Here is a 72,089-nt window from a genome sequence, read left to right on the forward strand (position 1 = left end):
AAGTGCCGCGATCCCGGGTGCCGAGTGTAGCCCGGGACCGCCGCTATTAGCGGGCACGGTCCGATCGCCGTGCCCGCTAATTAGCTAATCGGAGGCAGCTGTCAAAGTTGACAGCTGCCTCCGATTACCGGAGGCAACGTTTCCCTGGTGTCTAGTGGGGGAGATCGCTCCTCCGGGACCTTGTCCCGGAGGAGCGATCTCCGTTACTGATGCCGGCCGGGGACGCGTCCAAGATGGCGCCGTCCTCGGCTCGGCACTCGTTTGTTTACGGCTGCAGCAGCCGAAAGCAAACGAGTGCCGATCTCATGGATCTCTGCAGCATATCTATGCTGCAGAGATCTCTATGAGAGATCAAAGTGTATATACTAGAAGTCCCCCAGGGGGGCTTCTAGTATATGTGTAAAAAAAAAAAAAAAAGTGTTGTTAATAGTAAAAATCCCCCTCCCCTAATAAAAGTCTGAATCACCCCCCTTTCCCCAGGTTTTAAATAAAAGTAAACAAATAAATAAATAAATAAACATGTTTGGTATCGCCGCGTGCGTAATCGCCCGAACTATTAATTAATCACATTCCTGATCTCGTACGGTAAACGGCGTCAGCGCAAAAAAATCCCAAAGTGCAAAATTGCGCATTTTTGGTCGCATCAAATCCAGAAAAAAAGTAATAAAAAGCGATCAAAAAGTCGTATATGCGCAATCAAGGTACCGATAGAAAGATCACATCATGGCGCAAAAAATGACACCTCGCACAGCCCCATAGACCAAAGGATAAAAGCGCTATAAGCCTGGGAATGGAGCGATTTTAAGGAATGTATATTGGTTAACAACGGTTTGAATTTTTTACAGGCCATCAGATACAATATAAGTTATACATGTTACATATCGTTTTAATCGTAACGACTTGAGGAACATGCATAACAAGTCAGTTTTACCCCAGGGCGAATGGCGTAAAAACACATTTCCCCCAAATAAAAGAAATGCGTTTTTTTTTTCAATTTCACCACACTTTGAATTTTTTTCTGGTTTCGCAGTGTACTTTATGCAAAAATTCAGCCTGTAATTGCAAAGTACAATTAGTGACGCAAGAAATAAGGGCTCATGTGGGTTTCTAGGTGGAAAAATGCAAGTGCTATGACCTTTTAAACACAAGGAGGAAAAACCGAAAACGTAAAAACGAAAATGGGCCATGTCCTTAAAGGGTTAAAGGAAAAGCAGTACCTAAGTCAATCTTAAAGAGACGGTACCCAAATTGCTCTTAACCTCTTAAGGACATATGACGTACCCCTACGTCATATGTCCTCACTTGCACTTCAAAGCGGGGCCGCGCGGCGGCCCGCTTTGAAGTGCCGCGATCCCGGGTGCCGCGTGTAGCCCGGGACCGCTGCGATCGCCGTGCCCGCTAATTAGCTAATCGGAGGCAGCTGTCAAAGTTGACAGCTGCCTCCGATTACCGGAGGCAACGTTTCCCTGGGGTCTAGTGGGGGAGATCGCTCCTCCGGGACCTTGTCCCGGAGGAGCGATCTCCGTTACTGATGCCGGCCGGGGACGCATCCGAGATGGCGCCGTCCTCGGCTCGGCACTCGTTCGTTTTCGGCTGCAGCAGCCGAAAGCAAACGAGTGCCGATCTCATGGATCTCTGCAGCATATTATATATCGTTTTAATCGTAACAACTTGAGGAACATGCATAACAAGTCAGTTTTACCCCAGGGCGAATGGCGTAAAAACACATTTCCCCCAAATAAAAGAAATGCTTTTTTTTTTTTCAATTTCACCACACTTTGAATTTTTTTCTGGTTTCGCAGTGTACTTTATGCAAAAATTCAGCCTGTAATTGCAAAGTACAATTAGTGACGCAAAAAATAAGGGGTCATGTGGGTTTCTAGGTGGAAAAATGCAAGTGCTATGACCTTTTAAACACAAGGAGGAAAAACCGAAAACGTAAAAACGAAAATGGGCCCGTCCTTAAAGGGTTAAAGGGGCGTTACCCAAGTTGCTTTTAAAGGGGCGGTACCCAAGTCGCTCTTAAAGGGCCGGTACCCAAGGCACTCTTAACCCCTTAAGGGCGGAGCCAATTTTCATTTTTGCTCTTTTGTTTGTTTCCTCCTCATGTTTAAAAGGCCACTGCGCTTGCATATTTCCCCCTACAGACCCTCATGAGCCCTAATCTTTTGCAACACTAATTATACTTTGCAAATACAGACATAATTTTTCTATAAAATATGCAGAAAAAACTGATTTATATGTGCAGTTAAATTTGAAAAAAAAAGGTGCAATTCCTTTTATTTCGAGGGGTTTCATATTTACGCCGTTCACCCTATGGTAAAAATTACATGTTATCTATGTTCCTCAAGTCAGTACGACTACAATGATATGTAACTTGTATAACATTTAAGCTATTTCATGGCTTTTAAAAAATGTAAACCTTTTAAAAAAAATGAAAAGTTTAAAATCGCTCTATTCCCATCCTTTTATTGTTTGGTCTATGGAGCTGTGTGAGGTGTCATTTTTTGCGCCATGATCTGTTCTTTCTTTTGATTCCTTGTTTGCTTATATGCGACTTTTTGATCACTTTTTATTACCTTTTTCTGGATTTAATGTAAACAAAAATGAGCAATTTTGCACTTTGGCGGGTTTTTACGCTTACTCCTTTTACCATGCAAGATCAGGAATGTGATAAGTTAAAATTTCGGATGATTACGCAAGCGGTAAAACCAAATATGTTTATTTTTTCATTTATTTATTTATTTTTATTTATAAAATGGGAAAAGGGGGGTGATTTAAACTTGTATAAGGGGAGGGGATTTATTAATAATAAAAACACTTTATTTTGTTTTTACATACAATAATTAGAAGCCCCCCTGGGGGACTTTTATGTACACAGCACTGATCTTAAAGAGATGGTACCCAAGCTGCTCTTAAAGGGACAGTACCTAAGTCACTCTTAAAGCGACGGTACCCAAGTTGCTCTTAAAGGTTCAGTACTTAAGCTGGTCTAAATTGCTCTTAAATTAACTGTACCAAAAACGCTCTTAAAGGGACTGTACCAAAAACGCTCTTAAAGGGAGCGTATCAAGGGTTAAAGTTTCTCTTAAAGGGAAGTCACTGTTAAAGGGGAACTCTTTTCAAGCACTATGTCTTTCCCTGGAAATGCAAATCTAGTTTCTCACATAATATACACATGACCTTAAGCTTCATTCAGAACAAATAAATAATAACATCAACCTCATATAATCCCAATGAATCCTGATTCACCCATCCACCACCCATAATCCCTACGGGGGGTGGGGGGGGGGGGGATGCGGCAGAAAGGGAGGGGGGAGGAAAGGGGGGGAGCAACCAAGTCTTCAGAGATATAGATCACCTAAGAATTTGTCCACAGATCACATATTTTTAGACAATACCCTGTGAAAGGCAGAGTGGGCACAAGGACCTATGGTGACATCATGCCTATGCCCATTCCAGGTAATGAAGGGACAGTACCAGCAAAATAATGTCCCCGGTATGTCCAAGTAAGCTCCACCCCATCTCAACAAGCCCTGCCCCAGTCGCCAACCACTGGTGGGATATTAACTCACTGCCAGAATGCCCAGTGCCTGAAGAGGAAAGAGGGACTGTACAGCAGGAAGGATGTCACTATCACTATCACTGCCAGTTGGAGCTCACCTAGCTTTCCCAGCATCTTGTATAATGACGGTCACTCAGCTTTTCTAGTATCTTGTATAGTAGTCAGTATAATGGAGGTCACTCAGCTTTCCCAGCATCTTGAATAGTAGAAAGTATAATGGAGGTCACCAAGCTTTCCCAGCATCTTGTAGTCAGTATAATGGAGTAACCCAACTATCCTAGTATCTTGTATAGTAGTAAGTACTGTATATGCTTTTTATTCTATTTTATCTAAAAATAATAAAACCAAAAATACTCAATTTTGGTGTTTGGAATAATTTTTCATTTGAGATGATCACTGTGCTGTAGGGATGAGCGAACCGAACCGTTACGAACCAGATTCGTTACGAACTTTGCAAAAGGTTTGGTTCGGTACCGAACCGAACTTTCAAAAGGTTTGTGACGAAGTTCGTTAAAACCGCAACGGCGTCGCAAAACTGTATTGTTTTCACAGAATGGAAGAGGATATAAGGAATTATTACTCCTATAATCCCTTTTATGCTTTTATTATGTGAATATCAAGGTGTGTGACGTCACTACAGGAACAGGAAGTGCCTGAGCGTCCATGCTCTTTCTCATTGTATGTCTAGACTGCAGAGAGAGAGGAGCTCCGTGCTAGTTAGGGAGGGAAAGCACATAGATAGATAGGCAACCAAGTAGATATTTACAGGGAGGTAGAGAGAGGGAGAGATAGGCAGAGATAGGAAGTAAAAAACTTGTAATATCCAGAAAATAGCCAAACACTGTTATATCACAAAATATCTTTATTACATGCTCGAAATAGTATAAAGCACAGGATAGTGTTTTAGGGGGGGGGGGGGGCAGAGGCTGTGTGACCACTAATCACAATCATTTATGCCAACAACAACCTTAGTATAACAGGGAGTGCAGGCAGGACGCATTCTTTAACATCAAGCCAGATGTTCGTCTCCCTGGCCAGGCTCAACAGGGCCCTCTTGGCCTCTTGGTGGTGGAGTCATGGTGCGTGCCTCCGTCAGATGAGGTTCTTTATTCTCTTCATCTGATGAGGCCTCTGCTGTTTGTTGAGCTTCTTCATCTCTGCTGACAAATGAACAGTGGACAAAATCTGTTATTACAAACATGTTAGCAACATTTTAACAATTCTCAAGAACCAATATGCATCCAATGCAGGAATTTACTTAGGCTTTTTGTGTTTTTTATCCAGCTGCTATGGGGCCTGACGCATCATGGCCTGCTCCTGCAATACACTGGGCCCCCTGAGCCGTCATCATTTGCAGCACCGGGTGGCCCTGCTGGTCTCCTGGGTTTTGCAAATGTCCCTTTAACTGCAAGCACTCCTGACCAGAGCTAGCAGTTATGTAGTTATGACTTCACTTGACCGTTTAGTGGTCAGTCGGGGGGGGGGGGGCAAATCAAAAGTTTGCTATGGGGCCCAGCCATTTCTAGTTACGCCCCTGGTGTTAGCCTTACCTTTGCGCATAATCTAGACTATTGATCAACATTCTCACACTGCTCCCCAAAAATGATGCTCAGGGAAAATAATATGTCTGCAAAGAAATAGTAATTTATTCTCACATCTTGCGCTATTTAGCCATTGGCTCCCTAAAAATCTCACTTGGGAAATGAGTGGGACATTGTTAGGTCATATGTAATCATTGAGGCACATTTGTCGCCATTTATCCTGTCTGTGCTTTGTAGCTAAATCGAACTCCAGTTAGGTCTTACATCATCGACTTATTAAACAATTTTTAGTATCCAGTTAGGGCACGCTGCATTTATAAAGAATATTGAGTGAACAGCAGGGGGAGCATTATTGTTAGTAACTTTATTATTATCCAGTTCCAGAAATATATAGGTCCCCCTGCAGGAAGCTCGATGTATATAATCTCTGTCTACCTAACACATGTCTATATGTCTGCACACATAACAGACTGAACTAATACTGACATCATCTGATCCTAGCATGGACAGATGCAATTAAGACACACACTTACTGGCGCCGTCTGCTGGCATTCAAAATGAAACACAGCATTGGGGCAAAACGCAAAGAGCCGAGTTCTTCTTGTGAGGCCCCACGCCTCATCAGCTGCCGTCGCTCCCTGATGAATCTGTCCCTCACACTGGACCACCTGGTCTCCACATGTTTGGCTGAAAGCAAAAAACTTACAGACATTAGTAATATATGAGCGTCAGGTGACCATAACAGTAGAGTTTCTTGTTTGACATAGTGGGTAAATAACTTACCAATGATCAACCAACTTCTGTAATCTACTATGCTTGTCCCAACCTGGGTACACAATCCGGGCAACCTCCCTCCATGCGGCACTCCGCCTTAGCCGGCTTGTGTACCCAGGCGCAGGGCTGTCCCATAGCAGTGGCCGAGCATGGACCTTAATAAAAAGATAAATAATATAAACCTCCTGCAAACAATGCTCGCTTGGTAAGGTAATAGCTAGTCGAGGCTTTTTCCTTGTTAGGGTACAAACACACACACCGTATACACAGCAGATACGCAGCAAATACGCAGCAGATCTGAAGCAGATTTGGTGGTGCAGATTTGAGGCTGTGTTCAGTTATTTAGATCTAATTTTCTGCGTATTTGTTGTGTATTTGCTGCGTATCGCAGCAGTAAATAGGCTGCGTATACGGTGTGTGTGTTTGTACCCTTAGAGGCAATGTTGCTGACTAGATATGACGTCACTTATGTGGGTGGGTTATGGAGCTTCCGTGCTGCTAACTCCCTCCTCCCTCTCCCTCCATGATGTCTGCTGCCGGCCCATATCATATACACAGTACACAACTACTCCCATCATGTGGTCATAGTGTAAGCCTCAAATATTTCAAACATAACGTAATAGTGAATTCGATACCACAATCCGGAGGGGGGATGGGGGAGGGGGGAGTGAGTTAGCAGCACGGGCAGCTCGCTAACACAAACCATAAGTCACACCCTTGTTTCTCAGCAACATGTGATCAAACAAAGAAAATTCCTGGAAGAGATATTACACAAACATAGCAAATCAAAAATAATTGGCTACAATTGTAAATACATTGCATTATGTTTCACACAGACACATAGCCTAAGGGTACAAACACACACACCGTATATGCAGCCTATTTACTGCTGCGATACGCAGCAAATACGCAACAAATACGCAGCAGATTAGATCTAAATAACTGAACACAGCATCAAATATGCACCACCAAATCTGCTGCAGATCTGCTGCGTATTTGCTGCGTATCTGCAGCGTATACGGTGTGTGTGTTTGTATCCTAACAAGTATAAATGTATAGTGCGATTTAGAGCTAACCGTTATGGGCAAATCATAGGAATTACACACATTCGTAGGGATGTGAACTACTATCAGCAATGTATGGTGACCAATGTAGTCACACAGGGCAATGGGTGGGGGCAAAAATCCATAATAAACATTTAGCTTCGTCATAAATAAAGATCATTCATGACTAACTTGTAATTGAGAAATTAGGAAGGAAAGAGCCTTTAACAACACATATATAAAATGAAGCAATGTAAAGTACCGGGACAGAATGTAAGCATTATTGAGAACAGATATCTGATATATTCGAAGACCAGACCTGTACATTTAATTTTGACACTAACTCTAAAAAATACATCAAGTGACTGTCACACACATCGCTTCTCAGACTCACAATGATAAGCCAAAAAACGGTAAGCTGTTAAAACTCCACCTATGTCAACATTTATTAACTCACTAATGGCAAGGCGTTATCAAATACTCACTTCTAAGATTAGTCCATAAATGTCGATGAGTGATTTATCGATAACCATATCTGCCTCCATCAATTTGCCTTCACAGTTCTAAATAAGCTAATTGAGTGAATTCCTTTTACTCTTCAGATGTGAACATACACAAAATGCAGAAATAACCTTGGCATATACACACAGGAACAAAAGAATGATACATTTGTTATTTTGTTTCTCAAAACAATCATGTGACCCCCTAGATGCAATTGTATCATGGCCAGTGAACCTGCTTCGTAGGAGTAAGTAGATTTAGTTTGTCAGAACTTTGTAAGCCGAGGAACAAAAATAGAAATATAATCATCACTAGCAGTAGTGGATTATATTAGGGGTGTTTTGGGCGGCAGCCCATGGCCCTAAGCTCCTGGGGGGCCCATGACCACCCAAAAAGACTTATACTTTCAATGGTGTACTGTCTCCTGGCTACACTTCTGCCATGATTTGTAAAAAATCACTGTTTTTTTATGGGAATTTTGCACAAATGAGGACATCATGACATTATCTATCCTGTACTATGAACGCCAGGCTAGTGCTTTCATAGTTACAGTGGGGTGGGGCGGCCCAGGCTTGGTGAACAGCCCGGGGCCTATGGTAAAGTTAATCCACCCCTGATCTAGTAGTCTGTTTTTAATTATACTGGCCTGGAATCAATCAACTGCTGCCTCCTGCTCCTGAAGTAGTCTGTTTTTAATAATACTGGCCTGGAATCGATCAACTGCTGCCTCCTTCTCATAAAGCCTCTCCTCGCTAATACTTGCCTGGAATCGATCAACTGCTGCCTGCTCCTCATCAAGTAGTCTCTCCTTGATAATCCTGGCCTGGAATCGATCAACTGCTGCCTCCTGCTCCTGAAGTAGTCTGGTTTTAATAATACTGGCCTGGAATCAATCAACTGCTGCCTCCTCCTCCTTAATTAGCCTCTCCTCCATAAAACTGTCCTGGAACCAATCAACTGCTGCCTCATCTTCCTCAAGTAGCCTCTTCTCCATAATACTGGCCTGGAATCAATCAACTGCTGCCTCATCCTCCTCAAGTAGCCTCTCCTCAATAATACTGGCCTGGAATCGATCAACTGCTGCCTCATCCTCCTCAAGTAGCCTCTCCTCGATAAGACTGGCCTGGACTCAATCAACTGCTGCCTCCTCCTCCTCCTCCTCCTCAATTAGCCTCTCCTCCATAATACTGGACTGGAATCATTCAACTGCTGCCTCATCTTCCTCAAGTAGCCCCTCCTCCATAATACTGGCCTGGAATCGATCAACTGCTGCCTCCTCCTCAAGTAGCCTCTCCTCCATAATACTGACCTGGAATCGATCAACTGCTGCCTCCTCCTCAAGTAGCCTCTCCTCAATAATACTGGACTGAAATCAATCAACTGCTGCCTCCTCCTGCTGCTCAACTTGTCTCTTCTCAACAATACTGGACTGAGAGGCGAGCAATCTACTGCTGCCTCCTCCTGGTTCTCGACTTGCCTCTTCTCAACAATACTGGCCTGGGTGCAATCAAGTGCTGCTGCATCCTTTTTGTAAACTTTTTTTTCCAATATTTTTTTTCACTATTTTGGCACTTTGATTCACTATATTTTATTAATTTTATTCCTATTATTATTATTATTATTATTATTATTATTTAAAAAAAAAAATTCTCACTATTTTTGGAAAAAAAAAATTCCCACTTTTTTCATTGTAATATCAACTGCAATTAACTATACCCTATCACACTCCCACTATTGTAGCTTCAATTATTCAGCCGTTAGAGCAAGCTTCGTTTTCGGTTCGGTTGGGACCGATCCGAAATTCACGAAAGTTCGCCGGATCGAACCGAACCAAACTTTTCAAAAGTTCGCTCATCCCTACTGTGGACCAATAATGGTTTATTGTAATAATTCAGACAATTCCAAAAGCAGCAATATCAAACATGTTTTGTATGGCTTTTTTTGTTGTTATGCTATCCCCATAGGCAGCAACATATGAAAATATAATTTTGAGTGGAATACCATTTTATTTAGTTTGTTAGCAGTAATTGAGGCAAGTGGATTTGACAAGGTAATAATGATATACAGTATTAGTTCTGTATTCACTGCACTTACTGACAGCAGCTTCCTGTGTACCTTACAGAGGTTAAATCAGCCTCCCCTCCTCCAGGCTGTGGTGCCCAGCTCTATGGTACTGTACACATTTAACTATAAAGTGGCTAATTCTTTTATGGTATGTTTTGCATCAAACATTCAACTGCAAAATAAAGAAAAACTACAAAGACCACATGTAAAACATGAACACTTTATTATCATACTTGCTAATAAGGTTTTCATATTTTACAAGTGGTGGTTGTAGATTTATTATGTATAGGAGATTGCCTACTGGTTGTGCATACATATATTTGTCATTGGATTGTGTTAGGGATTGTAGGTAATTTCAACTGCAAAACCTTGCAATTATTTGGCAATATATTCAAAGGCACCTATTAGATGATACAGCAGATGACATAACTGAAGTTTGTATTTTTGAAGGTCTGGGCATTTAAAAAAAAAAAAAAACTGCAGCTGCACTTGTTGTGACCCTTTATCTCCAGTGCCCCTCAAACTGTGAGAAAATTTACAGTCTAGTGAGGTGCAGGGTCCCTGTCTGTGCCTGACATTGGCAAACAGTAGGGGCTCCATATCAGAGACTACAGTGATGATGATAGCCCTGCATTGTCAATATAGGTTTCATACAAATAGCATGTTAAGGACCTGCAATGATGTGATGATCACATGACAATGATCTCTGAGGTCCTTAAACTAGGTGGCAGTTTAAGAAAAGAACAGAAGGAGCTCAGGTGCTAAAGAACCTCTAGCGTAATTTATAAATGGTTTGTGTGGTGGGGAGGGGGTATGGGTCAAAGAGAAGAAAGATTAGCTACAGTGTGTGTGTGTGTGTGTGTGTGTGTGTGTGTGTGTGTGTGTGTCTGTGTAAACCTACAGGTGAGTAGATGGGTGAGTTATAGAGACAGGAGTACTTGACTGTGGTACTGGTTTACCGGTGGAGCATTATGTTTCAGTGTAGTGTGATGGTGATGTTGGATTAAGCAGGTGGAGCAGTATTTATTGATGCAGTGTGGGTTGGGTTATACAGGTGGAGAAGTACAGGTATGTGTTTGTTAGTGTGGTGTTGAGTTATTTAGGCAGAGCAGTTTGTGTTTGTGCAGTGTGGGGTTGAGTTTTATAGATGAAGCAATATGTATTGGTGCATTGTGATTTAGTGTTTAGTTTTACAGGTGGAATAGTATTTAGTGATGAAATGTGGGTTTGATATTACAGATGGAGTAGCATTTATTCTGCTTCTGGATGTTTGGATATACTAGTGGAGCAGTATTTATGGTGCAGTGTGTAGTAGGAGCAGTATGTATTGGAGTGGTGTTGGTTTACATAAGTGGAGTAGTATGTTTTTATGCACTGTGGTGTTGGGTTAAACAGGACACTGTTAACCCACCCTGTGAACAGTAACTATGGCCCTTGTTTTGATGCTGCTATACACTAGGGCTTGTCTATTTGCTTTGCTTGAATTTGCACTTTATGTGCTACTTATGGGTTCCAGGCCTAGTTGTTTAAATTTTTCATTTTTTTTATTGCATCTGTTTACTATAGCTATAATTTTCAAACCTGGTTTGGACCTGGGTGTCTGTTCTCCTATAAACTATATACCAAAAGTGATAAGATTGTATATTTTTAAGTGTTTTTAACATTTTTTGGAGGTGTTCATATTATTTGTCAATACAGAAAGATTTGCTTTTTCCATAATTGTGGTTGTGCAGTCCTTCTATACTTTCTTGTCACTATTTTAAGTTTGTTGAAATGATAGGTACTTTTTAAAGCGCTATTCCACTTAGGTAAAATACATGTTAAATCATCCCCACTACTGGAGACTAAGGGAGGCATTTATTAAGTCCGGCGTTTTTTACGCCGGACTTAAAAATGCCCCCGCAGCTCCGGCGGTACGGGGATTTATGTAGAGGCGGACTGCCTGTACATAAATCCTGTGCGCGCCGGTGCGCACCGCCGAAAACCTACGCCAGCTGAGGACTGGAGTAGGTTTTCGGCGTAGAATTGGGCGGAACGGATGATAAATCGCGCGGACTCTGAGTCCGCGCCCTCCGTTCCGCCCACTTCCCGCCTACTTTCCGCCCCCTTTCCGCCCCCTGGCGTACTCGGCGGAAAGTGCCGATTTGCGATTATTTTATTCGCAAATCGGCCATTTGCGTATAAAATAATACGCAAATCGGCACTTTCCGCCAAAAATCATCCGTCCGCCGGATGATACATGTGGCCCTAACAGTTCATTCCATATTTGTTATGATCTTTTTAGTCTACTTCCCCCCAGTTCTGAGCCTACTGCTTTCTGCTGAAAACACAGCCGCTGTTGTCTCTTCTCTCAAACCCCTTCTGTAAATATTTTCTTGCACCAATAAATTCAGTTTTTTCACCTATAAAACTGTCGCATATTTCATTATTCTTTTAAAGTCTTTGTTTGTTACAGACTCATGAGAACTATTTCTATCTGTAGTCAATAAATCTTTACATAAACAATCTATGTTCACACAATGTACAAATAAGTGCAAATAACATCCGCCATTATAAAATAACAGCTGTTTTATTAAAAAGCACGGCCATTAGGTGAATTTTAACCCTCAACTTTGTTTAGTCCTTCACAAACAGGGCCGACGTCAGCGCTGGGCTAACTGGTGCAAGTGACAGTGCCTACAGAGCCTCTAGGGGCCTAGTCATGGTACTGCAGTTTTGGTTTTGTACAAGGTTTCCGAGTCAAAATCAGAAAGCTTCTGCTTCTGAGAGTAGGATGAGGTCTCTGGGCATCTTCGCTTGGGCTGCTTTGTATGGCCGTCCCTGCCGGAGTTTTGACAGGCCATGCAGCTGGTTACTTCCATAAGCAAGCTTGGAGCACATTGACTGAAGCTATAAGTTATATCCCAGCAGCAGCACTACAGATCAAGCGATTATAAGCCATATTCGTCCGCCATAGTAGTCCGTCACAGATGATAATCGCTTGGTGTAATAACTCCTGTTAAAATTTAAAACAATAATGATGGTCTGCTATCTCCTATGGGCTCTAAAGATCATCCAGGGAGTCCCTCCCACAGTTCCCCGCTGCCCCCCCCCCCCCCCCCGCTTGCTGTCCGCGGGTATAATAGCACCGGCAGTGAAGGGGGGAACGAGGTACAAGCGATTGCTGATCTAACATGTTGGCGTCGCCTGCTCCTCCAGATCGTCTTGTGTAATGGGGCCTTTACTGACTCACACATCTATAATATAGATAGAAAAATGGCAAATCATAAAAAAGTCTTAAAAATGTTTACCATAAAAACAAGACCAGTGGTATTCATAAGGAAGTTAAATTATATATATATATATATATATATATATATATATATATACATACACACAGTACAGACCAAAAGCTTAGATAAAAACAAAAGAGTTTTTTTGTATTTTCATGACTATGAAAATTGTAGATTCACACTGAAAGCATCAAAACTAGGAATTAACACATATGGAATTACTGTATAAGGACTCTTAAGGACATATGACGTACCCCTACGTCATATGTCCTCACTTGCACTTCAAAGCGGGGCCGCGCGGCGGCCCCGCTTTGAAGTACCGCGATCCCGGGTGTCGCGAGTAGGCCGGGACCGCTGCTATTAGCGGGCACGGTCTGATCGCCGTGCCCGCTAATTAGCTAATCGGAGGCAGCTGTCAAAGTTGACAGCTGCCTCCGCTTACCGGAGGCAACGTTTCCCTGGGGACTAGTGGGGGAGATCGCTCCTCCGGGACCTTGTCCCGGAGGAGCGATCTCCGTTACTGATGCCGGCCGGGGACGCGTCCAAGATGGCGCCGTCCTCGGCTCGGCACTCGTTCGTTTTCGGCTGCAGCAGCCGAAAGCAAACGAGTGCCGATCTCATGGATCTCTGCAGCATATCTATGCTGCAGAGATCTCAATGAGAGATCCAAGTGTATATACTAGAAGTCCCCCAGGGGGGCTTCTAGTATATGTGTAAAAAAAAAAAAAAAAGTGTTGTTTATAGTAAAAAGCCCCCTCCCCTAATAAAAGTCTGAATCACCCCCCTTTTCCCAGGTTTTAAATAAAAGTAAACAAATAAATAAATAAATAAACATGTTTGCTATCGCCGCGTGCGTAATCGCCCGAACTATTAATTAATCACATTCCTGATCTCGCACGGTAAACGGCGTCAGCGCAAAAAAATCCCAAAGTGCAAAATTGCGCATTTTTGGTCGCATCAAATCCAGAAAAAATTTAATAAAAAGCGATCAAAAAGACATATATGGGCAATCAAGGTACCGATAGAAAGATCACATCATGGCGCAAAAAATGGCACCTCGCACAGCCCCATAGACCAAAGGATAAAAGCGCTATAAGCCTGGGAATGGAGCGATTTTAAGGAACGTATATTGGTTAACAACGGTTTGAATTTTTTACAGGCCATCAGATACAATATAAGTTATACATGTTGTATATCGTTTTAATCGTAACAACTTGAGGAACATGCATAACAAGTCAGTTTTACCCCAGGGCGAATGGCGTAAAAACACATTTCCCCCAAATAAAAGAAATGCTTTTTTTTTTTCAATTTCACCACACTTTGAATTTGTTTCTGGTTTCGCAGTGTACTTTATGCAAAAATTCAGCCTGTAATTGCAAAGTACAATTAGTGACGCAAAAAATAAGGGGTCATGTGGGTTTCTAGGTGGAAAAATGCAAGTGCTATGACCTTTTAAACACAAGGAGGAAAAACCGAAAACGTAAAAACGAAAATGGGCCCCGTCCTTAAGGGGTTAAAGAGTCACTGTTGTGAATTTTTTTTTTTTTTTTCAGAAATCAATAGTCCAGGCCATTTTAAGAAACTTTGTATTTGGGTTTATTAGCCAAATATGCTATTATCTGCATTTAAAAAGCCTTTTCCCAGGCATTTAAAAAGCCTTTTCCCAGGTCCCCCCCCCTCCCTCCTCTTTTCCATCCACTGCAAACAATCAGGAAATTGTGACTTGTTGCATCAGACAAAACCTGTCTATTCTATAGAGGGGGGAGTTAGCCGGCAGCAGAGAGTTGAGAACAAAGGATTACAAAAACATGGAGCTGGGTGACAGTATTCAGAGGTCAGAGAGGTCAGTTCATGACAGTGACACTTTAACAAAGAAGTGTGAAACAACTGATACAGTATGTTTTATATTCTAGGTTCTTCAAAGTAGCCACCTTTTGCTTTGATTACTGCTTTGCACATTCTCTTGATGAGCTTCAAGAGGAAATCACATGAAATGGTCTTCCAACAGTCTTGAAGAAGTTCCCAGAGATGCTTAGCACCTGTTGGCCCTTTTGCCTTTAAGGTACTATTACACGGAGTGATTTTTAACGATTAACGACTAACGATAAACGCTGGCAAACGAGATTCTTTATCATTAACCTGAAATCATTCACCATATTACACAGAATGATAATCGTTAGTTATAATCGTTACTACGATCGTTTTTGCGATCGTGTCTAAGATCATTTGCTCCATCTGTTTCCAGCAAAACAATAAACAATGTGCAATTACACTGAATGATTAGTGAAAAAATGCGGAACTTGAGCGAACGAATGTGGAATTACAGTGAACGATTAGCGAACGATTAACAATAATTTTAGGTTCAGATCTAAATCAACGACATACGAACGATTTTTCGATCGTTGCCTGCAATTACACAGAACCATAATCGTTAGTTATGATCGTTACTACGATCGTTATTGCGATCGTTACTAAGATCATTTGCTTCATCTGTTTCCAGCAAAACAATAAACAATGTGCAATTACACTGAACGATTAGTGAAAAAATGCGGAACTTGAGCGAACAAATGTGGAATTAAAGCGAACGATTAGCGAACAATTAACGATAATTTTAGGTTCAGATCTAAATCAACGATCAATGACATACGGACGATTTTTGATTGTTGCCTGCAATTACACAGAACCATTATTGTTCAAATTCTAATGATATGATGATTTTTCACACAATAATCGTCCCGTGTAACAGGGCCCTTACTCTGCGGTGCAGCTCACACCAAACCATCTCGATTGGGTTCAGGTCTGGTGACTGTGGAGGCCAGGTCATCTGGCTTAGCACCTCATCACTCTCCCTCTTGGTCAAATAGCCCTTACACAGCCGGGAGGTGTATTTGGGGTCATTGTCCTGTTGAAAAATAAATGATGGTCCAACTAAATGCAAACTGGATAGTCACTCAATATTAGATTCAAACATTACTGGAGAATTTGAAAAATTCATTAAATTAACAAATAATGTTTTTAGGGTAAATAATTCCTATCAATTTTCATGCCCAACAATGAGAAAGCTAAAAGAAGCAATTAATTCAGCAGAAAGTGCACTTCTATTTTAAGAGATTATAATTAATGATGTTGTGTTGTTGACATATGTTTTACTGTTAATAAACCCAGCTTAATGCATGCAAATGTCTATTAAATAACTCAAAATAGTGAGTAATGAGGTGGAAAAAAATCAAATGCATGAGGTGAACTATATCCATCTGGTATCCCTAGTCATCCTTGCACATAATCTTTTTGATATAAACTAATGAATGTATGGATGAATAATTTGAAACAAACATATTCCATGTACTGTTACAAGTTAATGACTAAAACACGATCTGAAGAGAGCATAAAAATTACTTCTAGTGTTTTTATATCATCTAACGTGTTCACTAATAAATTCCAATTATGGTTTCTGAATGTTTTTTATAATTATTATCAGAGTGCAATATGTATGTAGCAGATCTTAGTGTGTCCTGAGTTCGTATTTTGGCAAATTTCTTCACATTATGTAAAAAAAAAAAGAGAAAGGGTGGGCACTTCAATGTAATGTCGGATTTCTAATGCACAAAAGTTATGAAATAATGGACGTTGTCTGCGTGGACGTTAAAATAATGATCATGACAATTATTTCTGGATGTCTTTTGCAAACACCGGACATTATTATTTTAGTTGTCCACACACAGTTTTTCTTTTTTTACCGTCCTTTGACCGTTATTACTAATACATTTAATGGACTTTTCAATTTAAGACACACCCAAAGGCCAATCAGACCACCTAAAGTGGAATAATGTACTAACAGCTGTCATTGCACTGACAGGCGGTCAAACAGCAAAATGATGGACGTCATTCTTTTCTTTTCAAAATGGAATGGAAAAAAAAATGTTGTGGGTACATAGCCGTGATCTGACAAAGTGTCATCTCAGAGGACTGCAGGTAAAACTGTTGCATTTTCTTAATAAGTGCTTATAATCTCCTTTTACTAGTTTTTGTTATTTTTATTTTCTATAAACAAACAGTGCTTGAATATATTTTGTTACAATATGTTGCATTGTGTTGTATATTCTACATTTCCCCTGAAAGCATATAATTAGATAATTGAGTGTTATCATTCTATTGGATGTTTACTTACCCTGCCTGATACTGTCCAATTGGTGCTGACAATGTAAGGCCATGTCCACACAACGTACGTTGTATTCGCACAAAAGTTGTATTGTCCAATTGCTGCTGACAGTGTAAGACCATGTTCACACAACGTACGTTGTAGTCACACATATGTTTTATTGGAATGAATCACGTCAGTTTTCTGCGGCGGCTATTCATTGAATATCTGCCGCACAGAACATGTCAGTCCGGCCGCACGCTCCATTGTGTGCAGCAGTGAATTGGGATGCGGGCGCACATTTGAATTCACCAAAAATGAAGATCATCCAGCCGGCACTGCAGCACCGGGATGATCTTCAGTAACACCGGTCGTTCTCTGACGGGTCACAGAACAGCTGGTGTAATACGCCATGTGAACATGGCCTAAGACTGTATAGGGGCACATCTAATTGACTAGGGGGGTAAGTAGATTTACTGTCATAACAAAACCACCATTATTACAAAGCATGAAATCTTTTAGACCATCCTTCAGACGGTCCACTATTTTTATAGCCCATCTTTGCACCTGATCTATTTTATCATTATATTTTTGTAGATGAGGTCTCCAGAACTGGACACAGTATTCAAGATGTGGCCTCACTAGAGCTCTATACAGTGGAATCACAATCTCCCTCTTCCTACTGGTTATACCTCTAGCTATACAGCCCAGCATACAATGTGCTTTCCCTACTGCCTGTATACATTAGTGACTTTTTTAAGGCCATCAAATCACTACCCCTAAATCCTTTGCTAAACCAGAAATGCTGGTATGATATTCAGATGGAGAATTCCTTTTCCTCAAGTGTATTAATTAACATTTGGGAAAATTGAACTGCGGTTTTCATTGTTTTGACCATTGTTATTTCCTAAATTTGTATTCCCTTCTGCTGTCCCTTCACCTTTAACTCTATATCTCCAGTGGTTTCATGCAATTTGACCTGAACTAGCTAACCCAACACTTACAGAACAGACCCTTGTGGCACACCACTTCTAACAGTCTGATCTGAATACACACCATTAACCACAACCCTCTAATATCTGTTCTTCATCCAATACTGCCCACTAAATGTTCACTCCCATTGGTTTGTTCCACCCTTTTAATGTATTCCCTCTTTCCTTGAAATTTGTATTTCAAAAATCTAAAAATCTATCTGCAGTATAGGATTGATCACAGTTTGTATGTCAAACCATAAACTATGGTGGTAACTTCCACTCTATTACCCTCTAATATCTGTTCTTCATCCAATACTGCCCACTAAATGTTCACTCCCATTGGTTTGTTCCACCCTTTTAATGTATTCCCTCTTTCCTTGAAATTTGTATTTCAAAAATCTAAAAATCTATCTGCAGTATAGGATTGATCACAGTTTGTATGTCAAACCATAAACTATGGTGATAACTTCCACTCTATTACCCGATCCCAATTAGTAATTACTAAATCTAGAATGTTTCCTCCGGTTGGTCACTTCACAAGCTGTATGAAGGGTTTGAATGTGAGTATGACACCTTGTATTACTCAATTGGCTCACAGCTGATTTATAGCCGCAGTGTTTTTGTAAAAAACTGCAATAATGTTTTAAAAGCAGGAAAAAAAACTCAGTCTTCAGATTTTAGGTCTCCTTTATATATTAAATAGCACATAAAATGATAATTTTGCAGAATTTGGTATAATACTATAAGCTTGCTGTATAAATAATTGCATTAACAAAAATAATAATTAATGTCCTAATAATAATGTCCTAATTTTACCAAAATAATATCTCATACAAACAGCTAAAAATAAAGTCGCACAAAAAGTTGAAAAATTGCAAAAAGCATATTCACCTGGCACTGCCCAGATGTAAGCCTGCACCTAAGTCGCAAATTATAAATTGGGCATTGTCCAGTGACAAAGTAGAAATATAGTTGCACTCACCAAAATTGTCTTCTGAAGCTTTCTTTTTCTTATTAAAACAAGGACACGGAGGGAGCAGATGCTAGGTGAATGGAGTGGTGACAGCCTGTTTCACGCTCATGGCACTTCTACGGACCTCCTACTACTACTACGTCACCACGCTATTCAAATAGCCTGAATACATAGTGACGTAGGCAAACATCAAATAATTTTGGTTTACTCGTTCAGTGAGACCTCCTAGGCTTTCTGCACTTGTTTTAATTATCTATTTTAATTCTGTTTTAAGTAGCATATGATGGTTATCCTGTCCTCTCCTGCTAAACCCCCTGACCTTAAAGAATAAATATGTTCTCTGAAACGTGTGCATAAAAGATCTTTTAGTTTTGGCAATATAAAATCGACCACAAGGACAAAAAATAGAATATATTACTGAGAAAGTTTTACAACAGATGAAATCTTTTATAGTTATGCTGACACCATTATGTGTTAGGGAGGAACCTTTTTGTACATATTTACACCAGTTACAAGACCCGCACTGGTAATTACCTTTCAGGTATTTGTTGAACCAGGTTTTGTTTTTCTTACAATTAGATGAAAACTTACTAAAATAAAACTGGACCAAAATAACCCTAAGATTAGAACAGCGTCTGAATGCCACATAAGGTTTTTCCTCTGTTAATCCCGCCCCCTAAAAAATATAGATAAAAGCTATCAGAACGTCACATGTACCCAAAAGGGGCACCACTAAAAACGTCAGCTTATGCTGAGAAAAAAAAAAACCTCACATAACTCCATTGCCGAAAAAATAAAAATATTACAGCTTACAATATGCAAGACACAAACAGTTTTTATAGCATAAATGCCATAAACTATAACAAAAGCTATATAATATGGATATTGTTGTAATCGTACCAACCGGACGAATAAAGATAACATGTCATATGTGACGTATAGTAAACTGCATACAAAAAAATGGTGAAAAACAGCTGCTAAATTGTGTTTTTTATTCGTATCACCTTATAAAAAAATTAACTAAATATCAATCAGGGTGTCACATGTCACTCAGTATGGTACCGGTGGAAACGTCAACTTGTCTTACACAAATATTTTGGCACCGCAAGGCCTCTGTGACATGGTATAATGGCTAAAAAAAACCTGAAATAAGAAAAGACCCCAAAATTCCCCAGGTCTTTGTCATGTCTGCGGCCTGTGGTTAAGTCAGGTGATGCACAGCAGCCACATATGGGGGATTTATAGAAACATTGGAATAAGGGGAATAAATAGTGAGATCCATTTCTCAGTCAGTATTTGCTGTGTTAGAGGGAAAATGGATTAAAAAGGAATATCTGCCAAAAAAAATGAAATCTTTAAATTTCCCCACCAACTTGCTTAAATTTCTATGAAACACCTAAAGGGTTAATACACTTATGAAATGTTACTTTGAATACTTTGAGGGGTGCAGTTTTTACAGTGAAGGGATTTATGGGGGTAACTAACATACAGGTCCCACAAATCCACTTCAGAACTGAACTGGTCCCTAATAAAATCAGAATTTGAAATTTTCCTGAAAATATGAAAAATCGCTGCAAAATTTCAAAGCCCTCTAACATCCTAACAAGTAAGAGGACGTTCACCAAATGACGTCACCATAAAGCAGACATGTTGTAGATGTTGCAGTAATAATTAGTTTATGTGATATAACTATTTTTCTTAGGAGAAAAGAATTTTGAATATAAAGAAACATAATTTTTTCTAGTTTTTGCGCAAATGTTGTGTTGTCTACAAAAAACTACTGAGTGTATCAACCAAAGTATACCACTAACATAAAGAGAAATATATCTTCAACGGAGAAGTGAAAGATGAGGCACTTGTGTATCCTTAAACAATCCGTAACTTTATTCCACCATTAGTTACAACAGGTGCTCATGGACGCGCTCAGGTGAGTGAACGGGCGACAGCCTGTTTCGCGTGATGACGTTCACGCTTCCTCTCGGCCCTGACGTCACTCCGTGACCTTGCCCCTTTTAACTCTGTGCTAATTAAAAAAGCTTCTAATTTCCAAAAAAGTTAAAAACAATACCAAAAAAGGAACAAAGTGCATTTCATTAACTTTGCTGTAGCAACATTGCCTGTATAAACACACATATCTTATATCTCTACTATTTATCTATAGCCATGTACATCAGAGCGATCGTTTAACCCTAGAGGTCCTAGGGCATCCATCTTCAGAATTAACTCCGTTTCTCTTTTCATTAGATTATCATGTCTATTCCCTCTCCTCACGGGATTTTTAACTTGTAGCAACCCCATAAAGCACAGTTGTGTTATATCACCGCCGTGAAACTTACACATATGTTCTATTACCTTCGGGCATCCTTTACCTGTGCGCACCGAACGTACATGTTCAGAGAACCGCTGGCAGAGGGGCCTGATGGTCTTTCCAATATAATAGTACCCACAGCTGCACAGGAGTGCATAGACTACATACGAGGATCGGCAGGTGAGGAAATCCCTAATCTGCCACTGTATACCTCCCAACTTAATCTGATCAACATCTTTAAACTGGTTACAGTATTTACATCTACCACATTTATGGTTGCCTTTTACATCGCTTTTACTTAGCCACATAGCACTCCTGTCCCTATGTGGTCTAAAACGTCCTCTTACCAGTTCATCACGGATTCTTTTACATTTTCTAAACGCAAGTATAGGTTTTTTCTCCACTATGTCCCTTAGAGCTTCATCGTTCTCCAACATTCTCCAACTTTTATTAATCGCAGATCGTATCACATCATTCATGGGGCCATGTCTGAACACAAACGTAAACCTTTCGGATTTTTTCTGTCTGAACTTATCTCTATGAACTAGAGTATCTCTATTGAGTGTTCTAGCTTTATTTCTCGCTTTATCTATGATTTCTTTGGGATATCCCCGGTCTAGTAATCTCTTACTTAGGTCGTCAGCCTGTTGTTCAAACATGTCCTCAGAATTATTAATGCGCCGTAAACGGACAAACTGCCCGTACAGCACCGCTTTTTTAACAGATAGTGGATGGTAGCTATTATATTCCAACAGTGTGTTCGTGGCTGTTTCCTTCCGATACCCACTAACCAATAACTCTTCTCCATCCAACTGTAAATGAACATCCAAAAAATCTAATTAATTTTTACCATAATTTGCAGTGAATGACATACCGTAATGATTCCCATTCATGTATGTCACAAACTGACTAAACTCTTCACTTGTCCCGGTCCACACAATTAGCACATCGTCTATGTACCTCATATAGAGAGCAATTTTGGACACATATAAATTTTGCACATTAAAGATGATCTCATCCTCTAGCTCCGCCAGGTACAAATTTGCAAAAGTTGGTGCTACCGGCGTGCCCATCGCCGTTCCAGCCCGCTGACAATACCATTGGTATTGGTATGATGAAAATGTTAGTGTTAAATATTTATGTAATATAAAATATAAAATAAAAAAAATTCTGTATGTTTGCCAAACCTCATGAACAGGCAGTTTGTTCTTTAAAATGTGAATCTAGCAAGCCTATTTGTTTATCTCTAATATTAAGATTACCACCCAGTTTCTTCATGATATTTGAACAGACTGCTTTTATAATGTACGTAAAAAAAAAATGAATAAAGTTCAAAACAGTGTGCCTTTAAAGTACCAATCTATTTCACCATCACAGGAACAATTGAATCTGCTCAAGAGTTATATTAGACACAGGTAACTACTACTATTTGAAATTGTGCATGCTGTTCTTTTTTAAATATTTCTTTCATGAGCTGTACAGCTAATGAGAAGCAAATTAGTTATTACTCATGAATGACACTAACTACCAACTCTCACAAAAAAGAAAAATATTACAATTTACATTTAAATGAGTTTTGAAATGTTAATGAACTGATCCAGTATTCTAATTATCTCTACAAATACATTAAATTAAGATGAACTTCAGTAGATGAATTACAGTTAGAGCCTTATAGATGTGTAAATGGATCTAGACAGTTCAGTTAAGCATACAATAACAAAAGCATAAGAGAATCAAAAGAAAATACTAAATAAGAAAGGATAATGTGTTCTCAGCAATTGTCTCATTATTTATTTTTATTTGAAATATGTATTACAGGAGAATAAATGGCATTGCAGTAAGTTACAGTAAATGATGCAGGCTGAAAAACAAAAATGTGCTGTGAATATCTTGTCAGAAAGAAGGACCTTGAATTTGTCTTCCTCTTATGTAACAGCCAGCAGGGAGCTTTTTTTTTTATAATATAGAGTATTACATTTTGCACTGACACATACCTTGGTCATATAACACGTACAATAGAAAAGTCCAGTAATGACTACTTTTTAGAAAACAAAAGCAGCTTTACACTGTGCCATATATCTTCAACATATATCAGGCTATACAATTTATTTTCTCACAAGAAAGATCATATGGCTGTGTAATAATTCATGAACACCTGATGCTTCTTACAAACTGTGTTGTGCCATGTCAGACAGGATAACTGATACCAGTGCATACAGCTTCAGGGAAGGAACATGCTTTCTTTTCTCTACATTGTCCCCAGCTCTCATGTACTATGCATTTCAAATTCTCTTTTTATATTGTGTTCCATCACAGATTGTATAATGGCAATCTTTGCTTGTCATATGTACTTTGTTAGCTGCTATATAGTCCATATAGGTAGTCTCAGCAAGCAGTATGGCCCATATTTATCAAAGTATATGAACTAAAAACTGGTAAAAACTAATGAAAGCTGAGCTGTGATTGGTTTCTGTGGGCAGCTTACATTTGTTTCTGTTTTACTCACTTTTATAAATCTGAGCTTATATCTTTGTCTAGGGTAAAGCCAGTCATCTACTAATTTTCCTTAAGGAGTTTGTAGGCAGTGCTGCTCACCAAGCAGTACAGAAACTAAGGCTAAAGACTACAGATGAGCGAACCTGCCGAGGTTTGTATGAACCTGAACTCTCGGCGTCTGAATCTCGCTGTCTGCCCGCTCCATGGAGAGGGTGGATTCAGCCTGAGGACCGCCTGGAAAACTGGGATACAGCCATAGCCATAGGCTGTATCCCAGTTTTCTAGGCGGTCCTCAGGCTGTATTCACCCTCTCCACAGAGCCGGCAGACAGCGAGAATCAGACGCCGAGAGTTCAGGTTCATACAAACCCGAACCTCGGCAGGTTTGCTTATCTCTTCTAAAGACAGATGCTCTGCAATTAATGTGCAAGTGTCCTGTTAATTAGAATAGGATACACTCACAAGCTATGCCGGATGCTGGACTACACCTTTAAGTCCACAGTTTCTCTAAATAATTTTAATTAACAGGATGAAAGACTTAGTCTATGATAATATAGACAGCAAAAACAAAGCAATATACCGGAAAAATACTGCAGTTTTCTTATCTAATAATGTGTTATCTAATAATGTCTGTGTATTCATGCGTAAAAAAAATATTTGACATTTTTATTACAATATGTACCCAGATGGCTCTTTTTCAATAGACAATAAAATGTACCTTTTAAACAAACTTCTGACATGTTATAGCTATATGTCAGTAGTTTGTAAAGGTAGAGGTCCAGGTGCTGAGCTCCCTGCCGGTCGCTAGAACGAAGGGGAAGATGCATGCTTTTCCTCTTCATCTCTGCTATAACTACTATAACTAGCAATGGACAAAATAACATTGAAATTACAATACAATTCCACCTACCAGAAATTCCCTAGGCTTCCATTATAATCATAAACCATAAACCCGCATTAGCAGTTTAGAGCAAAGATGAAGAGGCAGAATGCAGGGGTATGAGCACAGGTCTCCATGGATATGAACATGCAAAGAGACTTTAATGCCCCCAACCCTATTCTGCTCCAATGGGTTTCACATGCATTATGGTCTCATTAGATGTTTGTATCCATGGAGACCCGAACTTCTGGATTAAGGCCACGTTCACACAACGTACGACACAGGCCGTTCTGTGACCCGGCCATGGATTGTACTGCTGGAGCTGGACTCTCCATTGTGTGCACTGGCAGGGTTTTGTGGCTGCTATTCAATGAATAGCAGATGCACAAATCTGACATGTCAGTTTCCATTGCGGCCGCTAAGGATCCTAGCCCGAGCGTATACTATGTGTATACACTCCGGCTGTGATTCCATAGACGGCAGCACAATGTAAAATTTCTATTAATCTCGGCTGTTGTTGCAAATCGTCAACAACGGCCGTGATTTATTAGAGATGAGCGAATCAGCTGGATTTCTGGTTCGTATGAATCAGAAATCTCGACGGCTGACTCCCGCTGTCTCTTTCATCCGTGCAGCGGGTGGTTACATCATAAGGAACGCCTGGAAAACTGGGATACAGCCATTGGCATTGGCTGTATCCCAGTTTTCCAGGCGTTCCTTACGATGTATCCACCCGCTGCACGGAGGGAGCAGGCAGCGGGAGTCAGCCGCCGAGATTTCTGATTCATACGAACCAGAAATCCGGCTGATTCGCTCATCTCTAGTGAATATTAGAAAATTTACACTGTGTGAACGTAGCCTAAGAGAGAAAAATTGCTGCTGATCCGGCAATGTGCCTTCCAGACAGGTACACTTTAATGAAGCACATTATTAAAAAAAAAAAAGACATATTTTTCCTTATTTTGCAGCTGTATTTTGGTTTTATTTTACTGAGTGAGCCTAGCCTGAAATTGAAGCATCTCACTTGTTTTGTTTTTCCAAATGAAATCTATTTGTTTGGGTATGGTTAGTTTCTTTATTATTAAGTATAAAAATACACTTTTAATTTTAATTTTAATTTGTTATTGAAACTCTGCCATTAACAACACAAATGTAACTAAATAGATATGCAATCAGTGTTCAAATTAAATTCATCTAATGGAAGTATAATCTTTGCTATAAAAAAAAATAAAAGGATAACAGCAGCATGAAAGTGTATGTATGTTTATTTCTTGTTGTCATCAAGAAATAAAATCACATCAAATATCAGTTATCTAGATTTAGATTAGGCTTCTAAAAATATGCAGTGGTAGAACAGAGATGTTGAAAATAAATAATAAGCATGCAATCTGTTCAGCTTCAGAGTGTTAGATATCAAGATTCAAAATAAAACATTAATTATTTATGTATTATACACACCAAAATGTAAAAATATCCCTAGCCATTTTAATCAGAATCAAAATAATTGCATGGTTTAAACTATTGAAGATGAATACGTATACTTTGTAGATTAAAGACTTAGTTTATTTTTTTTTTATGTGCTTTCATTTAGAATAATTGATTTTGAATGATTAATTATGAAAACAGTATATTTGCTTCTATTCATATGTAAATGACATCAAATTTATATTGGTTGGTGGATATAGAAATGAAAACTGTATTATAGGCTTACACACAATATCTTGTACTAACTTCGAATTATAGAAAGCCCTAATGAGTCATCCATAAAAGTCCTTGAGGCCCTATGCGGACTCCCTTATCGGGATGATATATGATTCACTCTTAACGACTGTGCTGTTTCAGACAATCTCAGTAACTATGAACGTCACCTTCACTTGTGCCAATCAACTGCATCCTTTCTCTCAGTAGAGCTGTGTTTCTACTTGTAGTGTTATTGTGTTCCTTTATTCCTATAATTCTATCACTGACTTTATTTTACCTTATTTTCCTTATCATTTGTTACAATTCATTCTTACCCTCCTTCATTTTGCATGCTATCTGATACCTTCTTCGTTAGTTACCCCTGGGCAGTATAGATATTTTCATTCCACTTTGTTTTCATGTGCATTTTTTATATTCATTTTTGTGTGCATTATCTACATTTATCATATTATATTTTATCTTGTCTGATTAGGTCAATATTAGTATGCCAATGGGGACAAGGGCAGATTGATGTTGGCTATTATTAAAGACCTTCATCTACTGTACTATAGTTGCTCCTGATGGCACCTGTCATATCTCCATTGCTGCTGTAGTCTTGACTTTTCAAGACTACTACTTTTTTGTATAATCCCACGCCTACTTAGGTCTCTTCTCACTGCATTTCTTGTTCCTCTCTTTCTGTTCTCTCATTTTCTTTATCCTCTCCGTGCCTCATCAAGGCACTAAATTGGTAAAATGGCATGCATGAGGAATTGAAAGGAATTCTTTTCTCTCTTTCTGTGAGTAAGAGCTTGTGTGTCACAGTATCAAATGTAAAAAAAAAATATATATAGGACTTGCTCCTGCCTTACCTTACTTGCAAAGCCTTGCTTCTTGGTTGAACTCTCATCCCTTCAGGTATTGGAAGCCCACATAACTGTGTTGCTCAAAGAAGGTAACAACAACCTCCTGAATTCTAACTATAGCTCCATCTCAATGTTGAGCATTGATTTGAAAGTGTGGGTAAAGATTCTTGCTCAACATCTTAGCAAATTTGTATCTCAGTTGATACATATAGGTCAGACTAAAGTCCCTATTCCACGGGGCGATGGAGAAGAGCAAACGAGCGTTGTCAGCAGTCATTTGCTCCTTGTTTTCCGCTCACTGACGCCGCTATTCCACGTGTCGGCAGCGAATAGGTGAGTCGGGGAGGGGCTGCGGGGAGCTGCAGGGGGGGCTACCTGGGCGATCGCTAGATCGTCCGGGAAGCCCCTAGAGGATAGTGGCTGTCTGCTGGCGCCGCTATCCCAGTTGCTTGTTTTTCAACATGTTTGAAAAACAAGCGACGCAACGATCAGCCGACCTAGTGTGAACTGATTTAAAAGCCCACTCCACTGGCAGCAGCATACTGTATATCTAAAAACACATAAAGCAAAATGCTGTAGATTATACAAATGGTTTTACTTTAATTCTAACACTTCTTATTTGGAACTTTCTAAAAATTATCATTTGTCTTTCCCAAGGCAACTAAAAAATCTAAAATGAAAGACAAATCAAATGTAAGCTTCTGGAGATTTTTTTTAAATATCCAAGAGTTTTGTAGTTATACAGATAATTTGATTCTCATTATGATGTTGTAAATAAAATATGATTGCTATGACACACATGATTTATGAACAACATTCTCAACTCAAGCTTCTAAAGATGAAAGTGAGCAATTCTATCTCATGCAAATGTCTCCAGGGCTGTGAGGAGTTGGCTGTAAAGGCTCACAGAAAAGCTGACCTTTTTTACACACATCATTTGTATGCATATTTTTCTTTCTCTATGCTAATGGCAAAATACATATTAAAATGACATGGCAGTATATATTTACTTATATTCTACATACGAGAAGAATGTTAATTGTTTTAATCCTGCATGACAGACATTTTACAAATGTTAAACATGTCTGTCTTACACAAGCTTGTAATGCATATAATTATTTTTTCAAATTATGCATAAAATAATTTCCATATTTTGGTTGTAAGTTCATTCAACAATTTTTAATAATGCTTGTAGCAGGAATATAATATCTAAATATTAGCCCATCTTGTGTAGGATTCTTTATTTAACAATTGATCACTTTTTTTATTATATCTTTATCATAAAAATGAAAGTCTGTCTTTCTGTCTGTCTGTCCGTCTGTCCCGTATAGACTTCCAAACGCCTGAACCGTTTGACCCCAAATTTGGCCCACAGATACATTGGGTGCCTGGGCAGGTTAGAGCGAAGGTCCCGTCCTTGCCAGATGTACAGGAGGGGAGGGGGAGGGGGAAGAGAGCCCCATAGGGATGAATGGGAAAATCTCCACACTGCACACACAGGTGATATAATTAGTCCTCCAGCTGCCCAGGAAAAACGGCAGTTGGAAGCCTTAGCAACCAATAGGATTACTACTTTCATTTTTACAGGGAGATGGAATCTGATTGTTTGCTAGGGCAGCTGCCTCACAACAGATCCACAGAAATAAATACAGTAAGGGTACAAACACACTGGGCGAATCCGCAGTGGGTCTCGCTGTGAATATCCCTGTGAATATCCCTGCCGTGTGCACTCAATGGCAGACAAACTCACAGCAGGATGCACATCCCGCTGCGAGTTTGTTAGCAGCCCGCCCCGTTAACCCGCGACGCAGGAGTGTATAATTTGCCTGCTCCCCGCTCCAGCTTGCTTCGGGGCAGTGCACTGATTGGCCGAGCGGTACCTGCCGGAAACCCCCGAAGCAAGCTGGAGCAGGGACCAGGTAATGTTTACGCTCCGGCGGCCAGGGGGGGGGGGGGGGCTGCTGATGACAAACTTGCAGCGGGATGTGCATCCTGCTGTGAGTTTGTCTGCCATTGAGTGCACAGGGCAGGGATATTCGCAGTGCTACCCGCTGTGGATTCGCCAAGTGTGTTTGTATCCTAACAGTGTACAGTGTATATACAGTGCATACAGTAAGGGGCTTACCTGCCGGGTGGTGCTGTTGGGGAATGTATACAGTAAGGGGTTCTAGGGAATGTATACAGCATGGGGGCTACTTGAGGGGGGAGTGTATACAGCATGAGGGGTTACCTAAAGGGGGGAGCATATACAGCATGGGGGCTACCTGAAAGGGGGGCAGTGTATACAGTATGGGGGATACATGCAGGGGGGAGTGTATACAGTATGGGGGCTACCTAAAAGGAGGGAGTGTATACAGTATGGGGGCTACCTGCAGGGGGGGTGTATACAGTGAAGAAGAAAAGACTGGATTCCTTCAGCTCACGTAAAATCATTCAATTTTATTTCAGTAATTCATTAAAAAGACAGCCGACGCATTTCGAGCCTGGCCTGGCTCTTAATTATGGCATTTGAGTAATAATGTTACAAGACAAAGTATTAGTGTATATACAAACAGAGTGATTAAAATAACACATAACAAAGTTAGTTAGTTAGTCAGTCACAAAAGAGATGGACAACAGCATGTTATTGAGTATGTACGAGGTGCATAACCTGTATTATATTGTCATGATATGCTTAAACTGTAGCTACAAGATGTGACAACCATATTCTACACATTGCTGTACCTAGATAAGGTAAAACGTGCGGTGTGATATAGACTCCAAATAAGATAGATAACATGTCACTCAATGTAGCAGGTATAGGAAGAGATCTGTCCAAATGGATAGGAAATACACAAATGCAAGGGATCAGCACACTCTAATTGAATACCTGAAATTTGTGCAATCACTGGGGAAAAAGAGTAATGCCTCCCATATTAAACGGTCACCACGAAACAAAGGTCTCTGTAATACACAAATGAAATAAATGCCTAATGCATGCAGGGACCAGTGGCACAAGTTACATAATCACTTCACATAACCTATAAGGATCCACTAGGTATAAAGATACAACTACATTGCCACTCACCTATGGGACCAGATCAGCAGGAGAGACGCATGTAGCGCCGCAAAAGATCGCGGCGTCTGAGGCAGGTAACTGCGTGTCAGAATAAATGCCCGGCGAAACCGGAAGTGACATATCGCGTCATATACGGTTATTGGGATGCATTGAGCGTGTCATCAGTATCTCAGGACTGAGTGAGTGGGCGGACTTAAACTCCGTAATCATGTTGTACTAGCTTGATGCGTTCCAGCTTGGAGCGCGTAGCTTAAGTACCTGAGCCTCAAATTAGTATATGAGCACAGAGAGAAGAATGACAGGGAATTTAAAAAAAGGGAGGGGATCTACAGATATGGTAATGTGGTGTATTGATAGAATGCGAATTTAGTAATGAAAACTGTAGTTTGGAGAAGGGAGAAAGCGGTAGCCAGAGTGGAAATGTATCACAGTGGAACGCAAGGGCATATTAACTGTTTGATTGCTGAGTGTGTTAGCACCCTATTTGATATGCAATCGATACTGATAAAGGCATTAATAGAGATTATAATACCTATCATGAATACTGCATGAACTATATGAAACAAATTAAATGGTTAAATGCAATGTATATATGGATGTTGTGAATGCTGCATGGACAACATAAAATAAATTACTTAGTTAGATGCAAGATATGAATGAATAACCGAAAAGGAAAAATAATGAATAAATACAAATGAATGAGTGGAAAAACATGTCATAGTTGGGTACAATGTTAGATTAGAGCCAGAGTAATAAAAAGAAAAGAAAAATCAGGAAACACAAACCAGAAAAGAGCAAAATGTTATATAGTGCATAATCCAAAATGGAGTGGATCAGAATGGAATAGAGAGTTAATACAAAAACATGAGGTCACTTCTGATATTAAGACCAAAAGGTGCTCGTGTACCCAATCTAAAAATCCACTCTGCCTCCTTTTTTAACACTTTTTTTCTCCAGTCTCCTCCTTTTCTTGGTTCCAAAACCCTGTCTAAAGCGAAGCATCTGAAGGAATTTAGACTGCCGTTATGTGTTGAGCAAAAATGTCTGGCAGCTCCAGAGAGTTGTAAACCCCCATGTTTTATGCTATGCACATGTTCTGCGATACGGACCTTGAGCTTTCTTATGGAGCATCCTACATACTGTAGGTTGCATTCCCCACACTGTATAATGTATATGATGTGGTCCGACTCGCAACTTAAATGATGGTTTATGTTGTATGTCTTGGTCATGTTGCTAGAATGAAAGGTGGTGTGTTTCTCTGTATATTTGCACATACCACATCGTGGTTTATTGCACGGAATGAAGCCTGCTTGTCTGTTGGGTCTTAGGCGTGTATACAGTACTACCTGCAAGGGGGAGGGTTACAGTATTAGAAACTTTGAAACCTCTTCTGTCTCTTTTGTCCTCACCAAGGATCAAAGGTAGTGCCTAAGAGGTCTAGATTATGATGATGCAGGATTGTGTATGTGCTTATTATTATAAGCTGCAGGTTTTCTGCACACACACTTTACTTATGGTCTGCAGTCGGCAGGGGGGGGCAAACTATACACTACAGGTATACAGGACCACACAACTATACACTATAGGTATACAGGACCTCCACCAACTATATACTACAGGTATACAGGATCCCCAAACTATACACTACAGGTATACAGGACCTCCACCAACTCTGTACAACAGGTATACAGAACCCCAAACTATACACTACAGATATACATGACCTCCATAAGCTATATACTACAGGTATACAGGACCTCCACTAACACTGTCAATGTTGTATATAGCCAGGCTCAGCAAAACACTACCAATGTTGTACAAAAAAGTCTGTATATAACACTGCCAATGTTGTATATATAACCAGGCTGTGTATAACACTGCCAATGTTGTATATAACCAGGCTCTGTATATAAAACTGCCAATATTGTATATAACCAGGCTCTGTATACAGTCTGATCACATGACATCTCAGTTTGGCTATTAGGTATTTAGGATGTTTAAAGTTTTTAGTTTATTTCTAATGTGCATAAGCTACAATTTACATAAACAGTGCAGAACTGTTGGGGTATATAATCAGTGTTGGACTGGGGTATCTGGGGCCAACCAGAGGAAATGATCCTGGGGGCCCCCAATGAAGGGCCAGTAAGAAACAACATGTCAGTCTATGCTAGTACAGGTTCTAAAGCTGGGGGCCCACCGGAGGATCCTCTGGTCCTCTGGTGGGCCAGTCCGACACTGTATATAGTGTATATAGGGGTATATAGGGCTCCTGGCGATTTTGCCTTAAAAAAAAACAAAAAAAACAACAAGGCATAGATTGGCCTCCTGGGCGACCTTGGAACAAATCTAATTAACACACTGACACTTTATACCCGGGCAGCGACGGGTACATTTTCTAGTAGAATTATAATTACAGCTACATTTATTCAGTTTGACGGATTTACCTATAATGGTAGAGGCTTTGCAACATCTAATTCATTAATTTTGCTACTATCCCACGTTTATAAAATTTTTAGACTGTGGTATTTTTTGTTTTAGACAAAGAATATATAATTATTATAACATCAATGCCACATAACTACTTTTGTTTGTCTTTGAATTAGAGAAAAATTACAGGATAACCCATAACTAGAGATGAGCGAATTTACAGTAGGGACAAAGTAAATCGCTTCATTCCTATCTGCATTCTGCTCATCCGACTGCAGGCTTTGAAGTCTGCTCCACTCCGTGCCACTCCTCCTTGGGTGCTGGGTAAAGATAGATCCAGTCCTGGGTAACTAGGGAATTTTCCCAGGACTGGACCCAGCTTTCCCCAGCACCCAGGGAGAAGTGGTACAGAGCAGAGATGAGCAGAATGAAGCTTTGTTCCTACTGTAGATTCGCTCATCTCTACTAATAACCACGACTCATGGGCATAATCAACAGTTAAACATTAAAAGAAACTTTGCATATTTTGAAAGGCATCAATATCTAACATATTTTAATAAACGTTATTAAAAAGTTATTAAAAAAATGTACAGTATTTTCCGGCGTACTAGACGACTGGGCGTATAAAATGATAAGACTTTTGAGAAGATTTTCAGGGGTTTGTCTAATACACTGGAAAATGTTAAGCCATGTCTTACCACAGCAGGGTTTACTAGCTGGAGCCCTGCTGCGGTAAGCTTGAATAAATTAAAAAAAAAAAACAATCAACTCACCTGTCACCCATTCCTGGCAGCCGTGTGTCTCCCGGCGTAGAAAGTGTGATGCACACTGTCTGCGCCAGAGGTCCCCAAAGCTCTCCTGGCAGCTGAGCGTCTCATTGGAGAAGCTCGGAGACGCTCGGCTGCTAGGAGCTTTGGAAGAATGGCAGAGGCGACGGAAGTCCCTAAAGCTTCTATCATTCTCCCAAAGCTCTCCAAGCAGGTGAGCATCTCATCTGAGAAGCTCAGGGGCACCTCTGTCATTCTACCGAACCTCTCCTGGCAGCCGAGCATCTCCGAGCTTCTTCTGAAAGAGACGCTTGGCTTCCGGGAGAGCTTCGGGGACCTCCAGCACAGGCAGTGTCTCTGCATCTGGTTTTTAAAATAGCTGAACAAGCTTTGGTAACATGGGTGAGATGTGCAGCCATTTCTGTGTTCCCCAGGCTTGTGAATTTTTGTATTCTATCCCCTTTCTTTGTGGTTTTTGCACTCCTCTTAGTAAGACGCTTATGTGACCAATTAGTGGGAAGTGATGTGCATGGTAAGTACCTCCTCTTTCCCAGTCTGGCTGGGAGCACATGGAGTGGGCTTTTAGATCAGTTCACACTAGGTGTTGGCTGACGGCCTTGCCTCTGCTGGCCGTGAACCTGGGGGCTTGGTCCTGCAACACTGGGGAAGCAAAGACCGCTAGGCTGTTACCATCCTACCACAGTGGTCACTGGCTTTACAGTGGTGGTGATCGCCGGCGAACCCTGCACCATGGCTATAGTAGGGACTCATGTTTATCAGAAGACCTGCACGTGGTATGGTTTGATCAAATTATATACTAACTTCTGATGTTGGTTTTTAATGTAACTGAAAAAGCTTTGGTATTAACCATAGGTGCGATGTGCAGCCATTTCTGTGTTCTCCTGGCTTGTGCATCTCTGTATCACACTGCCTGCGCTGGAAACATGACAGGAGACATGCGACTGCCTGGAATATGTCATAGTGAGTTGAATTGTTATTTTTATTGTGGTCGCTGCATATGGTGGTGATGCAGCCATTTTTTAGCTCCCCCACCATATGCAGCGACCATACCCTGCGTATAAGATGACCCCTGACTTCTGAGAAAATTTTTCGGGGCTAAAAAGTTATCTTATACGCTGGAAAATACAGTACATTCATAGTGGTCTTTGAAAAAATAAATACATAATTATGCAGACAATTTTTTTGTTTTTCACCTGCTCAGTTAATCTTCTATAAGACGTCTACTGTTGGGATGAGTTCAGATGCAGGTCCTTAGAAGAGCCTGCTGCTAATACTAAGCCAGGATGTTTTATACTATGAGCAAGATCAGTCAAGATGCAGATCCTGAGCAGTGACTGAAGGTTTGTAGTGAGACAGGCAATATGTTTCAATGCCTGAAATCAATTCTTTGTGCCTTTTGGGACGGACTATAAAAATTAATTAGTAACATCAGATCTGTCTTTATTCATTCTTATCCATAGCCAAGCACATATGTCCTACATACTGAGGTTTGCTTGACCGAACCTGGTGACCCAGAGCAATGACACGGACTGATGCTGAAAAGGGGTTTAGGCAAGCTGAGATAGACCTTTAAGCTGTGGTTCATAAGTTCACCTCCATGCACACCAAGCCATGCCTCTTTAGTGTAATTTTTTTTATTCATAGTGCTAAAGACAAGTAAGCAAGCAAATTGTTCTACTATTAGCCCTCTACAGAGCTACAACACTGTGCCTGATGCAGTTACTGGCAGGCATGTGCATAAAAAATGTTGCTCTGTGCTTGAGCTAATAACAGGCTGGCATCATAAGACTATGGAGGGGCAATATTCAAGTCTCTTCCCACCCTGATGTTGTCAGGCTATTCTTACTTGTTACACTTAAAAAAAAAAATGGCGTAGCTATAGGGGTCGCAGCGGTCGCCATGACGACCTGGCCCCCCTCATCACTTCCTGTCACTCTGCAGTACTTCCGAATCATGGCAGCTGGTTGGGAAGAACTGCAGTGAGCTGCTCTATTCTCCTATTCAGGCTCGGACCGGTGTGGGCCCCTCCCCCTTCCTCCTCCAGGCCGGCTACTGCAGACTCCTGTCACCTGGTCACTTACTGCTTCTATATTGTGAGCTGGAGTTTCAGCTTATTGTATAGAGGCAGGGAGAGACCAGGTGTGTGACCAGGGAGTGTGCAGCATGTAGTGCAGGGATGCCATCAGGGAAATATTCCAGTTACTGCTGTCAGGGGCCTGGGGACCTGCTGCTGCCTCACATACTGATATGTGGCTAAAAGAACGGCTCCTTGCAAGACAGCCGAGGCCGTTCTGTACATGGAACTAAAATCATGGCCCCTCCCACCTGTACTCTCTGTGGACTCTCTGCAGCAGCTCTGGGCACTGCTTTCCTCCTGCCTGCCACCATCCGGCCACCCAGGGTGCTCCCCGACGGAGTAAATAATCCCTTAGGTATAAGACATGAAGATGCAGAGAGGCAGCAGGCCCCCTTCTCTCTCCTGACCCTCCCCCTGCTATGATGTTAGCCTCCTGCTGCTGTGTATACACTGGTATACAGCTCTGCAGTCGGTGCAGTATAGGAGGGGAGGGCCTGCAAGCTGTAAGGTCCAGACTAGGAGCAGAGAAAATGGAGCTGGATGGAGACTTTACAAATCGACCCCCAGCTTTAAAGGGAACCATTCACCCCGTGGCCCCCATTAGAAACAGACATACAGTGACATAAAGGTCAATATACTTACCATATCGCTCCCGGTCCCGTCCCGGATCTCGTTGTTGACACGGAGAAATCGCTGATTCTTCTTCTCCCGCCCATTATGGTAATGAGCTGAGATGAGTCCAACGTCCATAGGAAACGACGGACGAGTCCAACTTATTCATGAGGTCCTCTTCTCGTCGCCGCCCATCCACGCCTCCTGGAACTTGATTGACGTCTTCAGTCTTCTGCCGAATTCCCGCGCAGGCGCCGCTGCGATAGTCTCGTCACCTCTTCTGCGCCTGCGCGGTAAACAGGATGCGTGTTCGAGCCAATCGGCGCACGCGCAGTAAACAGTGGAGCTGCAGAGCGGCTTCAATTGTGAACTGCGCATGCGCCGAAAACGACCGTCACGGCGCCTGCGCGGGATCCGGCGAGAAGAAAGAAGACGAGGAGGAAGAAGACCCGGCGTCAATCAAGTGTCGGAGGCGGGGAGAAGGCTGGACTTCGGGCCGGCGGCGCTCATTACCATAATGGGCGCGAGAAGAAGAATCGGCGATTTCTCCGTGTCAACAACGAGATCCGGGACGGGACCGGGAGCGATGTGGTAAGTATATTGACCTTTATGTCACTGTATGTCTGTTTCTAACGGGGGCCACGGGGTGAATGGTTCCCTTTAAGTCCTTCATAAAAAGTAAGTGTGTGTATTTGTGTCTTTTTGTCACCTGTGTGTGTTTGTGCATGTCATGTGTTTATCTGTGAGTGTGTGAGTACTATAGATGTGAACATATTATACTTATATGTAATCTGCATGTGTTTTTAGCTGTGTTATGTTTGTACATAGCTGTGTATATATGTCGTGCAGCATCTTTGGGTCCCCCGTTTAACGCTTCTGCTACCACTTGCAAGACGGAGTCATCTCTGCAGTGACCACCTGCTTAGCCGACCACTGACTGAAGTGGGGCAATAATGCGGCCAGTGATTTGCTGAGTAGGCGGTCACTGCTGAGATGAGTCTGTCTTGCAAGTGGCAGCAGGAGTGGGGACTGGGACCTCGAGAATGCTACGGGAGGACCTGGTGGGAGCGCAAGGAAGTAGTAGTCGACTCTTTACTATGTTCTATATAAGGGCAGCAATATATTAACCCCTTAAGGACCGGGCCTAAAATGGCCTTAAGGACCGGAGCAAATTTTATGAATATGACCTGTGTCACTTTATTCATTAATAACTTTGGGATGCTTTTACCTATCCGGCTGATTCTGAGATTGTTTTCTCGTGACATATTGTACTTCACATTTCTTGTAAATTGGAGTCTATACTTATAACGAATCTTTATGAAAAAAAAAACAAAATAACGTGGAAAAATTGTAAAAAAAATGCATTTTTCCAACTTTAAACCTTTTCTGCTTCTACAGAAAATGGTTATGCCACATAAATTATATATTAAATAGCATTAGCAACATGTCTACTTTATGTTGGCAGCATTTATTAAACTATATTTCATTTTTTTTAGACAATAGTAAGCGTAAAACATTAGCAGCAAATTTCCAAATTTTCAGTAAAATTTCAAAATCAGATATTTTTAGGAACCTGTTCAGGTTTACAAAGTGTATTTGAGGGCCTGTATGTTAGAAAGCCCCACAAAGCACCCCATTTCAGAAACTGCACCCCCCAAACTCTGCAAAAGCAGATCCAGAAAGTTTTTTAACCCTTTAGGGGAGTCACAGAAATAAAAGCTAAGTGTGTAAGAAATTTGAAAATTTTAATTTTCTGTGCAGAGATTTTATTGTAATCCAATATTTTTCAAAAGTATAAACTTATTACCAGAGAAATGCACCCCAATATTTATTGCCCCGTTTCTGCAGTTTATAGAAATACCCCATATGTGACCCTATTGCGCTATTTGACGCAACCACAAGCCTCAGATATAAGGGAGCGCCTAGTGCATTTCAATGGCTCCGTTATATTTGGTCATTTCTGACTGTATCCCTTCAGCTTGGCAGAGGCTCTGGGGTGCCAAAACCTAAAAAACACCACTAAAGGGACACCATTCAGAAAACTACACCCCTCAAGGAATGTAAGAAGGGGTGCGGTGAGCATCTGGACCCCACAGGTGCTTCACAGATTTTCCCAACAATATGGCGTGAAAAAAGACTAAAGTATTTTTTACACTAAAACGTTGTTCTAGACTTCAATTTTTCATTTTCACAAAGGGATAAAAGGAAAAAAAAAACAAAAAACATGTAGCGCAGTTTCTCCCGAGTACGGAAATACCCCACATGTGGACATAAAGTGCCAAGCGGGCGCAGGACGAGCCTCTAAAGGGAAGGAGCGCCAATTGGCTTTTGGAAGCTGGATTTCACTGGAATGGATTTCAAGGGCCACGTCGCATTTACAGAGCCCTCGTGCTGCCAAAACACTGGAAACCGCCCACAAGTGATGCCATTCTGGAAACTACACCTCTCACGGAATCTAAAAAGGGGTGCAGTGAGCATAAGGACCCCACTGGTGACGGGCACAAATGTGGAACAATGTGACGTGAAAGTGAAAAATTTAATTTTTTCACTTTCACGGCACAAATGTGCCCGTCATCAAGGGGTCCATATCCTCATTGCACACCTTGTTAGATTCCTTAAGGTGTGTAGTTTCCAGAATGGGGTCACTTGTGGGGGGTTTCCACTGTCCTGGCAGCACAAGGACTCTGTAAATGCGACATGGCGTTCATTATCCATTCTAGCCAAATCCAACCTCCAAAATCCAAATGGCGCTCCTTCCCTTGAGAGGCTTGCCCTGCACCCACATGGCGCTTTATGTCCACATGTGGGGTATTTACGGACTCGGGGGAAATTGCTCTAAACATTTTGTGTGTTTTTTTCTCTTTTAACCCCTTGTGAAAATGATAAATTCAAGGCTAGACCAACATTATAGTGTAAAAAATGTAATATTTCATTTTCACGCCACATCATGTTCCACATTTGTGCCCGTCACCAGTGGGGTCCATATGCTCACTACACCCCTTGTTACATTCCTTGAGGGGGGTAGTTTCCATAATGGGGTCACTTGTGGGGGGTTTCAACTGTCTTGGCAACACAGGGGCCTTTTAAATGCAACATGGCCCCTCGAAATTCATTCCAGCCAAATCCAGCCTCAAAAAACCAAATGGCGCTCCTTCCCTTTGGAGGCTTACCCTGCACCCACATGGCGCTTTATGTCCACATGTGGGGTATTTCCGTACTCAGGGGAAATTGCTCTACAAATTTTTTTTATTTTTTTATTTTTTAGCCCTTTGTGAAAATAAAAAAATCAAGACAAGATTAATGATTTAGAGTAAAAATTTAAAACAAATTACACCAAATGTTGGTCTAACCTTGATTTTTTTCCATTTCCACAAGGGGTTAAAAAAGAAAATGAACACAAAGCGTGTAGGGTAATTTCCCCTGAGTACGAAAATACCCCACATGTGGACATAATGTGCCATATGGGCACAGGGCAAGCCACCAAAGGGACAGAGCGCCATTTAGAGGCTGGAATGGAGGATGGAGGCCATGTCGCAATTACAAAGCTCCTGTGCTGCCAGGACAGTAGAAACCCCCCACAAGTGACCCCATTCTGGAAACTACACCCCATAAGGAATCTAACAAGGGGTGCAGTGAGCATATGGACCCCACTGGTAACAGGCAAATATGTAGAACATGTGCCATGAAAATAAAAAATACAATTTTTTTCATTTTCACGTCCCAAATGTGGCCGTCACCAGGGGGCCATATCCCCGCTGCCCCCCTTGTTAGATTCCTTATGGGGTGTATTTTCTAGAATGGGGTCACTTTTTGGGGGTTTCTACTGTCCTGGACGCACAGAGGCTTTGTAATTGCATCATGGCATCCTCTAATGGGAATGGCGGCCATACCTATTTAGCTGGGGAAAAAGGAACAATTCTAATTTATTTGGGGGTATTAGGCCAATTATTGGTTTATAAGGTTGGAAAGGACAGGTGTCCATCAAATTCAACCTGTGTTGATCCAGAGGAAGGCAAAAAACCCTCATAAGGCAGACGACAGTAGCCTCATCACAGGGGAAAATTCCTTCCTGACGCCATAATGGTGATCAGAATAATCCCTGGATCAACGTGACCCCTGAAATAGGAAATAAGGGACAGAATTTAGATAATGTAGAACCCCAGTGATGTGTGGTGCGCCTTGAAGCGATCCAGTATGCAGAGGCCGGGGTGATCAGGACAGGCGTCACACTGGAAAATGGTGTCCTTCCTGATCCCCCTGTTACCCCACACTCTGCACTTCTTCTGGGGTCTCCTGTTTTCCAGTGTGGGGGGCGTCACCTGGAAAATGTTGTCCTGGTGCGATACGGGGTCCTTCATATCCAGAAGCGCTGGGTCCGCTCCATGGCTGCTAAATATTAGGGCGCTATTACTACTTCTGATATGTTCGGATCGTGCCGCAAGCTACAGGGCAGTGAGGGACCGGAAGAGGGGGTGCTGGTATAAAAGTTATCCCCGTACAGGTGGTAACCTTTATTCAGCAGTGGGAAGATCAGTTCCCGAATGTTCTCCCCACTAACTCCGAGGATGGGGGGGGGCATCTGGGGGCTGGATTCGGGTGTCCTTTCCTTCATACACTCTAAGTGCACGTGCACACTGCGGAATGGCGAAGGATAACCCTTTGTGCATTCCGCAGCTGGCACCCACCGGCAGACTGATGCGGGCGCGGGTCTCCGTCCGTGTCATAGACTCCATTCTATGCACGGGCGGATTCCGCTCTCCGTCAAATGTGTTCATTCTTTGGACGGACGATGGAATCCGCCCATGCATAGCATGGAGTCTATGACACGGGTGGAGACGCGCGCCCGCATCAGTCTGACGGTGGGTGCCAGCTGCGGAATGCACAAAGGGTTATCCTTCTCCATTCCGCAGTGTGCACGTACCCTAAATCTGTAAGTGTACCCTGAGGTACTCTCACAGAGTTTGTAGAATTTCACGCCATACCGTGATCTCTTATTGGGACGGTACTGGCGGAAAAGACGTGTCTGGGGGGCAGCGTACACTACGCTACCCCCAGATACGTCATTGGATGATGAGGATGAATGGAGGAACGAAGGACCCTCCATTCATCCTCACTGGCTGTTTCGGTGTCGGAGGCAATAATAGCGCATGCGTCCGACACCGAAAACACCCTGGGGGCCATCTTTATACGGGGATTGGTATTTGGGGTATGTAGTGGTGTAGTGTAAAACTTTATTCTGTGTAGTGTAATGGTGTTTTTTACATGTTTTTTTAACATTAAGTATAAAAAAAAAAAACTACGCCAAGAAAGGAGCCGCTGATAAATGCCGCACTTGCGGCACTTATAAGCAGACCGTGGCTGTAGGATATAGGAAAAAAACACTCTACGCCAAAAAGGAGGAGTTGCTGATCAGCGGTGCACTTACGTGCGATGCTGATCAGCACTCAGCGGCGATAGGGTGCGGAAAATAGAAAAAAAAAATTGGGAAAAAAAAAATAATAATCTTTCTTCAACCCTATAGCTACTGATATGTGTATTATATACACTTATCAGCCGCTAGGGGGCAGTAGAACGCCAATTCCGGAAAAAGCCGAAGTTTGACGACGCGTTCAGAACCCGGAAGACGCGATCGGGACGCTGGATCCGGTGAGTATGGGTCAATACCTGCTCTGGACACCTCAGCTACCTAGCTGAGGTGTCCACAGCAGGTATTTAACCCTTTCATGGGGTACTTATATCGCTGTGATCGGCCGGCCGCTCCCGGCGTTCGGGACGTGGCACTGTGGCCACCGTTACTTTTAACAGTAATGGCGGTCGGTGTCGTCCTCGGACAGCACCGACCGCCATTGCTTTCCGGGCCATCGGGTCACCGATGACCCGGAAAGCTGCAGATCGCCGCCATATGCTGATCTGAATTGATCAGCCAATAGCTGCGATCGTCAGCACGGGAGGGGTTAATCACCCCCCGTGCCGACAAGCAGGAATGGCCTGCTATACATTATAGCAGGCCATCTTCCCCGATCGCTGCGTGTGTACACGCAGCGATCGGGGAAACCGCGGGCGTAAATGTACGCCCGTTTGCGTTAAGGCACGGGTTTTGGGGGCGTACACTTACGCCCGCGGTCATTAAGGGGTTAAAATCTTTTGAGGGGAGGAGTACCCCTTTATTTTCTTATACTGAGGGGGCACTGTTTAGAGCAGAGATAGGGAACCTTCGATCCTCCAGCTGTTGCAAAACTACAACTCCCATCATGCCTGGACAGCCAAAGCTTTCCCTGGTATAGAGGAATAGGGCCCTTCTATTGTTTGAGGTACTATATGGGGCCAATATCTGGGAACTATCTATAGTAAGGTGTTATATATGGGGATTCAACTACTGTGTGGGGAACTATTATGGGGGTAATTACTGTGTGGAGACCCTTTAAGTTTAAAGGAAACCTGTCAGCCCCTCCCGTGGAGCCCAGTATCCTTAAGCTTCCCTGCATGTCGCTCCTGGACCCCGTCCGACTCCGACTGAATAGAAAATGACTGAAGCAGGCTTGCAGCATGTGTCTCTTCAGGTTGCTTAACTACTACCCACATCATGACCTGCAAACACTTCATGATGCGAGTTGTAGTTTTTTAGCCTTCGTCTCTCCAGTTTGCAGCGCTACAACTCCCATCATGTCCTGCTGGTAGCTCATGACCGGAGTTGTAGTTTTGCAGTCTCTGTTTCTCCATGTTGCAGAACTACAATCCCCATCGTACCCTGCTGGCAGTTAATGATAGGAGTTGTAGTTTTCAAGCTGGAGACTCAAAAATTGTCAAGCAATGATTAAGGAATGACACATAAATTATAGCGGACAGTGGCACAATACATGAGGGGGAGGCAGTGGCACAGTGCATGAGGGGGCCAGTGACAATTCATTAGGACACGGTGGCACATCAGGGGGCGTCACCTTAGAGTAAATGAATGGGTCTGATCGAGTGGGATTGGGGGGGGGAGCAAATATTTTGCACCAGGGTCCATCAGCCTTTAGCTACGCCCCTGACTGTGCCTATGTTACACAGGTTCTACAGCTGTGAATGGTGCCATCAGCATGACCTGTTTAACACTGGCAACACTTTCTTGCAAAAGTAGCTCCACACCTGGTTGTGTGTGGTTTTTCAGGCAACCATAGGGCTGCATCAATCTTCTCTAGCCACTGGGAGTCAAATTAAGTGTTCGGGTTTCAAGATGCAGAACTTACTGTAAATCCAATCATCACTAGTTTTAACATACACTTTTCTTGAAATGTTTAGGTTGAGGATTTGACTATTTATACTTTCCAGGGGAACAGACATTACTTTATTCGTGTGTGTTTACTTGATTGGGAAGAGATGTTTTTTTCCATTACCCCAGGCACAATTGCACGGTTAGAATTTTCCAAGGAAAATGATGGCCTGTACACAGAATAGACCATCAATAGCTATAGCATACCATTGAAGTCCAAAAAATGGGTAACGGCACTCCGATGTAAAATGGCTCATAGGAACAAAAAAATAGCAACGTTTCAGTGCCACGATAAGCACCATTTTCAAGCTTCACAGCAATGTTTAAGTGCCACGATAAGCACCTTTTCAAGCTTCATAGCTTGAAAATGGTGCTTATCGTGGAACTGAAACGTTGCTATTTTCTGTTCCTTTGGGCTTAAATAAATCACCTTTAATTTATTCTACATCGGAGTGCCGTTGCCCATTTTTTGGACTTCTAGATATTGCACTTGGAATCCACAGTGCTGGGGTTGCATCCGTTCACCTATACTTGTCCAAGTGCCGTGGATTTTTGCTTTATATGTAGCATACCATAGCCATGATTCTAGGATGTTCACAATGTACCAGAGCTGTAAACAAGCATGGATAAATGTAAGGTTATGCACTTGAAATATGCAATGTAATAAAACACTGGGTAAAACTGCTTCTGTAAAGGACCTTGGGGAATTAATGGACCGGAAACTTACCTGTCCATCCTGCTGCGAGTTTGTCTGCCCAAACAGTGTACAAGGCAGGCATCCGCAGTGTGTCTCGCTGCGAGAAACCCGCTGCGGATCCGCCCACAGTGTTTGTACGCTTACAAAATAATGGGATGTATCAAAAGAGGCATGGATGCTAAAAATTAAAATATAGTTTTGCCTCTTTATAAATCACTGGTCAGAACACACATGGCATACTGTGTACAGTTTTGGGCACTGGTATATAAGAAGGACACAGCTGAACTGGAGCAGGTGCAGAGGAGGGCAGCCAAGCTCATTAAAGGAAATGGGTGGGTTACAGTACTAAGACAGATTGTTATGCTTGATGTTATTTAGGTTGGGAAAATTACAGTATGTCTTTGGGTCGATCTGACCACAATGTAAAAATATATGAATGGACAGTACAGAGATCTTTCTTCTGATCTTTTTGCACCTAGGCCTTTAACCATGACAAGGGGGCATCCTCTACATCTAGAGATAACAAGGTTTACTACATGATGTTGTCATGGCTGATTTGTTAAATACGTTAAAGGGAGGCCTGAATGCTTTTCTTGAAAAATATAATATTCAAATTTATGTGCATTAGATTTCATGTGATAGAACGGTGATCCAGGGATTACACTGATTGCCATTATGGAGTCTGGAATTTTTTCTCCCTATGATTGTCATCTGCCTCACCCTCACCCATAAAGCTCTCCACAATTCTGCCCCTCCAAACATCTCCTCCCTCATCTCTACCTACCATCCTACATGTGTTCTATGTTCTGCTAATGGTCTTTCACTAGCATCTTCCATAATCAGAACCTCTCATTTCCACCTCCAAGACTTCTCTCATGCTGCACCAGTTCTCTAGAATGCCCTACCTAAAAACTTCAGACTCACAGTTTTAGGCATGCCCTAAATACTCATCTTTTTAGGCCTGCTTTAAACATTCCCTAAACGTGTCCCCCCTTCTGCTGTCCCCTCCCCTTCTACTCCATATCTCTGATGGTTCCATGCACTTTCTATATTTTACCTGTACTCAGACATTGGCATTTGACTGGCTCATCCAGTACTTTCTGACTATGTACAATGGCTAGACTATGAGCAAATAAAGCACTTGTGCCTCTTATGTCATCCCCAGTCATAGCCTGAAAGCTCTGGCAAGCAGGTCTTATATCCCCTTTGTATTTTTATTTATTCTACTTTTATTTATTTTTTTAAAGCACTGCGTAATCTGTTGGCGCTATACAAATAAATATTATTATTATTATTATTATTATTATTATTATTATTATTATTACTATTATTATTACCTTCCTCTGGACCATAAGAGTATTTGTAGGTTAAACTTGATGGACTCTTTTCTTTTTTAAACTTTATTAACTACTAGAGATGAGCAAGTAGTGAAGTATTCGACTTTCGAGAATTTGAATCGAATAGGCACCGATATTCAACTATTCGAACAAGTATTCGATCCCATTATAGTCTATGGGGGAAAAATTTGCGGCACTTGGAAATCAAAATTCGACCACTTGGAGGTCACCAAGTCCGCCATGAAACCTCCCTAAACGATGCAAACACCTTCGGAATGACACTGGGAAATTAGGGGGGCATGCCTGGGTGCACCCAAGACCCCAAAATCGCAGTATAATGGCACTCTCTGCAGTTGCAAAGGAAAAATATTTGCGAACGCTTTACGAACTTTTATGGCAATGTTCACACATTTCGTATTTCTTGCGCAGTGTTACATACATGATTCCAATGTGCGTCCGCAGAGCGTCATGTTATTCGCACGTATCACGCGTAATTCTGTACGAACGTTACTGGAACAGTATGTATGACGTGCCTTTTTCTGGGCTAGTGGAACAATATGTATCACATGCCTTTTACTGGGCTACTGAAACAGTATATATCAAGTGCCCTTAGTGGGCTACTGGAACACTATGTTTAACGTGCCCTTAGTGGTGTTAAACAGGAACACTATAAGTCACTTGTAAACACAGGGTACTGGAATGAATAAACCTGCTGATGCTGCTGATGCTGCTGATGCTGCTGTTATATAATCTATTTCTTAGCGCTGAGAAGTGCTTTCGATTCAGAGATTATTTTTTCGCTTAGCAATGAAAAGGATTCAGAGGTGACTTTTTCGCTTAGCCCTGAAAAGGACTTTTGGGTTCTGAAGTAAGCCTGCCTAACCAAAACGCTTCTAAAACCTATCTCTCCCTGCTGCAAAATCTTTCCCTGGCTAGGTTGAAAGCTCGTCGAGAGGCGGGAGCCAAGTATTTAAGATTCGAGGTCATGTGGTTCAGCTATCCAATGAGGGTAGACGCCTTTTTCGCGCTGTGTGCGTACTCCCAGGATCCCTTTACGGCCTCCCTGCATGGTGATTGGATTTTAAAAGGCACCAACTGCGATGGGAGGGCTTTTGAATGTTTCCCACGTATTCGCCTCACTGCTCGATTGAATTCGAATCTTTCGAATACAGCAATATTCGATCGAATACCTACTCGATCGAATCGTACTCACTCATCTCTATTAACTATGTTACTATGTTAATGTTTTTCGCTGTAGATTGAAGGTAGTAAGACAAACTGAAACTTTTATATGTCTGTTTTTCTATCTATCTATCTATGTATCCACCCTCTCCACGGAGCGGGCAGACAGCGGGAATCATCCCCGAGAGTTTGGGTTCGTACGAGCCCAAACCGAACTCTGTTCGGACCATCCCTACTATCTATCTATCTATCTATCTATCTATCTATCTATCTATCTATCTATCTATCTATCTATCTATCTATCCATCTTATCTATCCATCTTCTAAATGTACAGGACCAATATGTATATATTTAGTGAAGTGCATCAAATGTGCACATTGGTATAATATTTCCCAAATGATCAACCCAGTTTAATATTCTTTTTCATTTAATAGCCCATTGTTTTTCAATGGGATTTATTTGCAACCTACTGAAATAAGGTATAAATACACTGAGATAGTGTAGATGCATTGAAAAGCCTAAGATCTTTATGAATTTCCATCAGCTTTTCATATTGACTTCCAGAAGTGGACTGTATATTCTTTACAAGCTTCATTGCCTCTTCATTGATTTGGAGTAGAAGACAAAATAAATTGATTTTGAATTTTCTAAAAGGCCATGAGAAGAATATTCATAAATTCCATTTCATTTCTTTTCACACAGAAGGTGCATGTAACGTTTAAACTAGTTTTATGATGTATTGTTCTATTTAAATGTCATGCATTATTTCTAAAATCAAAGTTTTTTTATCATATCAATATGTTTTATGCAATCTGTTTTATATCTAAAGTATTTTGATACTTTATTGATATATTTTAGAATTAATCATGTGTCTGTATATATAAAGAAGTTTATTTGGACTCTGGAAAACAATGGCACTTTGCTTGGGTATTTACCACGTAGAGACACAGTAGCTTACTGGACTTTTAACTTTGGATATTTGGCAAAGTATTAACCAGACAAGCAGAGGTGCTCAGTTTAGAGTAAAGAGATATAATTCCAATCATGTAAAAGAACCAGTGGCAAAAGATTACATGCAAGAGGGTGAGGAAGCGTGTTTAAAAGGGTTATCCAGCGTTACAAAAACATGGCCACTTTTGCCCCACTCTTGTCTCCAGGTCAGGTTAGGTTTGCAATTAAGCTTCATGAGTTTCAATCCCCACCCAATCTGGACACAAGAGCGGGGCAAAAGTGGCCATGTTTTTTAGCGCTGGATAACCCCTTTAACAGGTAATAGATGTTTCATGTGGGAATCACCATACTTCTTCAGACCACACAAACACACGACTAGGGTATAGATATACTGTATATCCTCTCCTAAAAACGACATCACCAGCAATCACATAAAAAAAGAAAAGTAAAACAATAATATTTTAAAAATCTACTTAATATAACTAATCCCAAGTCCCAAGCTGCTTTGCATATCCTTCTTTTCAGAATTCCCAGTGTAGCAAGAATGATGTATAAGTCTCCACATGGTCTTCTCAAGGAACAACATTATACTTACACAAAATGTAGTTTCAGGTGTAGCAGATGATGAGTTCTCTATTCTGTAGCAACTTTGTTGTGGCCTGAAAATGCACAAAGGTGCCATATTTAATTTATAGCTTGCATTTCTCATATAAAATCTCTATATAAGTAAGTCACTTGAACATTTCAGGGTTTTGTCTCAATACATAGAAGTAGTATGTGTCTATCAGTGATACATGCCACAGTAACGTGAGGTAATAACCTTCTCTCACTGTGTGTAAGCACTTTCCAGGTTTATGAGAGGAGACACAGTTATTGCTATCTTAGTATCTTTAAATCCTCTATTAGCTGTCATGAAAATTCCCTTCTTTAACCTACCTGATGAAAAGGTAAGATTTGATACATCAGTATGATTTAAGTAATTATTTAAGTAATTAACTCCTAAACGACTGTGGGCACACATTTATGGCCCTGCAAGCTGGACTTTCTAGCAAATGGGCGTAAATGTATGCCCCGCTGCGCTAGTGAACTATGAAGTGAGCTCAGGAGCTGATCTCGCTTCATAGAGAGCGGGACCATAGAGAGCGGGATAGAGAGAGGGACCGGCTGCTATCACCAGCAAGCTCCTCACCACCAATGAAGGGCCACCACAATCATGTGTCCGCCCATCATTAACCCCTTAAACTCCACAACTACAGCATTAAAGTGTTACAGGAGTCACTCCTGCCACTTACTGTGTGATTGCAGGGGTCCAAATGGTTTCCCGGACTGCTGGAGGTATACTGCCTACCGCTGTGCAGTTGTATCCCCGATCTTCTCATAGAGTCTGACTCTGTCAGGCATAGCATTGAGCAGTGTATGCAATCTAATGATTGCATGTAATAGTCCCCCAGGTGGACTTAAAACGTGTAAAAAAGAGAAAAAAAGCCCCTCCCCCAATAAAAGTCTAATTCACCACCTTCCCATTTAATGAATAAAATATGTAAAAATAATAAAATAATTAAACATATTATATATCTTAGCATGAGAATTAAAATAAAGCAATATTGTTCTTGCACGGTCAACACAAAAAGCTGTAAATAAAACTCCAGGATTGCTTTTTTTTATTACATATTTTATTTAAGAAAAAAAAAACTACATCTACACAAATATGATGCTAATAAAATGAAGAGAACATGGCACAAAAATTACATCCCATACAGCCATATATGTGAAATATTATAAGCATTTTAAGAGTCACAATAGAGCCATTTTAATATAATTTGCAAAAAATAAATACAAGTTTTTTACTGTAAAAAATAAAATAAAAATGGAAACCATTAGAAAAACTATGTAAACATGCATGTCACTGTTTCAGACTGACCTACATAATAAAGATAACATGTCCATTTTCTTGTAAAATGCATTACATAAACACAGAACCCCTTCAAAATGTGTTATGGTATGGTATGATTGAAAGTACAAGTTCCTAAAAAAAAAAAAAAAAAAAGCCCTTACATGGCCCTGTAGATAGAAAAATTAAAGAGTTATGGCTCTTAGAAGGTGAGGAGGAAAAAAATGAAAATGCGAAAGTGAAAATTGACCTGGTCATTAAGACCATTTAATACTCTGTCTTTAGGGGTTAACCTTCAGAAGTGTAGCAACTACTATTTAGTATTTGTATAGGTTGTAACACAAGATGTGCCCAAAACATTAGGAGGCAGAAGGATTGCAATAAGACAGGGATAATGGAAGGAGTTAGGTACCATCAGATAGATCACACACTTCAAAAATAATGGTCCGAAAGGCTAAGAATACCCACATGTCCATTCAAACTGCCAGAAGCTGCATTTGGTATTTGAACATCAAGATTGAAAAATTCAACATTGGCGCCCTGTACTCTTCACGGAAGAGAGCAAGTTTACATTGAGCACATGTGACAGACATGACAGAGTATGGAGTGTATGCAACAACCTCCAGCATGACCGGTTTGGCAGTGGGTCTGTGATGGTGTGGTGAGGCATTTCTTTGGAGAGCTTTACAGTCCTCCATGTGCTAGCCAGAGGTACCATGACTGTCATTAGGTATCGGGATGAGATACCTCAGGAAAACATTTACTGTAGGAACATGCCCAGGCATTGTAGGGAGGTTATACAAGCATATGGAGGCCACACACATACACTGAGCCTCTTTTCCTTGAGGCATTTCCACTGAAGTTGGATCAGTCTGTAATTTGATTTACCATTTTGGTTTTGAGTATATACACTAAATTTTCTCCTAGACTGAGAGGCCAGTATAAAACAAATGAAGGACCACTTAGTGAACCCCACAGTGAATCACAAATGCTGGATTCAACTGAATCCAATTATTTTCAAAATTTTTGAATCAATCTCATCCATGCCTAATCAATTCCTTTTAAACTTTCTTCTTATTGCATTCTTACGTGTATGTGTATTTATGCATTCATATGTGGATGATAGTTTTCATTTACTATATTGTATTGAATTTGTTGTTTTTATACCATTCACCCTGTATTAAAACTGACATGTTAACTATGTTCATGAAGCTAGTACATTAAAACGGTGAAAGGGAGGTGAAAAAAGAAAAACCTTGTTTCTGGCTATGTTCACACAACTTCAAAATTATTGAAAAGGCGGACGATTTTCACATTTTAAAAAACGTCAGTTTTTGCCAAGATTAAACTGACTGCAATGTCAATGCATTGAAGTCAAAACAGACGTCCAATGCACACAGTGTATTGATATTTTGAATAACGGATGTTTTTGCAGCGGGCGTCAAAATAATTAACATGATCATTATTTTCGGATGTCTTTTGCAAACAGCAACATTTTTTATTTGTAGTTCACACACAGTTTTTCTTTTGTCACCGTTCTGTCTCCGTTTTTACTATTAAATTCAATGGACTTTTCAATTAAGGCATACCCTAAGGCCAATTAGTAATCCCAAACTAGAATAATGTGCCAGCAGCTGTCATTGCACTAAGGGGAGGCCAGACTGCTAATTTATTTCTGTTATTTTAGACTCAAAAAAACAGACATCATTTTAAACTGAGCTGAAAAAATATTGTGTTAACATAGCCTAACTGTGATTATTATTTGAATAACCATACAGATATTGTCCGTCATTTTATACACTGTGTGCACTGGACATCCGTCATTCCATTGGCTTAAATGCATTGTATTAAAGTCAATTACATCATGACAATAAACAGAAAATAGAAAAGGTGGCACCCTTTTCTTCCTTTTTTTTAATTGCGTGAACAGCCCTAGACAACTTATATAACAGTTATTTTATTTTACTGCTTTTTAAAAATTTAAAAATTAAATGTGTTTGAAATTGCTCTATTACCATAACATTTTTATTTATTTTTTTGTCTATGGTGCTATTTCAGGTGTTATCTTTTGCGTCATGATCTGTACTTTCTATCAGTACCTGTACTTTTTTATCACTTGTTATTATAATTTTTCCTGATCTGATGCAAACAAAAATCAACAATTTTGCACTTTGCAATTCGTCATTTTTGTGCACTTACATCGTTTACCACATGAGATCAAGAATGTGATAATTTAATAGTTTGAGTGTTTGCTCAGGCGCGATAGCATTTAAATTGTTAATGAGCTAGATACAGTGATTGGCCCATGGTGGCTAGTACCCAGCTGTTATTGGCAGCCAGGGGTGGCTCTGTACAAGGAGGGCTTGCATCATGAGCCCTCTCTGTTCATCCCATAACCCATGATAACGTCCCTGTAATTCGAAATGGGTAAGGGGTTAAAAAGACAGCTTCTTCCTTGCCTGAACATGTTCACTAGAGTACCTGCTAAAAATAAAAAAGGCCCTAATACAAGTATGAAATATCAAGGATCTCCAGTTTGAGAAAACTACTCTAAAATAGGAACTTAACTTGCTACTGGTTTCTGCTCACTGTTAGTGAATATTGGAAAAACAGAAAAACTAAAAGATCAATTAGGATTTTCGATAAAGAGCTGTCTAAAGTAGTTTATTTAACCAAACTACGCAATGTTCAGTTTGGATCCCCCCCCCCCCCCCTCATTTTTATGAACACAAGCAAAAATTACACATTTGATTTTTTTTTTTTTTTTTTAGTAAACATATTATGAAGTAAAGAGGAGATAGTGAACACTCTATACCAGCATCTCAGGACTCTTCTTCTTTACATCTTATCTTCTCTAAGGGATTTATGTCTTTTTCAATTTAATTAATTGGAATTAAATATACTTTTTGCAAGCATTTTACTTTGAAGTGGGATTTTTTTATGTCAAAATCCAAAGCTTTTTCAAAATTCTTTGACAAGTTATTAAAAGAAAATATACTCTGGTGGATTAAAATATATAATTATTTAAGACAGGAAGGCATAAAGCATTTATAGTTAAAATAAGCATTATAGAAAGAGCATTAATTTACATTAAAACCTATGGGGGGAAAACACAAATTACATTATGATTTCTGCATTGAACTTTTCTTAAAACTCATGAACACCTGATCAAAAATTGATAAGATATTAAATAGGTGACCATAGAAAGACATAAAAATCTATGTATAATTGAGATAAAAAAAAGTTAGCTACAGACATTCAGATGTTTTTGCAATTTTACACACTTTTTGTTACCACATACAGTGGTTCCTTGGATTCCATAATTCCTTCCGAGACCATGCTTATAACCTAAAATATTCTTGCACCAAAGCAAATTTTCCCATAAGAAATCACTGAAATGCAGACAATTAATTCCACACCCCTAAAATAATGATTTTTTTTTAATTATTTTGAATAACATGTAAAACAAATTAAACAAACATTAAGAAACAGCTGAATATGTCATATTACAAATTACTGTACAGTATAGCAATCAGCATGTGGAGTATAGTGCTTAAGAATGAAAAAAAAATAGTTTGTAGATAATGTACAGGATGGAACTGCAGATCCACATAATACAGTAGCGTAGTACAACAGGCTAGAATAGAGAAGCGGGGCTGCTGTCAGAGGTCTGTGTGGTCACATGACAGCAATGGGGAAGGGGGCGGTGTTCAGCGTGGACCAATCAGTAATTGAAGTGGATCTATTATGATTTGAAATGTAAGAAAGACTTCCTGGGTCAGACTACAGTGCTGTAGACCCCGCTATGCAGACCTTACCCCTCCTCCCCTCCCTCTCCCACTCAGTACAGGGAGCTCTTAATTCAAAGCAATGCTCTTAAACCAAGTTACAATTTTAAAAAACTGTGAGCTTTTCTTGCAAAGCACTCTTGATCCAAGTTACTCTTAAACCAAGGTACCACTGTATTTCCTAATGACACTTTTGAATACTAGTATTTTAATAAGTTTCTTAAACACTGGTCACATCACTCTTCTTCCAGTTATCTAATGTGGTTCTGTGAAAACTTGTGGCCGCTGAGAATATTAGCCCTGGTAGTCTAAATAAAGTAGAAGCTGCTATGGATACCATTTGGATTCATCTTTGTATGGCTCTTTTTCCATTTTATATTATTATTCTTATCCTAACTGTCAAATACAAGGCACAAATCATAATCAAGGAACAAAACTAAAGCCAAACTATAGCTTTATTTGCTCTGGCAGCAGCTGCCTATCACATATAACTAAAGTTAAGTTTACTATCAACCAACATAGTCAAGTCTTATTTGGTAGCAGTTTTACTATTTACCATATGTACATTTTGTTTCCTTGGCCCAAATGTGTAACCCTTATATTTATCCCCATTAAAATTAATTTGCCAATTATCTTTCCAAGCTCCAACATTTCCCAAATGCCTCTGTAATATCATATTATCCCCCTCTCCACTGTATCTTACAGTGCTCAGTATCTTTTGCAGATATTGAAATTATTTAATGTTCACAGATAGAGTAACTGAACTGGCACTACTGATCCAACAAACTCTCTCTCTGATTGAAACTCTCACTCTGATATATCTATCATATGGAAACACAAATTTTAGGCTGTGCTCTGTGTAAATGTAGTTTCACCAATACATCAAGCAGAGAAGATGTTATAAGGGCACTCACCAGTAAATTAATGAGGGAGGGCTGGAGGAATTAGGCTGCCTCCTGAAGAGTGACGTAATCGTCCCAAGATGGTGGCCGGACTGAAGGGGTCAACAGTGATTCTGTGAGTATGCAGTATTACACCTCCGGGTCAAGCGTTGGGGGGTCAAAACATTGGGAAGGGGGCCATTCACATAAATAACACACATTACAATGTTGTATAACTTTTTAACATGTTATTTAGTAAAACAAAGTTTTACACCGCTGAGCGGAAGATGTCAGCATTAGCGAGTTCTCAGCGGACCTCACGCTGCAAGATTTGCAGTGAAATCTGCTGCAATACTCAGTGCCACTATAGTCTATGCCCCCCATTCCCCATTCTTGCAACAGATTTTTAATGCATTGCAAGAATGAAGTGACAGCCATGTTTAACTATTTAGCTGTTGTGCCGACCGCACAACAGTTTGGCTTTGCCACTGCTCACTGATGATCTGCTCAGCCAAATAATGCGCTGTCCCACCATAGCTAGTAATTGGCCATCACTGAGCAGTGACCCAGGGACTAAAGCAGGAAAGTACCAGGGGAATACGGACAGGTAAGCATTGGCTATTTATTATTTTTACTGACACAAACTAAATAGTTAAACAAAGCTGTCACTTCATTATCGCAGTGGAATGAAAATTTGCTGAAAGAATTAAAGACCATTGTGAAATCCGTTGCTCACTAGTGTGAACTCCATGCGTCTCAGAATATTCAGTAAGAGGGAGATTTATTAAACTTGTGCGCCTAGGAATACCAGGGAGAAGGTGCAGATTTGCCTGGGGGGAAGCAAAAGTTCCATGGGGGGGCAGCAAGGTGGGGAGGAGGCCACTCTGGGGAGATCTCAAGCACACGGTTCATGCAAGACAGCCCGGGAATTTATAGGAACTGGAGACTCATCCACAATTACCACAAAAGACCTCAAGCTGTCATTGATCCTTGTGGAGGCAATATACAGTATTAAGAACTGGGGTATGTGAACTTTTGATCAAGGTCTTTTGGATATTATTGGTCATCATGATTAAAAAAGAAAAAACACAGTAGTTTGACAATAAAAGGTTTCACCCAACCACTAATCATGAGTGGGAAAAAAGTCTATGTGTTATCATTCATATTCTCTGAAAAAAGGACAAGAAAGCAAAAATTCTGCCGGGGTATGTAAACTTTTGAGCACAACTTTATACGACAATGGATACTGGCAGAAGATTTTGTGTTTCCTTGCTGGGCTTTTTCTATTAAATGAATTTTGTACATTTTATTGCATAAGTAGTTTCACAATTCATGTAAGATATGAAAATATTAGCTACTTTTTATGGCTTTAATTTAAATTATCATAACAGGAAAACTGCTGATATGGTGTAAGAATAAATATATTCCCGTGATAATATTCCTGTTTAAGCTTATATTATACTTATTTTTGTAGATCAAATTTTACCAAAGATTCCTGCTGTTTACATTTCTGTAGTTTCAAATGTGCTCCTTAGGCATGGTGACTTTGATCTAATGATATACTATCAGAAGTTCATTACGCACTGTGGGACATCAAGTAAATACTATGCATGTTCATACTTAAAACCGTTAAAAAAGAAAAATAGAGCTAACAAAATTGAACCTTCCATGAACCTTGAGGCTGGGTTCACACACAATCCTTTTTGTATTTTTTTTTTTTTTTACCATGTGTGTTTTGTTAGCTGTTTTCCTATAGACTTTAAGGCTAGGTTCACACTATGTAACTGTGCGGCTGTATTTTTTATGCGGCTGTAAATGTGCGGATGAAACTCCGGCCGTGGGAAAAAATAGACATGCGGCTCAAAACATACGGTCATTTACTTTGAAATCTGGTTCAACTAAAAATAACAAATAAAATCTTAAGAAAGTGATGCAAACACCTCTGGATGCATCTGGGAAAGCAGGGAACACAGTTTACATGAATCGCTATTACCGGGGTTTGCGATCCTCTGCAGTATGCCGATGTCTCTCATGGTTAATCTATTAAAATAATAAAACACATTTTCGTTGTAATAAAGTGCCTTTCGTTGTTCAATAATTAAATTTCAACTAATCCATCATTTTGCAATTAAATATACTGTTAAAATAAATAGATATATAAATAAATGTATATTTATATATATATTTATTTTAACAGTATATTTAATTGCAAAATGATGGATTCGTTAAAGGGACTTTATTACAAAGAGAATGTGTTTTATTAATTTAATATATTAACTATTAGAGGCATCGGCATTCGGCATCATTGCCGGCTATTTTTGAAGTACTCCTTACGGACCGCCTGTCAATCCTCGGCCGCATGTCCAGCCGCAAACAATGGTCTTGTTCATTTTTTACGGGTCCGTTTACGGGGCCGTAGATTCATACATAGTGTGCACTGTGCAGCCGTATATCCTATACTTTCCAGCGTACGCATGAACCACCAAAAATACCGCCGCACAATTACAGCCGCAAATACAGCCGCACAGTTACATAGTCTGAACCTGGCCTAATATAGTGAAATTTTATATCTTTTTTACCACTCCATTTTTGTTTTCATTGTACAGTATGTGACCCTTGTCTATGTTTTTTGAACAATAAATTTTTCTTGATTGGTTATTTTTATTTAAAGAGGAAATATTAGCAGGTTAGACAAATCTAACCTGCCAATAGCTCCCTATTGCATACGTTATATCTCTTACCTTCATCCTCAGCACCATTCCCATGCAGTTGTTAATGTAATTGTCTCCAGTAAAGCCATTAGGAGAACTGGTCACCCCCATAGCACTGATCTGACCCACCCCTGGAGGAGGACCAGCCAGGGGTGGATCGGCGCTCTGGAGGTGTGCAAGTTCTCCCAACGGCCTTACTATAGACCCGATTAAAATTGACAACTGCACAGGAATGGTGCAGAGGATGAAGGTAAGAGACATACAGCTATTAGCAGGTAAGATTCATCTTAGTTCCCCTTTAAGCCCATCAAATAACACATTTCCATTAGTTGACAAAAATCAAAATAATGAACAATGAACAAATGTCATATTTTGTACCCCACTGTCCAGAGAATGTAATTACATAATCATATATGTTTTTAGGATTCTTGTTACAAAGAGAAGTCACAGAACCTCAATAGAGCTCTGTGGCCAGAGCAGAAAGATGTATTGCAAGTTATTTCAGGTAACCGTTATTTGACAGCATGTAATCATGGCCTTAAAGAGGTTATCCAGACGAAAATCTTTTTTTTTCTACTTCAAATCAACTGGTTTCAGAAAGTTATATTAATTTGTAATTTACTTCTATTTAAAAATCTCAAGTCTTCCCATACTTCCTAACTGCTGTATGTCCTGTAAGAAAAGTTGTTTTCTTCTCAGTCTGACACACTGCTCTCTGCTGACATCTCTGGACGAGACAGGAACCGTCCAGAGCAATAAAGGTTTTCTATGGGGATTTGCTGCTGCTCTGGACAGTTACTGTCTCGGACACAGATGTCTTCAGAGAGCGCTATGTCAGACTGGAAAAAAAAAAGTTCTTGCAGGACATGTACAGAAACTGTATAAGTATGGAAAGACTTGAGATTTTTAAATAGAGGTAAATTACAAATTTATATAAGTTTCGGAACCAGTTGATCAGAAAGAAAGATTTTTGCTGCACAACCCATTTAAACTAGAACTTATTCTTTACTGTTAAACTTCATACATAGTTTCGCAGTTCTGGATAGAGGTCTACCATGACACTAACCAACTCAAGTCGGAGGCTGCTGACACATTACTGCTCAGCATTTTTTCTACTACTCTCGTATTGCTCTGTAGATTAATCCAGCTTATACCTCTTCACTGTTCATGGTTTGCATACAGTATTTTCTATATCAATATCTATAAACATTTTAAAAAAACATACAAGTTATTGATTTGTGTTAACTTAATAATAAATCATTTGAATGAATTGATTCAAATAAAAATGTAAACAAGATCTTATGTATCTGCAATGAGAATACAGTAGGAAGCTATTTTATTCAGTTGCATAAAATGTATTGTATATAGATAGGTATGCTAAAATAAGTTTTACAACTCTAACAAAGCAAATAATGCAATTTAAGTTTAATCTAGTTTTGCAGCTGAAGATTGTAGTGTTGAAAAGCAGTCTACATAGACATAATATTTGGATCTGTAAGATACACAGACAATGTCGGACACAATTATTGTGTAGTTCAATAACAAACTCAAATTCTTAAAAATTTTATTCTTTGGCTATGTTCACACAACGTTTTTTTCAGCTCTGTTTAAAATTACATCCGTTATTTTGAGTCTAAAATAACGGACGTTTTTTAGCTGTCTGTCCTGCAATAACTGGTGTTTGTACATTACTCTAGTTTGGGGTTGCTAATTGTTCTTTGGGTATTGCTTAATTGAAAAGTCCATTGAATTTAATAGTAAAAATGGAGAAAGAACGGTAGAAAAAGAAAAACTGTGTGAGAACTACTAATAAAAAACGTCCGCTCTTTGCAAAAGACGTCCGAAAATAATGATCATGTTCACTATTTTGACGCCCGCTGTAAAAACGTCCGTTATTCAATGCATTGTGTGCACTGGAAGTCCGTCTTCCCATTGACTTCAATGCATTGCCATTGCAGTCAGTTAAATCTTGGCAAAAATCTTGGCCATTATTTTAAATATGAAAATCGTCCGCCTTTTCATTAATTTTGACATTGTGTGAACATAGCCTTTACATGTAATCATTTGAAAGCTTAAACCTAGCAAGTCAGCTTTATCATATATAGTGAAATATGATATTAAGTAAAATCTCAGTCTTTTTATATGTCGTTTCTAGTAATGAGCGAACATGCTCGTCCGAGCATTAGGGTACTCTATGGTACTCGTTACTCGGATGAGCATCTCGCGATACTCGAAAAAATCTCATCATCTGTTTCCTGTAAGTTTAGGTGCTATTTCTCAGCCAATAAACATGCAGGAGACTCTTTGGTACATCCTGCGATCACGTGGGACCCATACATGTCGATAGCAGCGATTGGTTGGCCAGATCAGATGACCCTGCAATATAAAAATCTTGGACGCCGAGGCTCTGCTCACATGCATGCTAGAAGAGATTAGGGACAGAGCTGCTGCTGGTCGGGGAGAGCGTTAGGGAGGGAATTAGCGTTCCAGTAGGCAGGGATACTAGCAAAACAACAAAACAGCCCTTGTAAGGGCTTCAAATCATTTTTAAGTTATATTACTACAGACTGCTGGCTGGGACTTACAATGCAGCTACCACGATTTCAGCAGCACACTGTGGTGATCGGCTGCTGGCGGAAAGGGGAAATTAGGTGTTGCACACAGACCCTTAAGAAGTGCTCAGTACTATTTTATTGGGCCCTCTACTATATTTTCTGATTTCTGTATTTTTTACACAAGGTATATCTTAGTTCACTACTGCTTGTTTATTGTAAAGGGGGTGTCACAGTGTATATAGGTGCAGCCACCAACAGATTGTATCCCACATCCCCCTAAAAACTAGTGGGCCCTTTACTATATTTTCTGATCTCTATTTCTTACGCAAGGCATATCTAAGTTCACGACTGCTTGAACAGTGTTAAGGGGGTGTCACAGACTGTGTATAGGTGCAGCCACCAACAGATTGTATCCCACAGTCCCTTAAAAACTAGTGGGCCCTCTACTATATTTTCTGATTTCTGTATTTCTTATGAAAGGCATATCTAAGTTCACTACTGCTTGTTCAGTGTAGAGGGGGTGTCACAGAGTGTGTATAGGTGCAGCCCCCAACAGATTGTATCCCACAGCTGTTGCCCAGAATTTGGCATAATGGTGCGATTAGGCAGCCTCAGATGCATCCATACATGCTGCCCCTGCTGTTTCCTGTCCATTTCCTTGGTGTTTCCATCATCTTCTGAGGTTGAGGTTTTTCACTGACTTCAATGGGGTTCGTTACTCGAAACGAGCACTCGATTATCGGGAGATATTTGCCTCGAGTAACGAGCACCCGAGCATTTTAGTACTCGCTCATCACTAGTCCTTTCTTAACTTGTCCTTTTGTCTTTAAACTCAGTGAGAGGATTAACTAAGAATTGCATTTCACTATTCGGTCCTAGTCCACGTTCATACATGGCACAAACAGCGTGTCACGGAATGGTGTATGAAATGTTCGCCCAGCCGATACTGCAGTATCGGCCAGGTAAAGTATGGGAGCCGTACTTTATATTGTGTGCACAGGCTATTTTGTGCTGTCTATTTCTGTTCATTTAATAGCAGTCACACAAAATAAATATGTCAGTTTTTTGAGCGGACGCTTAGAACACCAGCCGTACGGACCTTGTTATATAAAATCTAATGTTAAGCCACACTGTCAATAAACAGCAGCCGTTGTTGCAATCTGCAACAATGGCTGATATTTTTTTTTTTTTTTTTTTTTTTTTTATATATATATGTAGTGCGAACATGGCTTTAAAGTTTAACTGCCACTTCAGATGACATGAGGAGTAGCACTATATCTGGCCAATCCATTACTGGTATATAGCATTTTAACCACCTGTTTTCGCCCTGCAAACTCCATCTATTTGTCTGCTTTTCCTATGCTCATCTGTAATGTGGATATAGACTATCCTCTGTGCTGCCTCATGTACACTATATAAACACACTAAAAACATGATCCTGCAAGCCTATCTCACTGTAGCAAACCCACATCATCACATCACGGATCGGGCTGACAGATTACTGGGAGGGGCTGGCGATGACCCAGCAGTCATGGTGCACATTGGCACCAATGATAAAGTTAGAGGTAGGTGGCGAGTCCTTAAAAACGATTTCAGGGACTTAGGCAGGAAGCTTAAAACTAGGACCTCCAAGGTGATATTCTCCGAAATATTACCTGTACCACGAGCCACACCTGAGAGACAGCGGGAGATTATGGAGGTAAATAAGTGGCTCAAGAGCTGGTGTAGGATAGAGGGGTTTGGGTTCATGGAGAACTGGGCCGACTTCTCGGTCGGTTACAGGCTCTACGGTAGGGACGGGCTGCATCTCAATGGGGAGGGTGCAGCCGTGCTGAGGGAAAAGATGGCTAAAAGGTTGGAGGAGTGTTTAAACTAGGGACTAGGGGGGAGGGCAACTACAATATAGTAAGTGAAGACAGAGTAGATGGAGAGCTGGGCCTAGATTATGGAACTGGGGGTGGAGCGGAGGGGTTAGAAAAGTCACTAGTGATAAGAGGAAAGGGAATATGGAAAAACATATTAAATGTATGTATACTAATGCTCGAAGCCTCACTAATAAAGCTGAGGAATTAGAACTCATAATGGTTGAAGAGAAATATGATATAGTGGGGATAAGCGAGACATGGCTGGATGAGAGTTATGACTGGGCTGTTTATATCCAGGGTTATAGTCTATTCAGAAATGACCGTAAAAATAAGAAAGGGGGAGGGGTCTGTCTATATGTTAAATCCTGCCTTAAGCCCATTCTGCGGGAGGATATAAGAGATGATAATGTGGAATCTCTTTGGGTAGAAATTAGGGGAAGGACGAAGAATAACAAAATTCTTATAGGAGTGAGTTATAAACCTCCAAGTATAGTGGAAGAGTCAGAAAATCTTCTTATAAGACAAATAGATGTGGCAGCGAAGCAGGGGGAAGTCATTATTATGGGGGACTTTAACTACCCAAATATAAACTGGTAAGCAGAAAACTCCAGCTCCAGGAAGGGAAGCAGGTTTTTGGAAATAGTAAAAGATAATTACCTTTCCAACTAGTACAGGAACCAACAAGAGGGGGGGGGGGGGCGCTCCTGGACCTAATCTTAACCAATAGGCCAGACAGAATATCAAAAATAGAGGTGGGGGGTCACCTAGGTAATAGTGACCATAACATAGTAAGTTTTCAATTATCCTTCAATAAAATGATTAGTAGAGGGGCTACAAAAACATTAAATTTCAGGAAGGCTAATTTCATAGACTGGGATAATGCCTTCAGAAATAAAAGTACACAAGAGAAATGGGACATATTTAAGAGCATCCTGGGGAAATCGTGTGAACGACACATACCATATGGGAATAAAAGTAGTAGAAATAAGAGAAATCCAGTGTGGTTAACTTCAGCTGTAAGGGGTGCAATAAATGATAAGAAACAAGCATTCAGACTACTAAAACAAGAAGGTAGTGGGGAAGCATTGAGCAACTATAGACAGATAAATGGAATGTGTAAAAAGCAAATAAAAGAAGCAAAAATAGCAACAGAAAGAAGGATAGCCACAGAAAGTAAAACAAATCCCAAAATGTTCTTCACCTATATAAACAACAAAAGACTTAAAACTGAAAATGTTGGTCCCCTCAAAAATAATCTGGGTGTAATGGTGGAGGGGGAAGACGAAAAGACCAATTTATTAAATACATTTTCTCTACTGTATTCACAGAGGAGAATCCCATAACAGACTACATGACTAGGGATAATATAAATCCTCCCATAAATCTCACCTGCCTAACACAACAAGAAGTGGGGAGACGCCTTAAAAACATTAAAACCCATAAGTCACCGGGCCCAGAAGGTATCCATCCTAGAGTTTTGCAAGAATTAAATACTGTGTTAGACAGACCGTTATTCCTAATATTTAAAGATTCTATTACGACAGGGATTGTTCCACAGGACTGTCGCATAGCTAATGTGGTACCAATATTCAAGAAGGGGTCAAAGAGTGATCCTGGAAACTACAGGCCCGTAAGTCTAACATCTATAGTAGGTAAAGTATTTGAGTGGTTTGTAAGAAATGCTATATTGGTGTATCTTAATGAAAATAATCTTATGACGCAGCACCAGCATGGATTTATGAGGGATCGATTCTGTCAGACTAATCTGATCAGCTTCTATGAAGAGGTAAGTTATAGACTGGACCTGGGGGAGGCTGTGGATGTTGTGTATCTGGACTTTTCAAAGGCATTTGATACTGTGCCGCATGAAAGGTTTGTCTACAAAATGAGGATGCTGGGACTCGGGGAAAACGTATGCAAATGGATAAGTAACTGGTTGTGTGATAGAAAACAGAGGGTGGTCATTGATGGAACATATTCAGATTGGGTTTTAGTTACTAGTGGGGTACCAAAGGGGTCAGTGTTGGGTCCACTTCTTTTTAATATTTATATTAATGATCTTGTTGAGGGGCTACAGAGCAGAATCTCCATTTTTGCAGATGATACTAAACTGGGTAAAGTAATCAGTACAGGGGAGGATAATATATTACAGAGGGATTTGGAGAAGCTAGAGGCTTGGGGGCGGTGAAATGGCAAATTAAGTTTAATGTGGATAAATGTAAGGTTATGCACTTGGGCCATAGAAATAATAAGTACAGTTATGTGCTAAATAATAAAACACTGGGTAAAACTACTTCCGAAAAGGACCGGGGGGTATTGGTGGACAGTAAACTTATCTTTAGTGATCAGTGCCAGGCAGCAACTGCCAAGGCTAATAAAATAATGGGATGCATCAAAAGAGGTATAGATGCTAAAGATGGGAACATAGTTTTGCCTCTTTATAAATCACTGGTCAGACCACATATGGAATACTGTGTACAGTTTTGGGCACCTGTATATAAGCAGGACACAGCTGAACTGGAGCGGGTGCAGAGGAGGGCAACAAAGGTCATTAAGGGAATGGGTGGCTAACAGTACCAGGACAGGTTATCAAGCTTGGGGTTATTTACACTAGAAAAAAGACGTCTTAGGGGCGATCTGATCACAATGTACAAATATATGAATGGACAGTACAGAGTTCTTTTTAGTGATCTTTTTACTCCTAGGTCTGTAACCATGACAAGGGGGCATCCTCTACGTCTAGGGGAAAGAAGATTTTATCATCAGCATCAACGCAGATTCTTTACTGTACGAGCGGTAAGACTGTGAAACTCTCTACCACATGATGTTGTCATGGCCGATTCATTAAATAAGTTCAAGGGAGGCCTAAATGCTTTTCTTGAACAATATAATATTATAAGTTATGGGCATTAGATTTCGGGTGGGGAGTTTTCTCCCTCTTGTGGGGCAATTGTTGTCTGCCTCATAGGGGTTTTTGCCTTCCCTGGATCAACACAGTAGGGTTTCCCTAGGTTGAACCTGATGGACTCTTGTCTTCTTTCAACCTTATTTACTATGTTACTATGTTACTATGTAAATAAGTACTGAGCAGTAGTTATGAGCGGACTTGTGAATATTCTGGTTTGACCAGTTTGTTCAAACTCAAAAAAAACCGTACAAAAGGGTAGACGTCAACTGAAATGTGGGTTTACAACAGGACTAGCTAATTAAACTTAAATTAAAGTTTGAAGCAGTTTTTTTTTAACCTTGGTGACCAAGCCAGTTCATTTTTGCACTTTCGTTTTTACCTCCTCATTTTTAAAAGGCCATAGCACTTACATTTTTTCACCTACAGACCCACATGAGCCCTCATTTTATGCATCACCAATTGTACTTTGCAATAGCAGACTTAATTTTCCCACAAAATATGTTGCAAAACCAGGAAAAAAAAGTTATAATTATTTGTGTGGGGAAATTGAAAAAAAAAAAAAAAAAAAAAAATATATATATATATATATATATATATATATATATATATATATATATCAACTTTTTTTTTTTTTTTTTTTTTTACTTCGGCAAGTTTCATATTGTATATGTTCATCAGGTCAGTAAAATTAAAATGTCCTAAAATTGCTCTATTACTATGCTTATAATGCTCTTATCCTTTGGCCTATTGGGCTGTGTAAGGTGTCATCTTTTGCGCAACAATCTCTTTTTTCTATAGGTACCTTGCTGGCATATACTATGTTACTATGTTACTATGTAAATAAGTACTGAGCAGTAGTGATGAGTGGACTTGTGAATATTCTGGTTTGACCAGTTTGTTCAAACTCAAAAAAACCCGTACAAAAGGGTAGACGTCAACTGAAATGTGGGTTTACAACAGGACTAGCTAATTAAACTTAAATTAAAGTTTGAAGCAGTTTTTTTTTAACCTTGGTGACCAAGCCAGTTCATTTTTGCACTTTCGTTTTTACCTCCTCATTTTCAAAAGGCCATAGCACTTACATTTTTTCACCTACAGACCCACATGAGCCCTCATTTTATGCATCACCAATTGTACTTTGCAATAACAGACTTAATTTTCCCACAAAATATGTTGCAAAACCAGGAAAAAAAAGTTATAATTATTTGTGTGGGGAAATTGAAAAAAAATAAATAAATAAAAAAAAAAAAAAAAAAAATATATATATATATATATATATATATATATATATATATATATATATATATATATATATATTGTGGATATGTCACGGGAAAAGTGCTCGAGGGGGTGTACATCTCACCCAGGTTAATACGGAGTGTGAGATGGTAAGTCCAGGAGGCATCTGTGCTCAGCAGTGTTATGCTGCTGAGCTATTATTTATTATTGCCGGGCCTGGACTTACATGGAATGGCAGATAGGTTTTGGTAGTGGGATTTGCCATTCCCTCCCCCCGATCCAGGTCAGGTTTTGGGGTCAGGTGTCTCTGGCCCTAATCAAGCCTGACAGAGAAAAGCCCTGCAGAGGATCCTTGGTTTGCTCTCAGACAGGAGTGAACAGCCTGCATGGTGTGTTCGCTGGGAGCTGGGGCTTATGCACACCCTGCAATATTACCTGCCAAGTGAAGTGTCAGAGAGGTAACCTGCTGTATTAGTAAGCGCCCAGACGGGCAGGACTTTTTGTTTTGTTTATTCTCACTGCACGGTGTTGCTGTATTTATGTTGCTGGACTGTTTATGCTACAAATAAACACCCAAAGCTGTTTTATGAGCCCAAGTTTGCTGCCTGAACTGTGTCCAAACACACCATCCCCCGGGAAGATCCCTACAATTGGTGCTGCGGAGCGGGCAAAACGGTTGCTAGGGGCAACGGTGTGCATCAACTTGGCTACAGCTGCTTATGTCTTGGGTGAAGGCTGCGGCTTCACTCCAAAAGCAGACAAGCAACATGGAGGAGATGATGAAGCAGTTAATGCAAGTGAGTCTGCAACAACAACAGGCTCTGACAGACGCCAATCTGCGCCATGAGCAGGCTAATCGGCAGCAACAACAGGCTCAGGCAGATGCTAATCTGCGCCATGAACAGGCTCTGGCAGATGCTAATCTGCGCCACGAACAAGCAATGGCTCAACAACAGAGACTTATTGAGCACCTGATATCAAAGCAAGAGGCGTCTGCAGGTGCTAATCCCCAGCTGGTGGCAGCAGCCGCGCCAGAGACTTTGTCTGTGAGAAGAGCCGTGCTGCAAAAGATGACTGCTGATGATGATATTGAGGCCTACTTAACTGTCTTTGAGTGGGTGGCTGAGCGAGAGAAGTTACCCTCCACTGAGTGGGCAGAAGTGATTGCGCCCTATTTAACAGGCGAACCTCAAAAGGCCTACTATGACCTCAGTGAGCAAGAGGTCAAGGACTATCCTCGGCTAAGAGCAGAGATACTCGCCCGACTAGGAGTTACTGCTGCTGTCCGTGCCCGGAGGGTCCGCAACTGGAGCTACAGTCTGGACAAGTCAGCAAGGTCCCAGATGTACGACCTGATCCATTTGGCAAGAAAGTGGTTGGAGCCAGACACCTCTACTCCTGCCCAGATCCTAGAGAGGGTCGTGATGGATCGCTACCTCCGTGCACTTCCTGCTGATCTGCAACGCTGGGTGGGACAAGGCGACCCTAAGAGTGCCGACGAACTTGTCAACCTTGTCGAGAGGTTCCAGGCGACTGAGGACTACCTCCGTGATGTTCCTGCAGCACCTTCACCTCCCCGGAGTGCCAGATCTGTGCCGTCAGCTGGTAAGAGACTTCCATCTATTGGGGGAGTGTGGAGGGGTGCTGATAAAGGGAAGGGTGCTCAGGCGGTGTCTCAAGGGCAAAAGACTGGTGATGGTCCCAGGTGGCTAAGTGGCCCTAAAAAGGACTCCCTGCCAAGGAGACCAGGCCCTATCCAGTGCTGGAGATGCCATGAGACGGGACATGTGTCTGCCCATTGCCCTCTTACCTCTGAGCCCATGGAGTGTGACGCTAGCCGGCGTCAGTCGCTATTTGCGGAGCCGTCTTTTGTTGCAGTCACTGGACTAGAGACTGAACCACAAGTCTGCAACATTACTGTAAATGACTTTCCTGTTAAGGCGTTGCTGGACTCAGGAAGCCTTGTCACCCTGGTGCATGCCAGCCTGGTGACTGGGGACTTTGTGCCAAAAAGACATATGAGTGTGGTATGCATACATGGTGATACAAAGGTTTACCCTATAGTACTGGCTAATGTTGGGACTGAACTAGGCACTGTACAATATGAAGTGGGTGTGGTTAAAAACCTTATGCATAATGTGCTATTGGGGCGTGATTTTCCATTGTTCTGGGCTTTATGGGGAAAACAACAATCCCCTGAAAGGAGTGAGGATACCCCTAAGTCTATTGCATTACCCACGGTAATTGATAAAAAGGTACAGGATGAAAATGCTTTTCCTTTGCAGGTCCTGGCTGGTGAGGAAGAGGCTCCTCCCACTGACCAGAATGTTCCAGACTTAGAGGTGTCTAGGGATAATTTTGGTACTGCACAGTTGCAGGACCCCACTCTCAAAAATGCGAGAGAGCAGGTCACTGTTATGAATGGGGTACCTCAGGAACCAGAAGCTGAGAAAAAGTTTCCACATTTTTCTATGACTAACGATCTCTACTATAGAGTCACTAAAATTAATGATGAGGTCGTGGAACAGCTTCTGGTGCCTAAGTCGTACCGGCGTCAGGTACTCGACATGGCCCATAATCATGTCCTTGGGGGCCACTTGGGGACCGATAAAACGCAGGAGAGAGTCCTCCAGAGGTTTTATTGGCCTGCGATTTATGCTGATATAAAAAAATACTGTGAGTCGTGCCCCACATGTCAGCTTAGCGCCCCAGTGTCGCATTTCCGCAGCCCGTTGGTTTCGCTCCCCATCATAGAGGTACCTTTTGACCGCATTGCAATGGACTTGGTGGGTCCCATTGTAAAGTCGGCAAGGGGACACCAGTACATTTTGGTGGTCTTAGACTACGCAACCCGCTATCCTGAGGCTGTACCCCTAAGAAACACTGCGTCTAAAACAATTGCCCGTGAGTTGTTTTATATGTTTTCCAGAGTGGGGATCCCCAAAGAAATCTTGACCGACCAAGGTACTCCGTTTATGTCAAAAGTAATGAAGGACCTGTGCAAACTGTTTAAAATCTCACACCTTCGTACCTCTGTATATCACCTACAGACGGACGGGTTAGTGGAGAGGTTTAATAAAACCCTGAAACATATGTTAAAGAAAGTAGTTGGAAAAGATTGTCGGGATTGGGATCACTTACTACCTTACCTAATGTTTGCTATTAGGGAAGTGCCCCAATCATCCACAGGGTTCTCTCCCTTCGAATTAGTCTATGGTCGTCACCCTAGGGGTTTGTTGGATATAGCGAAAGAGACATGGGAAAGTGAGTCCACCCCATACAAGAGTGTTATAGAGCATGTAGCACAAATGCAGGACCGTATAGCCACTGTAATGCCCCTAGTAAGGGAACACCTCCAGAGGGCGCAAGAGGGCCAAAGCAGAATTTACAATCGTTCTGCAAGAATCAAGACATTTAGCCCAGGTGACCGGGTACTCATTCTTGTTCCCACGGTAGAAAGCAAATTCTTAGCAAAGTGGCAGGGTCCCTATGAAATTGTAGAGAAGATCAGTGAGGTCAACTACAAGGTACACCAACCTGGTAGAAGGAAGCCTTTTCAAGTTTATCACATAAACTTGATCAAGCCCTGGAAAGACAGGGAATCCTTGGTGGCGACAAAGCCTGTTGGTCATCTGTCACAACCAATCCCTCCGGTCAGGATTGGTGACACTCTGTCAGTGTCCCAGAAGCAGGAAGCTAAGGAGTTCCTGCAGAGAAATAAAGGCAAGTTTTCTGACCTACCAGGGCGTACGCATTTAATTAGTCATCATATTGAAACTGAGCCTAGAAGCAGAGTAAACCTGAAGCCCTACAGGATACCAGAAGCACGGAGGGAGGCGGTATCATCTGAGGTAAACCGTATGCTTGACCTAGGAGTCATTGAGGTGTCCCAGAGCGAGTGGTCCAGCCCGATTGTGTTAATCCCAAAGCCCAATGGAACTTGGAGGTTCTGTAATGACTTTAGAAAGTTAAATGAGATCTCCAAGTTCGATGCCTACCCCATGCCCAGGGTAGATGAGTTGATAGAAAGGATGGGTAATGCCAGGTACATAACTACCCTCGATCTCACTAAGGGCTACTGGCAGATCCCACTCACTCCTAAGGCTAGAGAGAAGACTGCATTCTCCACCCCTGATGGGCTCTTTCAATACGTAGTGATGCCATTCGGGTTACATGGAGCCCCTGCCACTTTTCAGAGGTTGATGGACTTTATTCTGCGACCACATCGTGATTACTCCGCTGCCTACCTCGATGATGTGGTCATTTTTAGCCCGGATTGGGAAAGTCACCTCTGTAAGGTCCAGGCGGTGTTAGATGCCATAAGTGATGCGGGGTTAACCATCAATGCAGAGAAGTGTGCACTAGCCTTAGAGGAGGCCAAATACTTGGGCTACATTACTGGGAGGGGGTTAGTGAAACCACAACTAAATAAAATCGAGGCAATACAGAATTGGCCTCAACCCCTCACAAAGAAACAGGTCAGAGCTTTCCTGGGTATTACGGGCTATTACCGGAGGTTTGTGCCGAATTTTGCTTCAGTTGCAGCCCCACTAACTGACCTGACAAAGGGTGCAAAGTCCGCAATGGTGACATGGACTCCAGAGGCCGAGAAGGCTTTTCAAAGCCTTAAATCTGCCTTGTGTCAACAACCTGTGCTAGTTACCCCTGACTTTAGGCAAGAATTTCTGGTCCAGACAGATGCCTCTAATACAGGGTTAGGTGCCGTCCTCTCACAGGTCGTGAATGGCGAGGAGCACCCGGTGATGTACTTGAGTAGGAAGCTATCCCCGGCCGAGAAAAACTACGCCATTGTGGAGCGAGAGTGTCTGGCAGTGAAGTGGGCCCTAGAGTCCCTGAGGTACTACTTGCTAGGCAGGAAATTCAGGTTAGTGACGGACCATGCCCCCCTAACATGGATGAAGCTAAACAAGGAGAAAAACGCAAGGGTGACTAGGTGGTTTTTGTCCCTACAAAACTTTAATTTTACTGTGGAACACCGGCCAGGGAAATTACAGGCAAATGCGGACGCCCTATCAAGGGTACACTGCCTGTGGGGACAATACGCTCAGCCCTCCGGTCTGAAAAAGAGGGGGGGGGGGATATGTGGACATGTCACGGGAAAAGTGCTCGAGGGGGTGTACATCTCACCCAGGTTAATACGGAGTGTGAGATGGTAAGTCCAGGAGGCATCTGTGCTCAGCAGTGTTATGCTGCTGAGCTATTATTTATTATTGCCGGGCCTGGACTTACATGGAATGGCAGATAGGTTTTGGTAGTGGGATTTGCCATTCCCTCCCCCCGATCCAGGTCAGGTTTTGGGGTCAGGTGTCTCTGGCCCTAATCAAGCCTGACAGAGAAAAGCCCTGCAGAGGATCCTTGGTTTGCTCTCAGACAGGAGTGAACAGCCTGCATGGTGTGTTCGCTGGGAGCTGGGGCTTATGCACACCCTGCAATATTACCTGCCAAGTGAAGTGACAGAGAGGTAACCTGCTGTATTAGTAAGCGCCCAGACGGGCAGGACTTTTTGTTTTGTTTATTCTCACTGCACGGTGTTGCTGTATTTATGTTGCTGGACCGTTTATGCTACAAATAAACACCAAAGCTGTTTTTAAGTCCAAGTTTGCTGCCTGAACTGTGTCCTAACACACCATCCCCCGGGAAGATCCCTACAATTATATATCAACTTTTTTTTTTTTCTTTTTTTTTTAACTTCGGCAAGTTTCATATTGTATATGTTCATCAGGTCAGTAAAATTAAAATGTCCTAAAATTGCTCTATTACTATGCTTATAATGCTCTTATCCTTTGGCCTATTGGGCTGTGTAAGGTGTCATCTTTTGCGCAACAATCTCTTTTTTTCTATAGGTACCTTGCTGGCATATATGCAAGTTTATGATGACTTTTTATTACAATTTTTAACATTTTATTAAAAATCAACAATTTAGCGATTTGGCTTTTTACTATGGATGATTAGGAATGTGATAATTTAATAGTTTGGGCGATAACACATGGTGGTTTAAACTGTCACAGGGAAGCCGATGCCGCACTGTTTTTTGAACCGCTGTCCAGTTTCCATCTATGGCGCCTTTCTATCCATGGGCATCAGGCCGAAGCTGAAGACCTGGAGGCGGGCAAGCCCGCCCCCAGTGGGAGGGAATTCCCTCCCCTCTATGAAACGAAGCCTTGTCATAGATGGGCGGGGGTTTCCCCTTACTGGGGGCGGGCCAGCCTGCCTCCAGCGCTTCAGCCCCTTCAGCCCCGGCCCGGTATCCGTGGATAAAACAATGCTGTACACAGGAACCGGGCAGACCGCTGCTCCAGCTTCCCCATGACTGTGCCGTTCTATTTGTGGGTCATAGTAAAGATATTTATGCAGTACATATGTGCTGCATCGATCTATGAGATCTGTGATGCACTGCTCTGGGCTGCTGGAGCCTAGAGCAATGGATTGTCGAGCAGGTATCAGCACCATTACTAGACCACCACAGATGAGGTAAAAGAGCCATTTAAATGCAGATGTAAGCTTTGACAGCTTTGAATGGTTAATTAGCAGGAAACGGCAATCAGCCGCGACGGCTAGTACCCATGGTCCCTGGCTGATGATATAGTGGTGCAACTCCCCTACCCAACCCAAGACATACAGGTATGCCCTGGTCCGTCAGGCAGTTCCTGTTGAATTTATTTTTAAATTAAGATTGAAATTGAATTTAATGTTTGGTAGGACAATAAGCACGTTCACATGCCTACGTCCTTCCACTGACTTTCTGCCCTTAAAACAATTGTCCACTCCTGCTAA

Source organism: Dendropsophus ebraccatus, chromosome 2, assembly GCF_027789765.1.
Source record: "Dendropsophus ebraccatus isolate aDenEbr1 chromosome 2, aDenEbr1.pat, whole genome shotgun sequence".
Lineage (NCBI taxonomy): Eukaryota > Metazoa > Chordata > Amphibia > Anura > Hylidae > Dendropsophus > Dendropsophus ebraccatus.